The 70,341-nt window shown below is 46.0% G+C and overlaps 5 protein-coding genes across 9 annotated transcripts; 2 read left to right on the forward strand and 3 right to left on the reverse strand.

Annotated features, from left to right (window-relative positions):
- Positions 1-13,169: 13,169 nt before the first annotated feature.
- LOC123164772 (dihydrolipoyllysine-residue acetyltransferase component 2 of pyruvate dehydrogenase complex, mitochondrial) lies at positions 13,170-18,402 on the reverse strand. 3 transcript variants are annotated; one of them, XM_044582338.1, is made up of 19 exons: positions 18,145-18,402; positions 17,529-17,610; positions 16,774-16,874; positions 16,590-16,672; positions 16,445-16,485; positions 16,266-16,321; positions 16,070-16,144; positions 15,895-15,987; positions 15,547-15,789; positions 15,447-15,468; positions 15,030-15,115; positions 14,853-14,938; positions 14,605-14,680; positions 14,362-14,429; positions 14,209-14,275; positions 14,033-14,128; positions 13,854-13,956; positions 13,658-13,753; positions 13,170-13,548 (listed from the first exon to the last, which is right to left on the reverse strand). In XM_044582338.1, the coding sequence occupies exons 1-19, from the start codon at positions 18,172-18,174 to the stop codon at positions 13,478-13,480; spliced, it is 1,575 nt and encodes a 524-aa protein (XP_044438273.1). In that variant the 5' UTR covers positions 18,175-18,402; the 3' UTR covers positions 13,170-13,477. The 3 variants fall into 3 exon arrangements, with proteins under 3 accessions (XP_044438273.1, XP_044438272.1, XP_044438271.1); XM_044582337.1 differs by having other exon boundaries at positions 15,030-15,106; positions 15,396-15,468; XM_044582336.1 differs by having other exon boundaries at positions 15,396-15,468.
- A 2,185-nt stretch (positions 18,403-20,587) lies between these two features.
- On the forward strand, positions 20,588-26,585 carry LOC123166842 (protein arginine N-methyltransferase 7). Its single transcript, XM_044584648.1, has 13 exons — positions 20,588-21,035; positions 21,635-21,760; positions 21,864-22,028; positions 22,100-22,218; positions 22,299-22,399; positions 23,165-23,424; positions 23,930-24,166; positions 24,268-24,341; positions 25,108-25,201; positions 25,285-25,434; positions 25,528-25,602; positions 26,030-26,126; positions 26,261-26,585. Exons 1-13 carry the CDS (start codon positions 20,703-20,705, stop codon positions 26,398-26,400), a joined length of 1,971 nt encoding a protein of 656 aa, XP_044440583.1. The 5' UTR covers positions 20,588-20,702; the 3' UTR covers positions 26,401-26,585.
- LOC123166080 (dual specificity protein kinase zak2) lies at positions 26,575-33,955 on the reverse strand. 3 transcript variants are annotated; one of them, XR_006483361.1, is made up of 14 exons: positions 33,672-33,955; positions 33,476-33,554; positions 33,096-33,376; positions 30,139-30,397; positions 29,811-30,039; positions 29,576-29,726; positions 29,182-29,472; positions 28,834-29,092; positions 28,276-28,507; positions 28,045-28,195; positions 27,750-27,935; positions 27,399-27,516; positions 27,007-27,306; positions 26,575-26,914 (listed from the first exon to the last, which is right to left on the reverse strand). XR_006483361.1 is itself a non-coding variant. In XM_044583844.1 (14 exons), the coding sequence occupies exons 1-14, from the start codon at positions 33,675-33,677 to the stop codon at positions 27,272-27,274; spliced, it is 2,208 nt and encodes a 735-aa protein (XP_044439779.1). In that variant the 5' UTR covers positions 33,678-33,955; the 3' UTR covers positions 26,894-27,271. The 3 variants fall into 3 exon arrangements, 2 of the variants coding, with proteins under 2 accessions (XP_044439779.1, XP_044439778.1); XM_044583844.1 differs by having other exon boundaries at positions 26,894-27,306; positions 30,139-30,203; positions 30,273-30,397; XM_044583843.1 differs by having other exon boundaries at positions 26,894-27,306.
- Positions 33,956-35,467: 1,512 nt separating this feature from the next.
- LOC123166847 (uncharacterized) lies at positions 35,468-36,298 on the forward strand. The gene has a single exon (XM_044584653.1). The coding sequence runs from the start codon at positions 35,468-35,470 to the stop codon at positions 36,296-36,298; it is 831 nt and encodes a 276-aa protein (XP_044440588.1).
- A 9,732-nt stretch (positions 36,299-46,030) lies between these two features.
- On the reverse strand, positions 46,031-54,884 carry LOC123166081 (protein transport protein SEC16B homolog). Its single transcript, XM_044583845.1, has 13 exons — positions 52,192-54,884; positions 51,791-52,114; positions 50,254-50,367; positions 50,053-50,175; positions 49,795-49,962; positions 49,293-49,418; positions 49,078-49,212; positions 48,447-48,574; positions 48,256-48,367; positions 47,843-48,172; positions 47,486-47,590; positions 47,102-47,406; positions 46,031-47,011 (listed from the first exon to the last, which is right to left on the reverse strand). The coding sequence occupies exons 1-13, from the start codon at positions 54,634-54,636 to the stop codon at positions 46,471-46,473; spliced, it is 4,956 nt and encodes a 1,651-aa protein (XP_044439780.1). The 5' UTR covers positions 54,637-54,884; the 3' UTR covers positions 46,031-46,470.
- Positions 54,885-70,341: the final 15,457 nt, after the last annotated feature.

Consider the following 70,341-nt stretch of genomic DNA (forward strand, 5'->3'; position numbering starts at 1 on the left):
TAGAACTCGGAGGTGCCGTACGTTCGGTACTTGATCGGTCGGATCATGAAGACGTACGACTACATCAACCGCGTTGTGATAACACTTCCGCTGTCGGTCTACGAGGGTACGTGGACAACACTCTCCCCTCTCGTTGCTATGCATCACCATGATCTTGCGTGTGCGTAGGAATTTTTTTGAAATTACTACGTTCCCCAACACTAACAGCCCGAGCATTAGCTGCCACATATAGCAACAATGGTTCTTTGTCCACTGGTGCAACGAGAATCGGCGGGTTAGCCAGCTGCCGCTTTAAATCCTCAAATGCTTCATTAGCAGCGTCACTCCAGACGAAGTTATCCATTTTTTCAGCATCTGATATAAAGGGATGGCCTTCTCGCCAAGGCGACTGACAAACCGGCTCAATGCGGCAATCCGGCCTGCCAGGCGTTGAACATCATTGATACACTTCGGTTTAGCCAAGGAGGTGATAGCTTTGATTTTTTCCGGATTAGCTTCAATGCCCCTGTTAGACACCAAAAACCCCAAGAGCTTGCCTGCAGGTACACCAAAGACACACTTGGCCGGATTAAGCATCATTTTATAAACCCGCAGGTTATCAAAGGTTTCCTTCAAGTCATCAATCAATGTCTCCTTCTTCCTTGATTTTACCACAATATCATCCACATAGGCGTGAACATTGCGGCCGATCTGTTTGTGCAGACAATTCTGTACACACCTTTGATAAGTTGCCTGGGCACTCTTGAGCCCAAAGGGCATGGACACATAGCAGAAGGCTCCAAAGGGAGTTATCAAGGCTGTCTTCTCCTGATCCTTAACTGCCATTTTGATCTGATGATAACCAGAATATGCATCCAAAAAACTTAAACGCTCACAACCCGCCGTAGCATCAATAATTTGATCAATACGGGGAAGGGCAAAAGGACCTGCTGGACAAGCTTTGTTGAGATCTGTGTAGTCCACACACATACGCCAAGTGTCATTCTTCTTGAGGACCAGCACCGGATTAGCCAACCACTCAGGATGGAATACTTCAACAATAAATCCAGCCGCCAAGAGCCTGGCTACTTCTTCTCCAATAGCTTTGCGTCTTTCTTCATTGAACCGGTGGAGAAACTGCTTGACCGGTTTATACTTGGGATCAACATTGAGAGTGTGCTCAGCGAGTTCTCTCGGTACACCTGGCATGTCAGAAGGCTTCCATGCAAAGATGTCCCGATTCTCACGGATGAACTCGATGAGCGCACTTTCCTATTTCGGATCCAAGTTAGCGTTGATGCTGAACTGCTTGGACGAATCGCCAGGCACGAAGTCAACAAGCTTAGTTTCATCAGCCGATTTAAACTTCAGGGCCGGATCATGCTCTGTAGTTGGTTTCTTCAACGAAGTCATATCTGCCGGATCAACATTGTCGTTGTAAAACTTCAACTCTTCTGTTGCACAAACCGACTCAGCATAAGCCGCATCACCTTCTTCACACTCCAAAGCAATCTTTTGGCTCCCGTGCATGGTTATAGTTCCCTTGTGACCCGGCATCTTGAGCTGCAGATAGACATAACAAGGCCGTGCCATAAACTTAGCATAAGCTGGCCGTCCAAATAGGGCATGATACGGGCTTCTGATTTTCACTACTTCAAAGGTCAAGGTCTCTGATCTTGAATCATGCTCATCTCCAAAAGCCACCTCCAGAGCTATCTTACCAACAGGATATGCCGACTTACCAGGCACCACACCATGGAACACCGTATTGGACGGTTTAAGATTTTTATCTGTTAACCCCATGCGACGGAAAGTTTCATAATAAAGGATATTGATACTACTCCCTCCATCCATGAGTACCTTAGTGAACTTATAACCTCCCACCTGAGGTGCCACCACCAGAGCCAGATGACCCGGATTGTCAACCCGGGGCGGATGATCTTCTCTACTCTACACAATTGGTTGCTCGGACCAGCGCAAATAACGGGGCACCGCCGGTTCAACGGTATTCACCGCCCTTTTATGAAGCTTCTGATCACGCTTGTCCAAGCTAGTGGTGAAGACATGATACTGTCCGCTATTCAACTGCTTCGGGTTGCTCTGGTAACCCGACTGCTGCTGCTGCTGTTGATTGCCCTGATGATTATAGCCGCCTTGGTTACCCCGATTACCTTGATTGTTATGTCCACCCTGATTATCGTGGAAGCCTGAACCGGAATTTCCTCCACCATAACCCGGCCCATGAGACCCGGGGCCCGAACCGCCTCCTGGTCCATGATCATACCGGAAAGAATCAGAATTTTTGAACTCTTGCATGATGTAACAATCTTTCCAGAGGTGCGTGGAGGGTTCCTCCTTCGTCCCATGCTTTGGACAGGGCTGATTCAACAGATAAGACAAATGGTCCGGATTAGGACTTGGCCTTCCACCGCGCTGGGGCGGTTTACCCTTACGCCGCTGGCCCTTGTCCTGTGTATTAGTGTTAGCCACAAAGTCTAGACCGTGGTCCGCTTTACGCTTGCCGCCGTTTCTATGGCCCGCCGGGTTGTGGTGCTGCCCCTTGGCGTTGCCGCTCTTCTTTCCCTTCCCTGTCTTATCATCGTCAGACTCGGGATCCTTGGTACTATCAGAGTCGGCATACTTCACCAGTGCAGCCATGAGGGTTCCCATGTCATTACAATGACGTTTGAGCCGTCCCAACTTCAACTTCAGGGGTTCAAACCGGCAATTGCCTTCCAATGTTAAAACTGCGGTGTCGGCGTTGATGCGGTCTGATGAATGCAAAATCTCCGAAACCCGGTGCACCCAATGGGTTGTTGACTCTCCTTCCCCCTGGACACAGGCAGCTAAGTCCACAATCGACATGGGCTGCTTGCATGTATCCTTGAAGTTCTGAATAAACCGGGCTCTCAATTCGGCCCATGACCTGATAGAATTAGCCAGTAAGCTCTTTAGCCAAGTGCGGGCCGTCCCTTCTAGCATCATGGTGAAGTACTTCGCACATGCCGCATCATCCACGTCCAGCATCTCCATGGCCATCTCATAGCTTTCGACCCATGTTTCCAGGGATAAATCGGCGGTGTAATTCGGCACCTTACGCGGGCCCTTGAAATCCTTGGGCAGGCGCACATTGCGTAACGCTGGGACATGACATGGCACTCCCAAAGAACTAGAGGTAACTCCTGGCTCCACCGATGTGGTTGGACGAACCGGAGTAAGCTGACGGGCTTCATGCTACGCCGCTAACTCGGCCTCTCTGCATGCCCGAGCTCGGTCCACCACCTCCTGAGCATCACCAGCACCACCCGCTGGGTTATTTCCACGAGGCGGATCACGGTTCCGCGCATTGCTTGACACTGCCGGTTCATCCATACGCCTGCTATAACTCCGGCTTGGACGGGGAGTGGAATGAATCCGATCGCGACTATATGAATAAGCCTCATGTTGAATCAAGGCTGTCTGAAGAAGCTCCTTAACCCGACGCGTCTCGATCGCTGCTGGAGAATCGCCTTCGGTCGGGATGGCCGCCAGCCGTGAAGCGGCAGCGACAATGTTGTCCATCGGGTTAGAATAGTGACCCGGTGGCGTGGGGACATGTGGTGCCACAATGTTGTTCTGACGAGGCGGATCCACCAAACGTGGCTGAACCGGTGCCCCTGCTCCAGGTGCCTCCGCCCGGTTTACCACCGGCGGATTACTGGTCCCTGCTCCTGGGGTGTTAAAGAGATTTCTAGCGTCATAACCCGGCGGCAGGCGAGATCGATGCCTCCTCTTCAGGACTTCATTCGACGCACTCTCATCCAGCATAATCCGGTAAGCTTGTGCATCCAAAGCGGCCCGCTCCGCGGCTATCCTGGTATCCTCAGCTGCTAAGTCGGCTTTGGCCTGGGTGATCTGATCTTTCACTTTTGTGATTTCCGCATTGTGTGCATCCTGATCCGCCGGGTTAACCTCCGCCATCAGCGTTGCCAACGCGTCAAACAAATCAAATAGAACCTGAGCTGGCGGTCGCACAGGGACTCCTGCCCCGGCCGCTGCCGCCGCTGCTGATCCGGAAATCATCGCCGCTGCGGTCGAAGAGTGGAGCGTCGGTTGCGTGCCGGCCATGAAGATCGCAACCCGGTTTGGTAGATCAAAGGGGTCCGGAATACTGTCGCCATCGGAACAGCCCCCAATCTGGCCATCTTGTAACTGATATAACGACTCGGTCACTCCGGTCGATGACTCGTCGCCGGAATAAACGACGGTCTCACCACCAGATTCCGATCTATCCTCAGATTCCCCTCCATGGATAACTCCCACGAAGGCACGCTTCATGACAGGCTTGACCCGGGCAGATCTCGCACGCTGAGCCGTTTCGACGAGGTCGGTGCAGATGTCCGGCTCAGGGCCCGGTTCGCCGATCTTGCCAATGAAAAACGTGTATGCCACCAAAGGGGACCCGGTACCCGTACTCGATTGAGCCGGCCTCGGGGCCCCAGCCTGCATCGTCGATGTAGAGCTTGCCGCGACGACTATTGGTCATCCGGCCCACAGCGTAACCCTTGAGTCCTTCGAAGTTGCCCTCCAAGAACTTGAAACCATCGTGCGATCGCCCCACGGTGGGCGCCAACTGTCGTGGTTTTGTCACGGCAGATGTCATAGAGAAAGGACTTAGTCGTGGAGCCATCGCTACGGGTTAGCTTAAGGGGGTTAAAGCGGACAAGGGACGCAAGAGAGTTTTATACTAGTTCGGCCCCTTACGATGAAGGTAAAAGCCTACGTCTAGTTGTGATGGAATTGATGGGGTTTCGATGACCAGGGAGCGAATACGCTTTGCCTGAGTCTCGAGTTGTTGTCTGTTGTCCCTAAACCGCCGCCGGGTCGTCCCCTTATATACATGGGTTGACGCCCGCCGGTTTATAGAATCCCGAGGCCGGCTCATAATCGTGTCCGGCTCGGTCTCTGCTACCTCTATCTTACAACACATGTTTACATATCAATGCCGGTTTGTGTCTACAGGCCTTAAACTGGCTTTGGGCCCTAGGCCTTCATGAGGCGTCACCGTCTGTCTTCTTGGGCTTCAGATACAGATGAACTACTTATGGGGTTAACCCGGCCTCTCCTGGCCGGTTTACACCCAATGGTAATATCCCAACAAAATGTGTCCTCTCTGAACAGTAACCAGGCCGGCCACAATATTTAGCCACGTGAAGGAGGAGCCTTTTATTAGGGCCTGCCTTTAGTAAATTGCACTGAGGATAATACTTAGCTTTTAGAACTTGAGCACACAACGTATTAGTATTTGCGATGAGTCTCCAAGATTGTTTTGCCAACATGGCTGGGTTAAAATAGTATAGGTCCCGGAAGCTCATACCTCTGTCCTTCTTGGGAATACACATCCTCCACCGGGCCATCCAATGCATCCGTTTAACTTCCTCCGTATCTTCCCACCAAAATTCCGCTATTGCATCTGTCATCTCCTTACATAGCTTCTTGGGAATATTAAAAACGGACATAGCAAAAACAGGGATAGATTGTATCACTGCCTTCAACAGAATTTCCTTCCCTCCTATAGACATAAACTTTTCTTTCCAACTCTTCAATATGTTTATGATTCTCTTTAGTAGATGAAAAAAGCTATCGCTTTTGTCTACTCCTACCATAGCATGAAGTCCCAAATATTTATGTGATAAAGCTTCAGACATGATATTGAGTTCCAGACAAATATTAGCATTTATGTCCACATCAATGTTTGGGCTTAAAAATATGCTACACTTTTCTTCACTCACCAATTGACCCGAGCTTTGATAATATTGGTCCAGGAGCTGTCTCAACGAGGTTTCATTAGTCATGTCAGCTTTCATAAGGATAAGAGAATCATCAGCGAAAAGTAAATGTGATACCGATGGTGCATTTCTGCAAACCCTGGCCCCTTCAATGCCACGAACCTCCCCTCTATGAGCTAGAAGACTAGACAAACCTTTTGCACAGATTACAAATAAATATGATGATAGAGGATCACCCTGCCGACGACCCTTTCTCGAAGTAAACGAATTTGTTTCTTGGTTGTTGAATCCGACCTTATACTTGACCGATTGAATGCAAGCCATCAGCAACTCTACAAACTCATTCTGAAAGCCCATTGTGCTCATCGTCTTTCTTAAGAATTTCCATTCCACCCTATTGTAAGCTTTGTGCATATCCAGTTTCACTGCACAGTAGCCCCATTTGACTTTTTTCTAATTCTTTATAGTATGTAGACTCTCATAAGCCAACAGAATATTACCAGTAATCAGCCTACAAGGAACAAAAGCACTCGGAACTGGGGAAATAATCTCATCGAGAATATATTTCAGGCGGCAAGCGATCATCTTAGAGATTACCTTATAGAGAATATGTTATTTCAAAAATATGGAATTGAAATAGATGTGCTTTTTGTGAAATCAGCCAGTGAAAGTGAAATGTGGGTTCTGAAAATGAAAATAATATGAAACTAAACTGATTATTTGGAAATGTGTAACAGTTTATTTCAAAATAGTGAAATATGTTATTTCAAGCTAACATAGCTTGAAAAACGTTCTTATATTATGGGACGGAGGGAGTAGTAAGAAAGAACATACCAGACGACCCACTCTTGAGCCATCTTCGACACCAGACATGATCCTTTTCACCATTGAAAAAGCAATCTGACATCAGACAATCCTTTTCACCATGGAAGACACACCATCGCTACACGCTTTTACCAGTGATGCTTCAAGTTAGCTGGGTCTGGCCCATTTCTGCGTGTCCTTCACGCATTGCTTTGCTACGGTTCGCTACAGGCGACACATAGTCACGCTCTTATTTCATCCTCACATTGCCTAGTTTGGAGAAAAGGTACAACATAAACGACACAAAACTAGAAAAAAATATCCAGGAACTGGCACCTTGCAACAATACGATACACAATCTTCTTTGGATCGGATTCGGTAGAACACGGCGCAAAAGTAGGCAACAAATTTCCACCGGTCAAGTAACACAGGGGAAAAAAGATGTATCAGCCATTTGCCGATAAATGGGTAAGGTGTATCAGCCATTTGCCGATAAATAGGTTAAACAAAATTGGACCAATGGGGGAGGAGCCCTGCGACAATATTATTAAGACGGAGCGTGTGAGACGCCAAGTTCTAAATCCATGAAATAAATTCCGCCCCACAGGATTCGAACTTGGATCTGCCAAGGCACACAACCGTGCTCTTGCCAATGGGCTAGGTACCCATCCACGATAAATAGGTTAAACATCCTGTGCGGAGTATGATCTGTTTGTTTGCTATGTGTTTCCAGCCCTCATTGCCAAAAAAATGAGGCGTGGTTATTGTAGTCTTTATTTATGAGAGCCTACACAGAAAAACTGCTCTCATCATCTTCATTTAAAGCAGAGAAAAAGGACTACTACAGCAGCATCGTCGTCAGGTTCTCAAGGTAGCCCTTAAATGCCTTGAGCAATTTCGCACCCATGGATCCTATCCTAGTGGATGTAGCGGGAAAGTAGTTGTTGCACCCAAGTTTGATGCACCAACGCAATGAACAGTAAAATCAAAATAAATTGAAAACAATTCAACAAATCTGAACACTGGGTGCGTCTTTCGTCAGGACCATGATCGACCTCCCCAGTAATTCGAAGCGCCAGTCACCTCGTTCAAGGAGCACCCGAACATCACCTGCTACTATGTCGGCTGAACGCGGGTACTTCTCGCAGCAATATGCATGCATGGGCTCAACGCCCGAGGTACGTCGGGGGAGGGGGGCCTTGGCCCCCCGGTCAAAACAAATTTCCTATCTTTGCTCGTTTATAGTATACTAGCAGCACGCGAGGTCGGCGGCATGCGCCTTCAACCGGTTGATGGCCCCTTCCCAGTTTAGCAATGCCATATTTAAATGAAATAACAATATGAGGACCGAACCTAATGTCTCAGGAGCTTGCATTGACGGATTTTCTGAAACTGGTTGATTTTCTGATGAGTTATAGTGAACACAATCCTTCCCCATTATATCTAATCAATAAACTAAAAGATGCACATGAAACCGAATCTCCGGCAGCGGACGATGGGAGCTCGTTCTTGGGAGTGGGAAGGCACCCCGGCGCACGCCGGTGCTGGCTGCCAGGAGGAGGAGGGTTGGCTTAGCTGCCAATGCCATGGCGTAGGGTGGCGCCAAAGGTTCTCTGTTACGACCAATGTGCAGATCAAAAATGACTGGGTATGGATGATCGAGAATGCACGTATTTATATGCGTCAGATGGGACAGGTCGGGGGGGGGGGGGGGGGGGGGGGGGGGGGGCATGGCCCCCTCAGACTTCCATGTAGTCCCCGTTGCTTGTTTGCAATTCCTCAGTCTCTTTATTACATCTGGTTCCTTATTTGGAATAAAAGAAACAATTAACATCATTGCATTAAAAGAAAGACTAATTTGTGTGACTCAGCTTTATAAGCAAGCATCATAAACTTCCCCTTAGTACTTACCTATTTCAAGTATCTTAAACACACATTTACACAGAGTTGATAGAAAATTTGGGTTCAAAAGATCAAGTTACAATGAATATGTAGATGATGAGGAATGCCAGATTCTGGACTTGCAGGCCGATGCGTAGCTGCAACAGCGGCAGGTTGGAGCTCGGGATCGACGGTGTTAGGCGTGGCTGGAAGGGAACCCGGCGTCGGCAGCCAGGACTAGGAGGAGGATGACTAAGCAAGATTAGAGTTACAGTAGAAAAGGTAGCATGAGGCGGACGCGCGTAAATCTAGACTAAGCAAGATCATGTGACAGCACTTTTTGGCTATTTCTATTGGGAGCTCATCCACTAGTGTGTCGCCTGCCTCTGGCTTTGAAGTAAATGTTTTTCTGAAATTTTGAACATAATTATTCTTTTTCATAAAAGTAATTGCTTTTTGACGAACAAAATTTGTAAAGACTCAAACATTTTTTGAAAAAAGGAACAAAACTGAAAACAAGTACATTTTTCGAAACTACAACAAAAAATTTGAACATTCTCTGAAAAACAGGAAAAAAAATGGAAAACATGAACATTTTCCAAAAATATGAAAAAGTTTTTCAAAACGCAAACATTTTATGAAATTCCCCAAACATTTTTAAATTTTGTGAAAAAAGACCATGGTATTTTTGGAATTTGGGAACAAATTTTGGAAACATGAACATATTTTTTGAAAAACATGAACATTATATGAAATTGCCAAAAAATGAATTTGCGAAGAAAATTTGAAAACATTAACAATTTTGAATTTGCGAACAAAATTTAAAAACAGGAACATTTTTTGGAAAACACGAATATTTTATGAAATTCTCCAAAGTTTTATTGAATCAGCGAACAAATTATGGAAATACGGGCATATTTGTACTCGTGAACTAATTTTGAAAACAGGAACCTTTTCTGTAATTGACGAACATTTTTTGAATTTGCGAAAAAACTTCAAATTTTGGAATATTTTAAATTTCTTTGAATTTCCGAACATTTTTTGAAAATAAGTGAACAAATTCGGGAGTACTATACCTTTTCGAAATTTCAGTACAAAATTTGAAAACAAAAACATTTTTTCTGGAAAAGTGAACATTTTTTAAAGATCGCAAACATTTTTGGAAATTTATGAAAAATTCTTTGAAGAAGGGAAAAATAAATTCGAAAATAACAATGAGAAATGAAAGAAAATAAAAAAAGGAAAGAAAAGAAACAGAAAAAGGAAGAAAAGCGAAAAAGGAGAGAAAAGAAAGGGACAGAAACAGGAAAAAAGAAAAAGAAAAAGAAGAAAACGAAAAAGCAAGAGGAAAAACAAGGGGGGGGGGCGGTTTGGGAACCTCCTAGAAGGTTCCAAAACCGTAAATCGCTAAAACATTCAACGGGCCCGCCCATCCCCGAGCGATCTTCAAACTAAACGTGCGTCATCCCGACAACTCGCCGCCAGGGAAAATATCTAGTGATACCATTCATGGGATGATACGCTGCTCCAGGGATGCATGGTACGTCAGATCTGAAATAAAGGGACAGGATCAAGTCACTGATGCATTTACACATGGGCCCTTGGAACATTTGCACTTTGCCCCTAGAAACTAGCATGTCTTTGCAGAAATTGCCTTAGACAGTACGTCGATCTCCATCTGAGCTTGCACTTATAAATCCAGAAAAAAAGAATCAAGTCAACAAACTGAAACTTCCATAGATAATTAGATCATTTACATGTTAAGCACTAGCACTAGTACTAGGGCGACAACATGCTAAATCCAGCTGAATTACATGGCCACCAAGGCTAGTTACAGATTCAGCCTGAGCACAATTACAGAATTAGATCCAAAACTAACCATGACAATTCCCAATACTAGAACGAACCACTAAAGTTTGTCGTGGCTTATCAGTAGACTAACAACTAACTCAACTTGAGAGCTGCGAGCCGTTGAGTTTGCGCCATGTACACATCCATTGGTGGGCGCAAATGCACACCTACATGATAAAATCAAGAATTAGAACCTAAAACAGCCTTTCGAAAACAACCCAATCTTCTTCACCCTAGACCATTTAAAATAAATGAACCAATTCATTTGTGTACTTGTATCGAGAGGTCTCCTGGGGTCCACATGATGGGCGCACACACATGAGTAACCTGGTTTTAAGAACTCACCACACCAACCCTGTTTTAAGGATTCGGTACTAACCGTGTTCCTGTTACCTAGAAAATGCAGAATTAACCGTAAGTTCTTATCAACAAACAACCAAACTTCCACAGGTTTTCTGTAAATGAGAGGCATATAAGAAGAGTAACAAACCTTAGGTGATTCAGTTAGCCCAAAGTAAGCTTTCCATTTCTGTGACACAATCGGTACAATAGAAAATTCAGATGCCACTAGACCAGCAACCCACAAGCCATATAAAGAACATGTACTCCACCATCCCTGTGTATGAAGAAGAAAGATTACTGACAGAATCTACATCATACCACATGTTTCACATGAAATTTAAATAGTCATATGGTGTCAGCTACATTCTATCAACTTGAAACTGCAAACTAAGTTTGAACTAGATCCCAGTACTTGGAATAACTCTAGCCTCAACTTGTGTGTGGAACATCTCCAGAGACACATGATCTCAAGAAGCACACAATGTTAGTTCTATTACCACTGTACAACATTAAATATGAGAAATCTGCAAACACTTTTGTCATGCCAAATAACCTGCATATATGTCGCATCATCTAATTCTCCTGGTCGATTTTGCTGTTTCTTGACTTATAAGAACATGTAAAAGGAAATCATTTGTTGAACTAGAAAACCATGACATGTTCACTTACGCTAGGCTGTACGTGTGGTTTTCAACTACTGTATGTAAGAAACATTCTAGAAAACTTTATAAGAAAGATTGTGTGTATCTACAATTCAGATAGACATGTTATTGTTAGGAGAGGAAGTGGCAGTCAACATTATAACACTGATAGACATTCTTCTAGTTCTTCAGAGATTAAAATACTTATACATATCTCTGCTCCAAACTAACTTTACCATCTATTGAGACTGAATTGTGAGATAATTTTTTATAACTCAGTGCTACATTGTGGACAGCAATTGACAAGCCAATCTTTTATTCTAAAAACAAGATGTCTCGACGGACACTGAGATTAAAGGATGAACTAACCATATCCCATATGTGTTGCATTCCGTGGGCAATCATGGCGTACAACTCTGATTGGTCCAGAACTGCTAATGCACGCAACATCGCAGTTGGAGGAGGCAGATCCTGCTGCAGCCTGCAGACAAATTGACCTGTACTGCTACAGCTGCCATGTCCAATCGCCGTCGGTGCCAGCGAGACATGCGCCATGGTATACCACTGGACTGGCTCGGATAGGAACCCCTCGAACCACACCGACTCCCGCAGCGCCGATATCCAGTCCTAAAACCAAAATAGTCCAGGGTGTCTCGTGCATAATTTCCAACGCGAACTGAGCTACTCAATCATGCGCCTCCAGTCCAGATCCAACGGCCCACATGATCCGGTATCAGCGTATCATACCACACACGGTATCACCAGATATGCACTCCTCGCCGCCACGAGCGGCAAATAGGGATTTACATGCCCCATCGCTACACGATTTTACCAGGGACGCTTCGAGTTAACTGGGCCTTCCAATTTCTGTGCGTCCTTCACGCAAGGCTATGCTAGGGTATCTCTCAAAAAAAAAGGCTATGCTAGGGTAGCTACAGTTGTACAGGTGACGGCAGTACTGGGCGATGCTCGGGTCGCCCTGTACCGTAGCCCGGAACTCCGCCCCGATGTGGACGGCGCGGCCGGCGGCGTTGTCGCGGAAGAAGACCTCCAGCTCGCGCCAGAGGTGGTACGCGGTGTTGTTCGGCGACTGGACCACGTCGTAGAGTTCATCGAAGATCGTGGCGTAGATCCAGAGTACGATGGTAATGTCATCGTTCCTCCAGACGGCATCAGCATGCAGGGGGTCAACGGCTTCCTCGACGTGATCCTCGACTTGGTACTTGGTCAGTACAAAGGCGAAGAGCTAGCGCCATTTCGAGTAATTGTTGGCGTCCAGGCTGAGCTTGAAGGGGATGAATTAGGACGAGATATTAATGTGATGCATGGATGGAGGAGGAGCGACGGGGACCTGGGCGGCCGGCGCTGCCAGGGCGAGCGCATGGCCGGGAGCAGCAGGGGCGCTGGAGCGCGCACGCGGAGGATCGGGGCGCGGATGGGCGCCGGAGCAACAGGAGCCGGTGCGGGGGTAGGCGCAGGCTCGGGGGCGACGCAAGGCAGGTCGAAGACGGTGTCGGCGTCCCCAAAGGAGCGGGTGCGCCGGAGAGGGCGGCGGACGCTTATGGTGAAGGCGGAAGCGAGAGGATCGAGAGCGTCTGATACCAAGTTGGACAGGAGAATTCTCACTATGTTCAGTCAGGTACAACAAGCGTTTATATACACGCTGTACAGGTTGTTACAACAGAATCGGATAAGTGCTAATCATGCCGAACGTGGAGATGATGGCGTTCGTGCGCTGGAGAGTCGCGGGTGACTCGGTCCTGGAGGTTTGCCTCCCGTGCGTGGTGGCCTGTCAGGTGGACCGTCAGCAGGTTTCCAACAGCTACAGGCACATAGTCGCGCCCTTATTTCATCCCCACATTGCCCAGTTAGGAAAAAAAAAAGGTACAACATAAACGACACATAACTATAAAAAATCCAGGCACTGGCACCTTGCAACAATACGATACACAGTCTTCTTTGAATACGATACAAAAGTAGCTAGGCAACAATTTTCCACCAGCCAAGTAACGCAGGGGAAAAAAAGGTTTATCGGCCATTTGCCGATAAAATAGGTTAACCATCTCATGCCGACTATGATCTGTTTGTTTGCTCTTGGTTTCCAGCCCTCATTGCCGAAAAATGAGGCGTGGTTATTGTGGTCTTTATTTGTGAGAGCTACACAGAAAAACTGCTCCCATCATCATCATTTACAGCAGAGAAAAAGAACTCCTACAGCAGCATGGTCGTCGGGTCCTCGAGGTAGCCCTTGAATGCCTTTAGCCATTCCGCACCCATGGCACCTGCAAAACGGGAGAGTCGTCGGTAATCAACGACAAACTTTCGTCATAGATGCATAGGAATGAGAACCATCGTCCACTGGTTCAGAGTTGGCAAGAAAGAAAAAAGTACCGTCGATGACCCGGTGGTCGCAGCTTAGCGTGGCTGACATGAAGGACCCGATTTCGTACTGGCCCTCAGCCGCCCCGGGGACTACCCTCTTCTCAGCTGCTCCGGAAAAAAAATCCAACCGCGTGGTAAGTAACAGAGTAAGTAGTATAACCGAGGGGTTTCGGTATGGATCCCCAACTATTAGGCAGCATATTACCAGAGCCGATGGCCAAGATTGCCGATTGAGGAGGGTTTACGATGGCGCAGAATTGCTTGATTCCGAAAGGGCCTCCCAGATTAGAGACGGTGAAAGTGCCACCCTGCAAAGCGTAGCATCAGAATTATCAAGGTACAGATAGTATCAAATGCATTCTAGATATATATTCCGGTCTATACCTCATAATCTTCTGGTTTTAGACTGTTATCCTTTGCTCTTAGAGCCAACTGCTTCACCTCATCAGCAATAGTGGCCAAGCCTTTCTTGTCTGCGTCCTGTATAAACAATACAGGTCAAAGGAGCAAATGATATGATGAATAGCACGGTGAACTTAGTACCGAGTCGAGCAACCCACCCTAACTACTGGAACAAACAAACCGTGCTCAGTCTGTACAGCAACATTAATGTTCACGTTGTGATACCTGCATGGGAAACAGATGAAATACATCACGTTCTGACTAATGAAAATGAAGCTCCAATCTTAATTGACCTGCTGTCCATATCTTACTGGCGAATAAAATCATTCATCCAGGAACTGTTACAGGCAGGAACCTTACGAAGAGCCAATGCTGCAGCCTGCATATTAAACAGCAATCACTTCAATACTGTAGTGTAGAGGTACACAAAGCAACTGAGAATTGTGTGAAGAACCCAAGATAAACTTATTCAGATAACATTTCCGATCGCTCAAGTAAACACATTGCCTAAAGATAAAAAGGAGCATCAGAAACCACCATACGTCAAAACTTACCTTAATAACAAGATCATTAATAGATATCTTCTTCCCACCAGATGCATCCTGCATCGGGTTCAACTCACTCCGCAATCTAGAATAAAACAAAATAATGGATGGATCTTCCATGTCAGAAGCAAAATAATGGTGCAGGCAAAAGATAGGGCTGATTACCCCAAACAATGATTGAGCAAATTATCCATCTAGTTCACGGAAAATGGGTAATGTGTAAGATAAATTATTAAATGTACGAACGATGTCCATACTTGATAAGTTTGTCAACACGGCTATCAACTGTCAGATAGTAGTGAGGGATAGTCTGCTTAGATTGCAGCAGGCGGTTTGCAGTAACCTGAGGAAAGCAAAATTAGATGCCGTCAATTGCAGTAGAGCATAACATAAGCGACATGTACATTTGAAGAACTCCATAGCATTGATTTTACCTTCCGTATTTGTGTATTTGGAAGATCCACATAACCTAGTCCTGGAGCTGCTGCAGCTTCCTTCTTCGAACCCTTGGCTGCAGAAGCTTCATCAAGCATAAGCATAACATTATCAGTTGACTGAACCCTTCTACTTGCATAACTGAATGGATACATTTTTATGCAGATTAAACACTTTAAATACACCTTTTCTACCATCCACTAATTATCCTACAAATGAGAGTGGCGGTGAGTAAAAAAATGGTGGCGGAGAAAAGGTGAGAAATTCCATGACTAACACAGTTCATGACTAATCATGCTCAGTATTTGGACTCGATGACTTTTGTTCGCACTGGCAAGGACAAAAATAGACAGAAGAGAGCATACACAAGTAATCCTCAATGTCTGCCTTCAAAATACGCCCATCTGGACCAGTACCTTTTAAGCTTGAAAGCGGTACCTGTTTGGGGAACAATTCTGAAGGTCAGAAACTGCATTTCTTATGGACAGTCAGGATATCTGAAATGTAAGGGCTTACATTGTTGTCTTCCGCCAACTTTCTGGCAACAGGACTGGAGAATAAGCGATCCCCTGACTGAGAAGATTCTTCAGTCTTTGTAGCTGTTGGCTCGGGGGCCTTGGAAACCTCTTTCTTCTCTTCTTTTGGTTCCACAGGCTCAGATTGGGGTTTTGATTCAGCTGGAGCTGCAGCTGAAGACGAAGCCTTGTAATCCTTAAATTTCTCAATATCACCCTCCTCTTCCACAGTTATGGCAATAATCTAGTTCACAAAAAAAAAATTTGTGGTCATTAGTCCAACAACTATGTTAAGAGACAGTGGCAAAAAGAAGCGTCTCCTATGCATCAGGATATAGCATATATGTACCTCGCCAACTTTAATCTCTTTTGCGCCATCTCCACAAACAATCTTAGCAAGATAGCCTTCCTCCATGCATTCCATCTCCACGGTAGCTTTATCCTAGTCAACACACATGTCCTTGACAATTAGCAAGCGGGCACAGGTTGTGCCCTGGGTGTACATGACAAGAAACAAAACTTACGGTTTCCACTTCGCAAAGAACTTCACCAGGTGAAACTTTGTCTCCTTCCTTCTTCACCCACCTTGCAATATTTCCCTACAGGCCATTAAAAAGTTCTTTACAGCACATAGACAATCGAAGAAACACATGCACGTTGGTCATGCTTTATGTTTTATCTGTTAGTACTTTACATTTATTTCCAATTTTAGTAAATTACCTCGGTCATGGTAGGAGAAAGAGAAGGCATCCCGATTGCCTCATGCGGTGGCAAATCTGAAATGGTATATAACTTTGTTAAAAATGTTATATGAAGATATCAACTTGTATGTATCATCTTATAATTCAAATCTGGAAACAATTTTAATACACAGATAGCTTGACAAGAGAGAGTGGTACCTGCCCCACTTGAAAAATGTCTGGCCGAAACTACCTGTCCACTGAAAATAGCAACAGACATTCAAAACATGGTTACAGCTATGATGAACTAGCATAGAATATATGGATGTGGAAATTCAGGAAAAAGACAAACGAGAGTGCATACCATGAGAACAAGCTATTGACCCCAGTAGCAGCAATTGGCATCCGTTTGGAGCTGTAGCTTCCCCCTGCTTCTCGTGATGATACCTGCGAAAATAATAGATGGGAGTATGGGACGGCCCACCGAAGTCAGAATACACAACTAGGCTCCAATTAAATAAGTAGGATTGTAATCACAACTGCATAACCTTGAAGGTATGGAGATCTTTATCAGACTGCCTGTCTAGGAAAATGCTCGACCTTCCAACCTTTTTCCCGTACTCCCCATGAACACTAGAACTTGAGACAGCTGCAGCAGGGCAAGACCGATTATTTTTAATGACAAGCAAGCCAGTTAGTGTGGAAATTGTCCTTCCACACACTGAAACCAAAACAGTATGTGTTGCAAAGGTTCGTATTAGGAGATAACTGATATACACTAGAGTTTCCTTTTAGAAGAACTAGTGGCCATTCAAAAAACAACACAATTAATTGCATTTTTCATTGCTGACATCTCAGTTGTTTAAACATAAGAGGACGAAATGAGCATTCACTTCATATTGAATTTAAAAGGCTAGAAGGTTTGTTAAGCAGTAACTCTGCTTTAGAGGTGTAGGCGCTGCCTCTTTCAAATCTTAGGAAGATATCATCAGATTGCACCCCACTACTGTCAGAGGAAGAGCTTGCCATGGCTGATATACCATACAAGGATAATTAAACCCCGAACCCTACTCCAGCACCAAATATGGTAGTAGGCTGGTAGGGTCCTGAACCACAAGCATAAGTCAGCTGCATACTTGTGCAGCACCGAGGTGAAGTGTAGGAAACACTTCCATGCCATGGGTACTTGGCTGACAAAACATTGAAACATACATTGGGATTCGGGCAGCACACTAGTTTCAGTTTCCTCAAAAACAGCTAGCTTATCAAGATGCCGCGGGAATACAAACAGAGGAGCACATACCGTCTTCTTTTGCAGCGGCGACAGAGAAGTGTCGGGCGATGCTCCCGCGCTCGCAGTCCAGGACGACGTGCACTCTTCGCAGCTGCACAATTGAAACGCGTGCAACCGTTAGCACATGATGAAAACGAGCTAGGGATTAAGGGCTCCAAGAAAAATCACACGATTGCATCGTTCGCATCAACCAAAACCTATGTATGGTCTACATCTGAGGCTTCTCTCCCCAGCGCTAAAAAAAATTCAGAACACCGCCGTGTCCAGATTAATCTGTTCCAGTCGACCCTGTTGATCCACAGCCACACATCTCTACTCAGAATAACCTATCCACATTAATTCTCCACAATCCAGGTCGCTGAGGGGGGAATGCATGAGCGGGGTGTGTGTGATCATCAATCTGCCATAGGCGGCCGCAGGGGGCAGCCAGCGAGCGAACCCACGGCCCCCGCCAACGTCGCCGTCCGATTCTATCCATCGTCCCCGAGGCAGGACCGGATCCGATCGGATCAGGTGGGAGCCATGGGGGCTTGGGGTCAGGGACAGACCACCGGGCCACGAATTCGTCCGACAAACTGGGGGGGCGCTGCGGCGACGGCACGGGGATGGAGGGGAGAGGGGGTACCTTGCGGGAGTGGCGGAGGAGGAGCGCCATGGCGGCGGCGGCGGCGCCGGCGACTGCGCGGCGGGGATCGGTGGGGAGAGGGGGAGAGATTCGCAGATGGAATCGAGAGTGGAGGCGAGGGAGGAGGCGGTTGGTGCGCGGTCAGGAGGGCGCCCCTGCTCCTTTTCTCTGGCTTGTCTATTTTATTTATTACTTATTTATAAAGGGTGCATTTTGTTATTTTGCCACCTGAATAAAATGATGCTGGCTGCTATTCATGGCATTGCCACCTCATCGAATTGAAAATAGCAAGATGGGAACACTGTTTTATTTCGCTTGATGTATGTTTATCGTCGAAGTGCCAGCTTTTTTTATGCAAAGAAAGCATTGTGTGTCTGCTATGTGCCTTCTTGGTGTCCAAACGGCGTTGAAATGAAAAGGCGTGGGTGCTTATTCTTTTCGGAATGTTTGACTGGTCTCATAGGATTATTTGATTTTACAAGTCCACCAACCAACGGGTTCGCTTGAGGTTGTTTTCTGGTAATGGTTCCAAAGGCTGGTACGTGTTTTTCTTTGATGATTGATGTTGACGTGACCCAAGAGAAGTTGAAGTAGACTTCTCTTATCTTGATAACCATATCATTCATGCCTGGTGTTCAAATGGCTAAATAAAACACCTTAAAATGCTATAGAAGAAGGAAGCAAAGCGTTGACCCATACAACACGTGGACGCTAGCTAGAAGGAAATGGAAAGTTTAATTATGCCCTATGATGCATCCGTGTACACAAGAAGACAAAAGTATTTTTCTTTATTATCTTCCAATCAGTTTGCGCTTTGGATAGCTTAAATACAATACATGTTCTGGGAGCATATAAGCAACATCACAATCACATCATGTGCAATGTTTTTTTTATCAAATCAGTAGCCCAACCCATTTCAATATATGTGAATGTTTTTTGCTACCTGCGTCGATCTGTGATGAGTTAACTTGACTCATGCGACAATACTGTTGAGGTGTGGAGAATGGTAAAAGGAAAATGACGTGGTTAAATTGGGACAAGATGAGGTTGGCTAAGTGCAAATGCGGGATGAGATTTTGTAACTTGAGAATTTTTAACCAAGCATTGCTAGCTAACCAGGCTTGGCGCTTACTAGATACCATTGAACGCTTGTGTGCTCGTTTACATCTGGTAAAGAAATATTCTAATGATAATCTCTTGAGTATTGTCTTTCCGGGAAATTTTTTGCTTGTGTGGAAGGAAATAGTTCATGGTCTAGATCTTGTTAACAAAATGAATCATTCGGCGAGTGGGAGATGGTTGTTTAGTCCGAGTTTGAAGGTATCTGGATTCCATGGAGGCCCTCGTTCAGACCGATTACACCAAAAATGTAATTGTTGTTTTAATTGGGTGGCGGACTTCTTGGATGAGCATGGTGCTTGAAACGTTTAACGGCTAAATGAATCTTTCTGGCTAATGGATGTTTGTGAAATGTTGAAAATTAGCACGTCACCAAGACAACGACAGGATTCTTTGTTTGGCAACCGGAAAAGAGTGGAATTTCTTTTGTCAAGAGCGCCTATCAGTTTGCTACTTTTCATCATAATGTATCTTTCTTTGGAGGAGCATCTAGTTCTGTCCCTCAAGGTGATAGGTCTATATATGAATCTCATTTGCAGAGTATGAGTTCCACAAAAAATGAAGATAATGGCATGAAAGGCTGCCATGAGCGCACTAACTATTGTCGCGTGTAAACTTCATGGCCACCTAGCTATCGAGGACAGTTGTGTTCTTTGAAGTATGGAGAATGAATTCAGTTTTTCATGCACGGATAATGGTGTGCCCATGCACAATTTATCTGGGATCATATGCAAACCATATGGCCGCTCCTCATGAATGAGCAACTTGTGGACAGTGGAAAACAATGGCTCTCTCATTTTACTAGTTTGTTCGGAGCCTATTTGATACTCCCTTCATCCCATAATGTAAGACGCTTTTTGACACTACACTAGTGTTAAAGTAGTGTCAAAAAGCGTCTTACATTATGGGACGGAGGGAGTAGATAGTAATTATGCTCGTATGTCGCATTTAGTAGTTGCAAAAACAACTTGGTCCATGATAAGGAAATCCCACCTATCGACGCAATAATGATATTTTGAACAACTATTATAATTTATAAATCAATCAATACGCTCAAAAGTATACCATTGAAATGGCATAAGATGCCAACTTATGAGTTTTGAAGGTCATCGACGCCCGAAACCTTCTACACATACGCCGACCGTTCGATGACTTGCATCGCCGGTGGGTATGGTGGCCTTGTCGGTGGACGGGTCATTCTTGGGGGGGGGGGGGGGGTGCGGCATCGGATTCTGGGGAAGCACGACGGTTCAATCATGCGAAGTACCCCTGAAACAAAACCTTGTATTCAAAACAGGCCCTCAACCCTCAAGGCAGAAATACGTGGGTCCTCAGGCAGCATTCCGTGAAAGCGCCACTCCCAGTCCCTCCCGGCGGCGGCCGAGCTCGCGGCCGCCCGCCCGCAAAACCCTAGCCGCCGCCGGCGGAGCCCCCCGTTCATGCCGGGCTGCCTCGCCGGCCTGGCCCCTCCGCCGCCCGCCGCGCTCCACCTCCTGCTCCGCGGCCGCAGCCGCCGCATGGCCTTCTCCGCGGCCGCGCCGTCCCGCGCCTTCCAGCTCCGCCTCAACCCGCTCACCGGCGACTCCGAGTGGCTCGTCGTCGACGAGGCGGAGGGGGAGGATGTGGGGGCGGCGCCTCCCCAGACGCAGAGGCAGCTCCTCGCCGCCACCTCCTACCTCGACATGCTCAACGACGCCGCCCGCAACCGCGCCTACCGCCGCGCCATCGACGCCGCCGTCTCCGACCCCTCCGCCCGCGTCCTCGACATCGGGTGAGCGCCCATCGATGCATTTACACTCATTGGACCATGTACTCTGGGTCACATTGCGACATTCAGACAAGTTTATCAAGGCCATTAACATTTAATTGGCCCTCTTGTTAATTAAGGCCATTTGAACAATAGCCATTAGCATTTAATTGGTTAAATAATCACGGAGGGAGTATTAAGGACATGCTAGTCTAGAAAACAAATCAGCTGTGTTGGCTACATGATCTATGATATCACAAAGAAAACAGAGTGGATGCTAATGCTTGGGGAGAATATCAGGTGCTCCCGGAGCACCTGAGCTTAGGTGCTCCGATGCAACCTCGGCCGCTGGATTGTGATCCAATGGGCAGCATCATGGGATGTGGATCAAAGCATTATTTCAGGAATGTTCAGGGCGTTTTCTGCAAAACATTGATGCTGGATTTGTCTTTTTTGTTTCTTAATGTGTGTTTCGAATTTTGATTCGAAATTTTTAGGGATTGTACACTCATGTGATGTGAACATCCACAATTTTTTTCGGAATTTTTCGAAACATATAGTAGGCTTGTGCTACTATTGCAGATAAAGTTCATTATAGTTGACAAAACATACTATGTTTCTCAGGTGAGTGAAATTCTTGACTCTGAGCTGTTGGGTGAGGGTCTGATACCTACTCTACAGCAAGCTCATGATTCGTTATTGGTGAAAAATCCAAAGACAGTCCCATATCGAGCAACTACATACGGGCAGGTCCGTTCACACCACTTGTTCAATATGACTTCATCTGGATAGCATTTTCTATGGAAGCAGTGTTTGATTGGTTTATACTGGATTTTTTTCTTGGGCATCCTAGTTAGTCGAAAGTCCGTTCTTGTGGAAGATGCATGATTTGCACAGCAATGAAGCAAATGCTGCAGATGGTGTCTGGCTTACTCCTGATGGGATGGAAAATATTGTTTCTGTGAAGCTGCAGCAACATGCAATGCAATGTGACCCGTTAGAAGATGAGATACGATTGGTATGCTATGCACCATTATTTTGCATATTCAGGAAATTTGTTGTCCCAGGTCCTAACTTATTTTGCTTTAGCTGTCAGAACCCTTCAAAGTTTTTGAATTTGACTTTTCGGAACGACCAGAGAGCCAGCGTGAAAATAAGATCACGATTAAAACAACTGGTGATGGCTGTGTTCATGCTATTATTTCATGGCAAGTACAGCATCTGGCAGTCTCTTTCGTCACCTTATAGTTAAAAGTGCGCTGAATGAATATTTTTTCTTCAAATGTAGGTGGGTGCTTCAGTTAGATTCTGCTGGGTCAATCTTCTACTCCACAGCTCCCAAATGGGTGAGGCAATCAAGTATCAAGGATCTACCACAATGCGCCGATGGTTGGTTAAATAATCAAGACTTTTACCATCTTAAGTAATTCTTTTGCATTATTCAGTGTCATTTTCCATTTCCCTAGATTGATAGGCTTATATTGTTGGCATGTTTTGGCCAACATTTATCTGCATTTCCCTGATGTGTTGGTAATGTTGGACTTGGGTCATATGGGTATCTAGAATGTTATGGGGAACTGGCTGTCATATTTTGAAGAAAGAGCTTGCATTAACACTGCACCTATATAGTACTTACACAGCAATCAGTACAAAACCTGGAAATTTCTATATCACCATATGTTTGGCCTACAATTAACTTGAAAAAAATATTCTAAATGTCAACATACCATTAAATTTTAAAGGGGATTGTGCATTTGATCCATGGAACTAAGTATCATATATAAGTTCACAATTGCATTGCAAAGGTTTAAATGGAATCAGTGCATTGTTTTTCTGGAATAGTGTATCGCGGATGTTCAGGATAGTCTCCCAATGCACATTCACGGTTACTTACCTATGCCTTAATGTGTCTGCATGGTGTTATGCTAGTGATGTTAATAGCATTGCTGCAAGTATTGTTATTTGTTAGTGATGTGATGCCTTATTGTTGAAGAAGTAAGCGATTTGGGCATATGATTGTTTTTAGAACATACATTCTTCTTAAGCTCACTAGCATTTGCTTGAACTAGCATATTCGATATGTAGACCTTATAGGAGTCACCCTGTTTCGCATTCTGAAGCTACTTAAACGATATCTCCCTTCTATCTTTATAGACACGAAGGATTGGTGTGATCACTGGAAGCACTGTGTTTGGTTTACACAAGGAAGGGGTGCTCCTGTTATGAAAGATCAAACTCTTTCTCTAAGGGCTAGTCATAACCTAACTAGCATCTCTTATCAGCTGCTAAACCCCAATGATGAAGCATGCAATGGAAACTTGAAAGCTGACCATCTAACATTGTTGCCAGAAAGGATAGCACTTTATGGTGATATATATTGGAGATCAGCTTTGATAACAGCAATTAAAAATGCTGTAAGTACTCCAGTTCATTTGATTATAATACTATGTTGTTGCATTGCACACTTGATTTCAACAAACTTCTGTTTTCCACTGTTAGAAATAGAACAGGATGTTAATTTAAGACTTAAACGTTCTAAAAGAATTCCACAGATCTGCTGATGCAAAAATATTCTAATGATCTGCCAACATTTGAAAATGAATTCCGGGTTTCAATAGTTTCTACAGTTTGACAGTTTGGCCATTTGAAAATAGAAGAAAAAACTGTGCTTGCATAATCATATTCATATTCTTAATTCATAATATGAGCTGGTCCCTCCGGGCATGGACTGAAGGGATTTTTATCGCTTCGACAATCTGGAAGCTATATTGTTGCCTTGTTAGTTTCATGGAATCTAGTATCTTTCAGTTGGAGTACATGATCAGTTCCATGGTTTATGCTACCTACATTCTCTTTTTGATACAGATTACCTACACTATTCTAACATCGTCTATTCATATCCAATGTTTCTCTGCCCAGCTGAGTGACAGATCTCCGCAAACCTGTATCGTGGCTGATGACAGTATATTCTTAGCTCTCTTAGTTTCTTCTCTCTCACCATCTTCAAAAGTCATTGCCATGTTTCCTGGTCTACGGGACAAGGGTGCGACATATCTCCAAGCTGTTGCAAAGGCAAACAATTTCTCCATGGATCAAATTCAAGTGATTGGTAAAAGAGCGGCATCTCTTTCAACGGATGATTTGGAGCATAAAAAGGTTTGCTGCTAGTTTATAGTCTGGCTTCAAAAGTAGTTCCAGGATTCGTACTGTTGTTTTTTATGAATTTTTCATCATCTTCTATCGTTTTATCTCCACAGATTAACTTATTAGTGGGCGAACCATTTTATTGTGGCAGTGAAGGGATGCTTCCATGGCAAAACCTGCGTTTCTGGTTTGTTACTTCAAAATTCTAGTACTCATTATCTAACAAATTAAGCTTCACACCATTACTAACAAATCAGTCAGTTGATGTTGCACATTCAAGTTCAAATACCGCCCATGTTGTGCTCCTTGTTGTATTTCTGTTAGTATATTTTCTTTTGATTCTTTGTCTCCATGGTCCTCATCGATTCTCTGGCCTGGCAGAAATTGATGGTAGTTTTGATTGATAGTTAAATTTCACTTTTATACTATAATTTCGTTATTGTTAAGCCCATATTTAATTGAAAATATGGCACCCTATTAAATGTTTCCTTTTATCTAGTACTTTTATTTTTAAAGTTCCTTCTAGTACTAGTATAGTGCAATTGTGGCAACATAGTATTGTAAAAGAAAATAATGCACCCTCAATTTGAACAGGGAAGCAAATGTTTGCTCGTAGACCTTCATGCATCTGTTCACATATGCCTTAACTAACAAGCGAAGAAACGAACTTCTATGTCCTCTTCACTGGGGAAATAGGCTTTATTTTTTAACTGTTGCCACCATTTTAGGTTTGTTGATCCAAGTTTAGGCTGGAAGGGTCATATGGTTGTTTTGAGTACCTTGTAGGATAAACACACCTATTCATCTAATTTTCATTGAATTCACCAAGTATTAATCATATTTTTTAGAACATGGAATCCACATTTTAAATGAGAAGGCCTTTGATGTCTATTCTTCTGTGTTGTAATGCCGATTGAAGATGCCAATATCTGCTCCTGTTATTTTTGTTTTAGGAATGCAAGAACTCTGTTTGATTCAATGTTATCTGCGGATGCACTCATAATGCCTTGCAAAGGAGTATTAAAATTATGCGCCATGTCTCTTCCGGTTAGTCTTCCCACAAATTACTCTTTATTTTCTTTTGGGCAAAAGAACAGAGTTTTTTCCTTCTAATAACTGGGGTACTGCAGGACTTGTGGAAGAGCCGTCGCAGCCTTAAAGATGTCGAGGGGTTTGACCACTTGGTTGTTAACGAGACTCTAGGAGCCTGCGGTGATCTTCCTGGAGAGCAGCAAGGTCCTTGTCTTCCATATTATGTATGGCAATGTGGTTATACGAAGGTACAACAAATACTGTCTCGAGGTTGAATGTATTGAAAATGTACCATATCATTTCTATTAAAAGTGACTAACGATGCATTCAAAATTGAGCAGAAATTAAGCAAAGTGTACTCCCTCATGGACTTCAACTTTTCTGAGCCTATTCACTCCTGCTTCGGGAAAACAAAGGTATATGTTGTTATCTTTCTGGTGGCATGAACGTAATAAGAGTTATTCTTTGTGGAGTTACTTTAACTTCACAGAGATCCTTGAGTTTTATTAGGTCCACGCTGTCACTGGTTCTAAGTTCTAACTGAATTTTAAGAAGATGTGAATACATGAGATCTCGCTAACTTAGATGATACTAGCGTAAAGTTGTTTGCTAGGTGTTTGTTGGGAGCGATTTTGTTCTGCCTTGACCTTTCTTAGTTTATATAAATGCAATTCATAGGAAACCCGGGTATCATTCATTCCTCGGCCTCTCATGCACACTAAGATACACGATGTAAAAGAGCCCATCTGGTGGCTACAGTATGCGTGCAGTCTCCTGACTGAATTGTGTGCCTTGATATGCACATAGTTTTCTGGCTGATGTATTATATATGCGGGCTCGTAGATCGAGTTTGCCGATGCTGGCACTTGCCACGGCTTCGCGGTTTGGATCGACTGGGTGCTCGACGAGAAGAACTCCATCGTGATAAGCACGGGACCAGGTAAATAAAACATCTTACCTTCATCTCATACCTTGTTTGTAACTGTATCTGGGATATATTAGATGTAACTGTAACGAGACTGATGGTTTCCCACTGCGTTTCCCTGATGGTGCTGTTGGTATTGTTTCTCTCAGATAGCAGATACTGGAAGCAAGGTGTGCAGTTGCTGAGCAAGCCTGTGGAAGTGAGCCCAGCCGATGACTCGGCCGCGCTCGTGGAGGCGTCCTTCGATCCTGCCTCTGGCGACATCGTGTTTACTTCCTCCTTCTCTTGATGTAAGCTGTAACGTTGGACCTATTGCGCGCGTCGACGACAAGATATTGCCGCTCGCGACACCCTTTGTCGATAGTTCTTCCTATTTATCTTGCAGGGAGGCTCTGCCAGTAGTTTAGGGTCTGACTGTGTTACAAACAGTGCTGAGGCCCATTTATTTGTGCGCATGATCGAATATTTGCTCAATTTTTTGCAAGGAACGCTGCTCTCGCATTCCATAAAAACCGCCAGCACACCAGTTCAGTACAAGCTGAGGCAGATGGCCAACCCACACATGGTTGCCATCCAGATTTTTTTTTACATTGTCATACGCAACACGCACCATGCAAAGGTTTAATTTCTTTAAGCAGGGCTTCTAATGGCGAAAGATGATGGAGATGGCCACACCGATCCAGCATGTTCTTCAGCGGGATGAGGTTCAACCTGCTAACATTTGAGGAGCTCACCTTTCTTGCACTTGGTCCTTGCTCTCTAAGCTTAAATGCCCAAAGAAATTGTTTGCTAATCCACACATCCTAATGCATAAATGAAACCAATTTCAAATATACTTGCACATTATTGCCAAAAAAGGCGAAGAGAAAAGGAAACAAAATGCCTTCCTTCTGACCATTTCGTCAAACACCTCGCGCCAGTCCTTGGTTGGAGGGAGGGAGCTCGCCGCCTCGCCAAAGCTTGAGACCGCAGCTCGGCTCCAGAAGCTGCGGCTGGGACATCAGTGGACGCCCTAGCACTCTACTGACCGAAGATAGCCATTTGCTTGCTTGACAGCAGAAACTAATATGGAAATCACTAACATCCTTCGTATAGAAACTATTCTCCCTGCTACCGCCTTTCGGGGCGCGTAGATGAAGGCATCCAGTATGTGCTGCGGTTTACGTTCTCCTTGTAATGCCTTGCCACCATGAATCTGCCGAATTTGAATATTTTTGCACATTAATAGAATCCAACAGACTCGTGCCTTCAAGCAATTAATCATGTTCATCTACAATGCGCCAATACCTGGACAGAATTTAGCCCATGCGAAAAACATGGAAATCGCTGCGACAAAGAGGAACAGCCAATGTTTGAAGTGAGTGGATAATAACAAGGTCTTTAACGCAGTCAGCTTGTCCGCCCACTGCATCCAGAAAAGAACTGTTAAATAATGTAGGAATCAGACAAAATGAATTTATTTATTTTTACATTAATTGGTTATTGTTATTATTACTTAAAAATTCCTACCTGTGCAAGCGCACGTGTCGATAGTTACAGGTTATGGCAGGAAACATATGAATTAATGTAGGATGGCAAAAAGACATAAGGCCAGTCTTGGCGAAAAAGAGATGATCTGCGGGAGCAGAGAATATGTACCTGGCGAATGGGTGATCCTTTAGCAACACCAATGTTACTTAGTTCATTAACAATGTGGGCTATTGTAGGCCTTCGCGTTCGGTCATCCTCCACACATTTCAACGCTATTTCGATGCATGTCCTCACTTGTTCAGATGCATGGGGCGACACTGTTGCCTCCACCTTTGTTCGCCAGTTTTCACGTACCTAGAAATATAATTGAAACATAATAACACCAAAAGTGGGGAACAGGGGTAAGGCACAATAAAAAAATTGTGAAAAAATGTTTTCCATGATATGAAATCCTTTTTCTTACAGTTGTAATAAATTCTTTCGGAGGGGTGTATGGACAACTGAAGTAGCCCTCCTTTCCTGCCATTATTTGTATGATTATGACCCCGAGACTAAATACGTCAAACTTGGGACTGATTGCCTGTCGGTTGATGTATTCTGGTGGCATGTATCCACTGCATTTCATCTAATACAATTATTTTTCTGAAAGTTCGAGAAAAGATGCTAATTGATTATTTTCGAGTTATTAACTTACCGTGTTCCTTTAATATCTTGGGATTGTGTCATATAGGTTTGTGGTGAATCAAAAAGTCTTGACAAACCGAAATCACCAATTTTTGCTACCATATCCTTATCTAACAAAATATTTTCTGGCTTCAAGTCCAGATGGTAAATGGGAGTATCAGCATTATGAAGGTAATGTAAACCCTCACATATTCCTTTTATTATTTTGTAACATTTGTCCCAATCAAGTCTGCAAGATTCAGCTGTAGAAGTAAAAAAAAAAGTATGTTAAATCGCCATGTAAATAACAAGTATAATAGTATTATCAAGTGTGTTTAATCTAAAACGTAGTCCAGCATATCACCCGGTTTCCCCTCCTAGATGCTGCAAAAAATAGTTCCATCTTCTCAACCCTAACCCGTATCTCCTTTCTTGTTGGTTGCTACTCCCCACCTAACCCAACCATGAATCATGTGTATGGAACTACGGATACAAGGGTGAGTAAATAGATCATGCCCCCCTCCCCCGGCGCCCTCTTATGTTGTAGGAAATTCAAACATAATTTAGTGCAAGTAGAGCAGAATCATACCAGAAAGTTGATTGTCAAGGTTTCCACCCTGCACATATTCCAAACAAATTGCTCTTTCTACCACGCTAGCAGAAACATGTTTTCCCTCGTACTCAACAAATATATGTGATGCATGGTGGCAGTAGCCAACTAACCGTACGATATTTTTGTGTTGGACCCTCATTAGATTATTAAGCTCGTTTTTGAATTGTTCATCATCAATCCACAACATTTGATGAAGTTTCTTAACAGCAACCTCTTCTCCATCCTTCAGCACCCCCTGTTAAAAATCTCAGTTTTTATGGCACATCATTTTTGTAGTTAACGGCAGGGCTCATTTGGAAGTTAGAAGATGAAGTAATAACATACCTTGTAAATAATTCCATATCCACCACGGCCAACTATGTTTTGCTTAGAAAATTTATCAGTAATATTTTCTAAGAACTCAAATGAAAACTCTTTTGCTCTATATAGCTGATGTATAGATGAGCACTCAACAATATCAATCTTATTCAGTTTCTGTATGATCTCCTTTATAGTAGGCCTCTTTTCTCGACTGAACTCCACACATTTTAGAGCTATTTCGATGCATGTTCTAACTTCACGCGAAGTATGCTTTGATATTGTGCCCTGCATCCTGTTTACCCAGAATTCATATACCTGCAGAATTGAAACATAATTCCTTGGCTTGCATGCCTAGATGTGTGGTACAACCTAATATTAGTGAAAGTATTACATTCCATAATATAAAGTTTTTTCTTACACTCTCAATAAATACTTCGGGGGAAGTATCTATACACTTGGTGTAGCTCTCCTTTCCTGCCATGATTTGCAAGATTATAATGCCCAGACTGAATACATCAAACTTTGGTGTGATTAGCCGTTTACTGATGTATTCTGGCGGCATGTATACTCTGCAAAGTACAAAAATAATTTATCCTCACAAAAAATTCCATACAGGAATTTGATTACTTCTCATGGTTTTTTCATTGACGTACCTTGTTGCTGTAACTTCTGGCGTGTTGGAGGCTTCTATTGAATCAAAGAGCCTAGAGAAACCAAAACCTCCAATTTTGGGCATCATGTCCTTATCCAGCAAAACTTTTGTAGGTTTCAGTTCCAGATGGTAAATAGGATATTCGAATCCTTTGTGAAGGTAATGTAAGCCCTCACACAGTCCCTTAATTATTTCGTAACATGTGTGCCAGACAAGAGCACATGGTTCATCTATAGAAGTAAACAATAAAATGTGTATTACCGTGATGTAAGGTTTAGAGATTATTGCCTACATGCAAAAATGGTAGTGTAAGTAGAGCATAATCATACTAGAAAGATGCTTGTCAAGGCTTCCTCCCTCCAAGTATTCGGAACATAGAGATCTTTCTTTCACTCTAGCAGAAACATATTTTCCATTGTGGTCAGCAAGCACTTGCGTTGTATGATGGCTGTAACCAACTAACCGTATGGTATTTTGATGTTGGACCCTCATAAGATTATTAAACTCATTTTTGAATTCCTCGTCGTCAAGCCCTGGCATGAGATTAAGCTTCTTCACAGCAATATATTCCCCATTGTCCTGTACCCCCTGTCAAAACATATCTATTAAGTCACTATATGCTAACATACAGTATTGTTGATTAAGCATTTTTTTTGCAGGGATGTTGATTAATTAAGCATTTAATACAATGGTTGATAGAAATTAATGGATCGAGACGATTCTTTGCCTCTTCCACCTCGTTGTGGTTGGGAAGTATATATGGATCAAGATGGTTCTTTGCCTGTAGTAGTACTAGGGTATGCTTGGGTAGTAAAGAAGTGTGCTTTTCAGTTTGGGCATGAATTTGAAGTCTATTAATGATCTAACTAGATGGCTTTTTACTTGGCCTTTGGAACCTACTCCCTCTGTCTTTGAAAAAATGTACTTCCAACTTGCCGTGTTGTGCCCCGGATGGTTCTGGTGTTGGCTCGGTCGGCCGGGGTGATCTGGTGGGGGAAGACGCGGCTTGGAGGGCCGGTGTTGTGCCCCTCTTCGCCCATAGACCCGTCGTGATGTGCCTGCTCTGGCCCAGATCGGGGTCAGGCAGGGCACACCGACCAGGTGGGGTGTCGCAGTGAGGGGGTTGTGGCCGCCACCTACCTCATGAGGTGGACACGGCCTGGCACCGGTGGCCACCTTGGCCGGCCTTGTGCCGGGGGCTTGCTGCCCGAGGTCCTGCTACCAAGTTCTTCGCAGCATGGGGTCGGATGCTGGACGGGCAGCTATGACCAGGGGTCAGGACAGCCGGCGTTCGCTTGTCCGTTTGTGGATCCGTCACCGGTCTTGGGCCTAGGCCGGCTTCGGTCGAGTGGCTTGACAGGGACCTGTGGTGGTTTACTCGGCCGGTGGATTTGTTCTTCCTCGACATGATGGTCACTTTATGATGCTTAGGGAGGACAATTCAGCGAAAGCTGCGCAAGACCTTGGCCGTTGCCGGCGAAGACGACGTCTACGAATGTCGTTTTCCTTCTCGGAGGCGTTGCTTACAGTCCATCCTTCTTAGGCAACCCGACATCCTCTGTGTTGCAGCGTCCTCCTATCCACGACGTCTTCTTTCGTGGTGTGTCGTCTGATTTTTCGATACCAAGGTTCCTATATGGGCTTCTTGTCGCCGGCAATGTACCTCGATGTAACCTTGGCCTCTTTTAGACGGCAATATTCTTGGTGTGCGAGGTCATCCCAGGACCAAGGGGTTGCTGGGATCGGTGTCGTGTGGGTAGGCTGCCGGATGTATTCTTTAGTCAAGTTGCATTGGGTGTGGTTGTCGGTTGCCAGTGAGGCTCTCTCTGGCGGCAGCAAATGTCGTGCTTGACCTTGTTAGGCCACCACCGCCGCTCTCCTCCCTGAAGGCGTTGTTCATTGGCCCTTCCTTCATCAAACTGATGGTATCTTATTTCGCCTGGCCCGTCGATTGAAGTGTGCCTAGGAGTGGTGGCCTGGATGGTGAGGTGTGTAGAGGCGTGCCGAGAAGACTTGGGCTTATTGCCAGGAACTAGCTAGATTCCTTAGTTTGCTTAGCTTGGCTTAGCTTAGTCCCTGTTTTTGGTTCCCTGTTTTTAGCTTTATGTGCTTCTCTTGTATAGCAGGTATCCCCAGCAGGGTTGGTGTGCGTTTGTATGATCCATCTGTAACAGTTGTGGCTTTATTTATAAAGCGGGTTGGAAGCCTTCTTCGGTATATGTAGGCAAAAGTTGTGCAGACCTTGCTTGTGGTATCCGTTTCGTATCGATGAAATTGGGAGCGCGATGCCCATTAAGTTGAAAAAAAATAAGAGCAACTCCAACAGTTCCCCTAAAAAACTTCCACTAAAACCAGTTTTTTGGCTGCCCGTAAGTTTTAGGGGAAGTTTTCTGGAAGCAACTTTTGTCAGATCTCGTAAACTTCTTTCCCTAAATCTTTTCTTGATTTATTTTTCATTAAAAAAAGTTTTTGTTCTTCTTCTTGTGCCCATCGGTTAGTGGTGGCCACCAACGGTGGGCGGTGGCGCGGGTGCGGGTTGCCACCGGCGAGGCGCCGCGTGTGGCGGCATGGCCAGGGGGCACGAGAGGCGATGGCGACATGGCACAGTGGCGGGGGGTGCAATGTGGCAGCCTGGCGGCACGCTACATGGGGCGGCCCGTCGCGGTGACGCGGTGCTTTTCCGATATGGGCGACGGCGGCGCTCCGGCGAGTTTCCAGTGGGGCAGTGGTGTTCGGTAGGCCACGCGTGAAGGTTCCATGGCGGTTACCGCCCCGCCAAAAAACTATGGGAAGATCATCTCCCTGTAAATCGGCAGGGAGAAAGAGCCTCTAAAGATAAAGCTAGTTTATGGGAACTGTTGGATAGGTTTTTTTGCCCCAACTTTTCCTAAACGACGGTTATTTTACAGATAGGGAAACTGTTGGAGTTGCTCTAAGGGATCAAATCACTTTTGATACAACTGTCCCAGTAGGAATAATCTATTATAAATACTCTTTCATTCCGAATTAATTGTTGGAGAAATGGATAAATTTATTCATTTCTTCGACAAGTAATTCCAGACGAAGGGAGTATTAGGTAAGGGAAGGTAGCATTTCCAATGAAATCCACCATTTAGTGCCGCTCTCTGCGCCAAGAAAATACTTTCGTTGAGTTTAGCTGAAGACGATTAATCTTTGTTCTACTCCCTCCGTCCGGAAATACTTGTCTTAGAGGGAGTAATTCGCAAGTCACTTGAAAAACAAAATATGGAGACAAGTATAGTGGTAATCATATATAGGGGAGTACCTTGTAAACTACTCCACGCCGACCACGACCAATTATGCGCTCCCCTGAGAAACTATTTGTGATACGGTTCAAGAGCCCGAATGTAAACTCGCACGGAGGAGTCGCACCGCTTTCGTCCTCCTCCTGGCCGCTGTCGTCTTTCTTCTTGATGATCTCCTCGACGGAGACGAGAAAAGCATGCCCAAACAACCTTCGCAGCTTTCCCACGGCGTGGACGGGGTCAACGCCGTCCCCAATGACCATGATATTCCCATCAATTTCCAAAGAAATCGACTCGACGCCTGAGGCCCGTTGTTGTTCACGTCAGAAACGATTTCACCACCAAAACTGGAAAGAACACTACTAACATCTGAACAAGCAGTACTAGTAATTAATAGTACCAGGGAGAACGGCGACTGCTGTCAACGCTTTCGACTTCTGTTTGTTGTCCTTGAGCTCGACCTTCACCACAATCTTTTGCTGCAATCCTCAAAACAACAAAACGACGGGCCGAGGCCTGCAAATCAGTACTGTATCTTCTAGCTAGAGGGCAACGGCTACAGATGAGCACAAGTTTGTCAGCTGCTACAATCTCACCTTCATGGTGGCGACGAAACCAGAACCAGCCGGCGATTACAGCTATAATCACAGAGGCAACGCGCACATCAATCTCGTCTCCGTGAGGATCCGCGGAGGGCAAACAAGATCTCGACTGGTTCCGCCGAATGGACAGTGGTGACGTCCGTCAACGCTATACGCCTATACGTCAGTTAAAGGCCGCCATTGCTTTTGGTAAAGGGAAACGCTTCGAGCCGGCGAACCGGCTGAAATTTGCGCCGGTCGTTCCACACACGCGCACTACCTAGGGCCCCACGCACCACACGCGAGCACTGCCTTATCCATCCCTGCCTTATCCATCCTCTTTCTTTTCTCACCCCACATGCCATCTCTCTCGCTCCATTCATCTCAATCTTATCCTCGCGGCGCACTTCACCATCTCGGCAGCGGCCATCGCGGCTCTCTGACCATGGGAGAACCACCACCCACCACCTCTGCATCCATTTTTTGACAGGTGCTGCAATCAGCACCCGCCGGTGCTGTAGACGGTGGCGACGAAAGCCGGCGACGGCCTTTTTGCTGCAACTGGGCATCCCAGGGCTGGAACCCATGCCCCACGCTGCTTCAACCGTTGAAAGGTTTCACGCCGTGGAGACGGACGGCGGGCTGCGGATGACCTTTTTTTGCTTCAACCGGCCATCTATTTGCTGGAACCGGCATCAATTTTTGCTGTCGTCGGCCCTGCGATTTGCTGGAACAAAAGGCGCCCTCGCCGCCGACGAGTGTTTTTGCTGGAACCAATGTATGTTTTGGTCAAATCTGGTCAAACTGTGGTCAAACTATGGTCAAACTACTTATTCAAGAAATATTAGTGTTACTACATAATTATTCAAGAATATTAGTGTTACTAAATAATTATTTCATTTTTTTTTGAATTTTGGTCAAATCTGGTCAAACTATGGGCAAACTACTTATTTAAGAAATATTAGTGTTACTAAATAATTATTGTTTTTTAGAATAATAGTTTCAAACTCAAACAGTGGAACATGTGACTTCATGCTCAAGCTAAACTCCAGAGGGTTAATAGGATTGACATCTTACTATTGTCAGGAAAACAATAAGTGCAGACTTGGAAACGAGGGGGAATAGAACCCGGAAGTTAAGCGTGCTCAGACTGGAGTAGTAAGAGGATGGGTGACCGGCCGCGAAGTTAGATGATTTGGAATGATGAGGGTGATTAGAGATTAGAGGTTAAATAAAGCAGTGATGAGGGATGGTTAGAGATTAAATTGAAAAATAATTCAGAAATTTGAAAATTGAAAAAAATTCAAAAATAAATAATTTTTTTTCGTAAAACCAACCGGGACTAAAGGTGGAGCTCCAGACAGCAGCCACGTGGACGGCCTTTAGTCCCGGTTCCCCTCTAGAACCGGGACAAATGGCCCGACACGCGATATGGTGCGCCATGATGTTGCTGAGAGTTCAATTTAGCTCCTGCATGCAGGCAGCAGGCTGATTTCAGGGGCGGGTTGGCGGCGGCGGATTATTTCAGTACATCTGCCGGCGGACGCGAGCAGCGCCCCAAGTTGTTTACGTGAGGAGCTAAAGCTAAAAGTTGAGTACATGCATGTTTGTGCGCTGTCCGTCTAGACGTGTAGTAGTAGTTCGAGTCAGTTTAGGACTCATCAGAGGTTCAAGTCCTACGTGCGTCTATATAAGCGCACTGTCCTTGGGTACAAAAGTTTTTTGTGCGCGTGTTCGTTCTTTCTAATGTGATCCTTCATAAGGATAGAATTCCAACAAAATATTCAGTTCATTTTCCCAAGAGTTTTCCGATGTCCTTAATTGCCAGCAACAGCAGCAAACGTCGCCGGCGCCTTCCCACTGTACATCACGCATCCAGCGGCGTCTCCCCTGGCGCCGGCACGGCGGCGCCCTCCCCCTGGGCGTCCATGAACGAAGACTTGCTTCGCCTGATCGCCTGGCGGGTGCTGGCCGGCGACCTGCTGGGCTACGTCCGCTTCCGCGCGGTCTGCCGCCACTGGCGGTCCAGCACCGACAGCCCACGCGGCCGCGGCATCATTGACCCACGCTTCCACCCGCGCCGCTGGATGATGTTCCCGGAGGGCCACGGCCTGCACCCATCTCACACCAAGCTCCACGGATACATCCACTTCCTCAACCTCGACACGGGAAAGTTCGTCCGCGCCAACCTCCCGGCCTTCAAGGACCACTGCATCCTCGACTCGGTGGACGACCTGCTGGTCATGCACAGGGACGAGGACACGGCCGTCCGCCTCCTCCACCCTTTCACCGGCGACGTCGTGGACCTCCCGCGGCTCGTGACCCTTGTGCCGCACATTGACCTAGGCCTGCCTGGGGCCTTTCTCCCGGCGCAGAGGTGCTACTACCTCAGAGGAGTGTGCGCTTCCCTCAGCGTCAGCGCCGCCGGAGTTGTCACCGTCTTGCTTGCGCTGCATCGGATGGGCCGCGTCGCCTTCGCCACCTCCCGGGACCAGCAATGGCGCATGTCAACATGGGCACTTGGTTACAACACACCCTTGTCGTTTCAAGGCAAACTATATATGGCGCGAATGAGCTTCGATCCCAAAAAGAACTCGGATATATTCCAAGTTGATCACCACCACAACAGGGCCATCTGTTAGGGTAGGTAGTTCTATACCGTATGTGCCCATGTATAGTCGCCATACGGTATAGCCAGGTCGTGCAGCAGTTGATAGCGGAGTGGCGCACGACGTGTGGTAGTGGCACACGCATGATCTCGCTCGGCAGCAGCAGTAAACTGTATATATACCGCAGCCTTGAGCATAATCAAAGTGTGTTGAATCTCATTCTTCTCTTTCCTCCTAACATGGTATCAGATGCCCCGGACCTGCACAATCCCTTCGCGCAGGCTCCTGATCCTACTTCCGCTTCCGCCATGGACGAGAATCCCGTCCTCTCTCCCCGCTCCTCTGTCAACGGCGCTGTTGGCGTACTCGCCGCTGCCGCCGGCGCTCTTGACGCCGAACCTCTTCAGCAGGCCGCGCCAGTCGCCCCAGTCGCCCCAACCGTCCCTCCTCCCTCTCCTTTTCCCTCCGCCATTCTCCAAACTGTCGACATTCGTCGTCATGTTCCCGTCGTTCTGGACCTTCTCGCCGGCAACTACTCGCAGTGGAGGCGCCACTTCGACACGGTGCTCGGCATGTTTGGCCTCCGCGTGCACGTCGATGCCGCCGCGGTCCCTCGCCCCCGTGATCCGGAGTGGCAGATGGCCGACCACACCGTCGTACACTGGTTGTACACCACCATCTCGCCGGAGCTTCTCGAGGCGGTGATGCAGCCGGAGGACACGGCCCTGACCGTGTGGCGCGCCGTCGACGACATCTTCCGCAACAACCAGTTAGCGCGCGCCGTCTACATCGGCGCCGAGTACCACGCCGTCGTCCAGGGGGACATGACCGTGATGCAGTACTGCACCCGGCTCAAGAGCTTTGCCGACCAGCTCCGCGACCTGGGGCAGCCGATGACGGACACGCGTCAGGTTTTTCATCTCCTTCGCGGCCTGAACCGCCAATACCACTCTGCCATCCCTCACATCACCTCCCAGAACCCGCTGTCGTCGCTCCTCCAGGTGCGCTCGTTTCTCCTCTTGGAGGAACACCGCGCCGAACAGACTGCTCGTCTGCAGTCCACCCATGCTCTCTGGGCTGGCCGCGGCTCCTCTACACCGCCGGATCCGGCTCCACCAGCACCCCCTCCCGGCAACGACAACACCTCGCGTGGGCGCGGGCGCCAGCGCCGCCGTGGTCGCGGCAACGACGGCCCTCCTGCTTCGCCCACCCAACCGGCACCCCGCGCGCCCATCTGCCCTGCACCGGCCCGGCGCCAACTCATGGACGGGGTTGGTTCAGGCCTGGCCCATGCAATGGCGTGCCCCCGGCTCTGGTGTGCTTGGGCCGCGGCCGGGCACGCCGCACCAGCAGGCCATGTTTGCGGCGCCTACCCCCTACGGCTACAGCGCTCCTCCAGGCTACGGTGCTCCCGGCGGGCCTCCTCCTGGCTATGGGCCGCCTCCTGCCTACGGTTCTCCGGGCGCTAGTTCGTCTACTGCACCACCGCAGCCGTGGGACATGCAGTCCCTCCAGGCGGCCCTCCACAGCACCACGACTGGCCCCTCTTCGTCAGGCACCTCTCCCGAGTGGTACCTTGATTCTGGTGCTTCCGCTCACATGTCTTCGAACCCTGGTAACCTTCATTCCCTCCGTCCTTTCCATTCCTCCTCCAAGATCATCGTGGGCAGCGGTGCCCATCTTCCCATCACCCATGTTGGGGACGGGGCTCTCATCCAGGGCACCTCCCTTGTTCAACTACGAAACGTTCTTGTCTCACCCTCTCTCATTTATAAACTTACTTTCAGTTCGCCAAATTTGCCGTGATAACCCTGTTTCCGTCGAGTTTGACAAGTTTGGTTTCTCTGTCAAGGATCTTCAAACCAAGGTGGTGATCCTCCGCTGTGATTCTGATGGTGATCTCTACCCCATTCGGCGCCCCACGCTTCCTCCTCGCCATGCCTTCGCCGGTCTCGCCGACACCACCTTGTGGCACCAACGCCTCGGTCACGCCTCGCTCCGTCTGGTCGCCGATCACCTCTCTGTTGGGTTCAGCAAGTCTGCACCCCACTCTTGCCATGCATGTCGCTTAGGCAAGCACGCCCGTTTGCCTTTTAGTAGTTCTTCCAGCATTAGCATGTTTCCCTTTCATGTTTTGCATCTTGATGTATGGACGTCTCCGGTTGTAAGCATATCTGGTTATGAATTCTACTTAGTTGTGCTTGATGATTACACCCACTATGTTTGGACTTTCCCACTCAAACGCAAATCTGATGTGCTTCCGGTTTTGCTAGATTTCTATGCGTATGTCAAGACACAGTTTCAACTCCCTGTCTTCTCACTTCAGATCGACAATGGGCGTGAGTTCGACAGTGCCGCTGTCCGATCTCTCCTCGCTCGCCACGGCACGCATTTACGTCTTTCCTGCCCCTACACAAGTCAGCAAAACGGCAAGGCGGAACGTATTCTACGCACGCTTAATGACAGTGTGTGCGCCCTTCTTTTCCACGCATCCATGCCCGCCAGGTTCTGGGCAGAAGCCCTTAACACGGCGACTTATCTAATCAACCGGCGGCCATGCCATGCTACCACCCCGCACACTCCACATGAACTCCTCTTAGGCGTTGCTCCAGACTACTCCCTTCTTCGGGTCTTTGGGTGTTTGTGCTACCCAAATCTCACCTCCACTGCCAAGCACAAACTCGATCACCGGTCCCTTGCGTGTGTCTTTCTTGGCTATCCTTCCGACCACCGCGGGTACCGCTGCTTCGATCCCACATCTCGTCGCGTCATTACCTCTCGCCACGTCCACTTTCACGAGACAGTTTTTCCCTTGGCTACTCACCCACCTTCTAACACCGCCGCTCCACCGCCGCCTACTTTTGCACCGCCCGTTTTGCAGGTACCCATGCTTAAGCCGCGCCCCAGCGAGCGCGGTCCGCGTTCATGTGCGGCATCTGCATCGTCATCGGCTGGCTCGGCCATCTCTATGCAGCGCGCGCCCTCAACGTGTTCGAGCTCCACCGGCCAATCGTCATCCAGCGGCTCGACGCCCTCTTCACCCAGCGCGCCCCCCATGCAGAGACATCGGGCCGCTGCTCCGCTGATCGACGGCTCGGGTACACGCCTCTCCGTCGTGGGCTCCTCGTCTTCCCCTGACGAGAGTGCTGCGTCGAGCAGCTCTTCTGCGACGCCGCCTCCGACCGCTCCGCCTGCCGCACCACGGCGTATGGTGACACGCGCCCAGACCGGTGTCTTCCTCCCCAACCCGCGCTACCACGACAGCCTCGTCGCCACCACGATCTCTGGAGAGGTCTCGTCGGTGCGCGTCGCCGTCCGCGACCCGCACTGGTTCGCCGCCATGCGCGCCGAGTTCGACGCTCTTGTGCGCAACCGCACCTGGGAGCTGGTGCCTCGCCCGCCCGGCGCCAACCTCATCACCGGCAAATGGGTGTTCAAACACAAGTACAAGGCCGACGGGTCCCTCGAGCGCTACAAAGCCCGCTGGGTCGTGCGCGGGTTCCGGCAACGTGCCGGCGTGGATTACGGCGAGACCTTCTCACCGGTCGTCAAGCCCGCCACCGGTCGCACTGTGTTGACCCTCGCTGCATCACGCGACTGGCCGGTTCATCAGCTTGATGTATCCAACGCCTTCCTGCACGGTATGCTGGACGAGGAGGTCTACTGTCTTCAGCCAACCGGCTTCGTTGATGTCGACAGGCCTCACCACGTCTGTCGCCTCTCCAAGTCTATTTACGGCTTGAAGCAGGCGCCGCGCGCGTGGTTCCGTCGTTTCGCCGGTTTTCATCAGTCCATCGGCTTCTCTGCGACACGCTCGGACTCGTCGTTGTTCACTCGTCGCCACGGCCCCGACATCGCGTTCCTGCTCCTCTACATCGACGACATCGTGCTCACCGCGTCCTCGCCCGCAGCGCTCCGCCGCGTCGTCACTCAGCTCACTAGGGAGTTTGCCATGAAGGACCTCGGCCCTCTGCACTTCTTCCTCGGCATCCGCGTCACGCGCACGGCGGCGGGCTTCTTCCTCTGCCAGGAGCAGTATGCCGCGGACATTCTGGATCGCGCCGGCATGGACACCTGCCGCCCGTCTCCCACGCCGATCGACACCAAGGGCAAGCTGCCAACGGCCGATGGGCCCCGTGTTGCTGACCCCTCCGCCTATCGCAGCATCGCCGGCGCTCTACAGTATCTAACGATCACGCGCCCAGAGATCGCCTACGCCGTCCAGCAGATCTGCCTCCACATGCATGATCCCCGCGAGTGTCATCTCGGGTTGATCAAGCGTGTCCTTCGGTACATGTGCGGCACGCCCACCCTCGGTCTTCACCTCCGCGCCTCGCGCGTCCTGGACCTGCGAGCATTCATGGACGCCGACTGGGGTGGCTGCCCTGACACACGCCGCTCCACCTCTGGCTTCTGCGTCTACCTCGGCGACGCGCTCGTGTCTTGGTCGTCGAAGCGCCAGGCCATCGTCTCGCGTTCCAGCGCCGAAGCGGAATACCGCGGCGTTGCGAACGCCGTTGCTGAGTGCGTCTGGCTCCGACAACTACTCGGCGAGCTGCTTTCCCCCGTCGACAAGGCCACGCTGGTTTACTGTGACAACGTCTCCGCTGTCTACCTGTCCGCCAACCCTGTTCACCATCGCGGGACAAAGCACGTCGAGCTGGATATCCTCTTCGTCCGCGAGCAGGTGGTGCTCGGCGAGTTCCATGTTCTTCACATCCCCACTCGACAGCAGCTCGCCAACATCATGACGAAAGGGCTGCCATGGGAAGTTTTCTCCGAATTCCGGTCCAGTCTTTGCATCGCTTCAGCCGACGTCACGACTGCGGGGGGTGTTAGGGTAGGTAGTTCTATACCGTATGTGCCCATGTATAGTCGCCATACGGTATAGCCAAGTCGTGCAGCAGTTGATAGCGGAGTGGCGCAAGACGTGTGGTAGTGGCACACGCATGATCTCGCTCGGCAGCAGCAGTAAACTGTATATATACCGCAGCCTTGAGCTTAATCAAAGTGTGTTGAATCTCATTCTTCTCTTCCCTCCTAACACCATCATCATGTGGATGTGGTGGGCTCAGCTGGTTCCTCCTCATTGACATTGCCACCACCCAAGTTGATTGCCACAATTCCAGCCGAGAAGCTCACCCGTCCCATCCACCTAGTAGAATGCGACTCGCAGATCCTTGTGACCGGCTACACCGATCGCTCATGGTCGCATATGATCATCCATAGGCTTGCGGATCTAATTACATCGGAAAAGCCGATTCCGGTAACAAGCATTGGGGACAAGGCTTTGTTCCTTAACAATGTGAGGAGCCTTTCTGTTTCCTCCAATGGGGCATTGCCCACTGTTGTCAGCAACACCATTGTTCAGGCCAGCCTGGCAAATGGGTCACTTACCGAGTACAACCTTAGTACTGACGCTTGGTCACGGCCGATGGATGGTTGCATCTTACATGGCCCCGTATTTGGACCCTGTTGCCTTATCTACCATATCTGCACCTGTTGCATTCGTGAATACTGGTGAGTCGGATCTGTACCACCTCTTTTTTTTCATCGATCTCTGCATTGTTTTTCACTATTTTTGTTACAAGTTACTTAGGCGAGCCGATTGATTTTCTTTTCTTCTTTCAGGAACAAAGGACAACTGTGCAACCGGAATAAACCTTGCAGGTGGCGAGTGAAGGGAAAGTGGCGCATAGGGGTATAGTCCGCCTTTCTTAAATTTCAACACTTTTGCCGCTAATCTATTTATTATTCATGCTTAACTGGTACCACTTGTTCTTTATGTGTTGCTAGTACATTGATGCCGTAGGTCCTTGATCTCAAACATGCGGGGCTTTTATAGCTTCAGCTGTGTTTGGCAGCAAAGCATTTTAGAGTTTTTGTAGAATACCGTGATTTTGTAGAAACCATAGTTTGAATGATTATTTTTTATGTGTTTGGCATCAACAAATACCATGATTTTATAAACCGTAGTATCTCCAACACTATAGTATATATTTTCGTAGTATTTTAAAAAGAGACCTTGACCTGTTTTTATAAACCAGGCTGATAAAACCATGTCTTTTAGAAACCGGAGTATTCATTGCACGCGCACTGGAATACTTAGGTTTCACATTACCACAGTTTTTAAAATGTGATGCTGTCAATAGTTGGTTTATTGGAATATATAATGTCTCTTTCGTGAGCAGCGTTTGCAACTAGTGATCATTTCCCATTTGTTAGAGATAATGAAACAATTTTCTATTTACATGGAAATATTGCTGCCATATAGGTGTGTTATTCTGTATGCATAGACTGTTGTGTGTGCATTTAGTATTAATTGAGACGTTCCAGAACACATTGTTATGATGTACTTATGGACTGACTATATAGTGAAGTTTTCTTATGTGTCAGTATAGAATTAGTTATCAATGGGAACACTTTTTTTTTACTGTAAACACTAGGAACACACTGTTATGATTTTTCAATATTTGGACATCACGGTCATAATATATGTGCATATTTGCTCATCCGCAGAGTTACACATATTCCTTGACCAGTTGCTAAATTTGTCAACACCAGTCAGCTTAATGTGCTACTACCTCCATTCCTAAATATAAGACGTTGGAGCAGTTTATTTAAACTGCCCCAACGTCTTATAATGTTGGGGTAGTATATCCTTTCCCATTTCTGGATGAATAATGTTTTTCTTTTCTTATGTTGATGCTTTATCCATGATGTACTTTTTTTGTATTTTTTAATACACTGGTTTGATTTTATAATTACCCCTGACTTAATGGCATTGTACTTGTCTTTCACCAGGCGTAATTGATTTGCTATGGCGATCACCATGATTCGTTTGTTATTCAGATGGTACTTGGATTTTCTAAGCCTCCACAAATCTTTGCCACCACCAATTGGAGAGATTCTATTGCTGGATTCCCTAATGTCATGTACTCATGTTGAGTAGGCAGGGGTTTCGCTACAAATCGATCATTAGATTATTATTTTTAGTACGGCAAATCGAATGCCCGAGATGGCAAATTATGTCATCGCGAGGATGGCGAATTCCTTTAGCAAGCGCTAGACTCAAGGAAATAACCATTTTTATTACCTGATTACTGAGACTACATACATCATACGGCTTGCTACAATCACCCGGGATACTGTTTTCACCATCATTTATTAGTTGTGAGCACTGACTAAATGATGGAAGGTCAACCCATTTGTTTTTGCCAAAATCTTGGAAGTCCAGCTAAGCATCTGGCCATGTGACCTCCTTTTGCATTGCAAGATCTAGAAATAACAGATGATGTTAAATCTTCAAACAGTTGTGACTTTTTGAGTAGTACATCCTTTTTTTTTTTGACGCTGCTACGGCGGGCAAAAGCCGGCCTGAACAATTTTCATTTTCAAAACCAAGATCGAGATACAAACACAACGGCTATAACAAGTAGCACCCAACCCACAAGAAAGGGACAAGGAACAACAGAAGAAGAACCAGAAGCAAGCTACAACAAGCAGCCAACACTAAGAACTTAGCATCCATTATCAGTAGGTAGACCGAGAAGAGCAGAAACTAGCATTGTTGGATCAGACGAAAGGAGATCCGACACCGAGAAGACGTTGAGGAGAAGTCGTTTGCTGCCCTGCGATCACTCATCACTTTGAAGAACTAGGAGAGTCACAACCACCGTCGAAGGGTTTCCCATTGCCTAGCCACGCCGTGACAGAGAGGGCCGCTGACCGTGCTGAAGGGCAATGCACCTCCTCTGAGCCACACCACGGCCTCCATCACAGATAGAGAGAGTCAGAACACTATGCGAGACAACAAAACCTCAAGCGTCGTCGAAGGGCACCAAACTCCGAGTCGTCACCGCCGCCACGAGCCCCCAAGAGAGAGGTCGACCAACAGCCCCAAGATGACCAAGGCAAAGGCTGCAGCCACATATCACTTCCACCGCCGCCACCAAGCAGACCAACAGACCAACAACGCTCCAACCGAGACACCAAGCAACCCACGACGGATCCATGGCTCCAAGACTATGCCCCCAAGGGGGAAACGACATCAAAGATGGCGTCATCATCCAATCCAAGGAAGGATTTTAGGCTTTCACCCGGAGCACATCAAGAACAGGCTATGAAGCTTCACAATGATGCCTTCAAGAAGGGAAGTGGCGCCTGAGGGCGTCACCATCATCGCTGCCGACAAGGTCAGCAGTAGGCCTTCGCCCGAAGCTTCGCAGCCTGCACCTCACCGCCGCACATAGGACGCCGAGTCCGGCAAGCACATGAGCGCGAGATCTCACCTCCCCCTGTCAGACCACGGAAGCGTCCTCGCCGTGTCCAAAAAGGAGCCCCCCACAGACGCCCTTGCTCACCATGAGCACTGTCGCTGATGGAGGGGGGATCAATCCAGGCCGCAGCACTGGCACCACCACGGACAGAGTTAGATTCGTGCCCCCATCAGCTGCCAGCTGTAGCAGAGACCAACCCCTGCCTCCGACCACACCTGCTGCTCGCCATCCCACTGCCGGCCTACAGCCTCCGCCACCAACCTCTGCAGAAACGCCCCACGCCTAGGCGCCAGATCTGGACGTGGTCGACAGCAGCCGCTGGAGGTTCGACCACCCAAGAGAGGGCGCATCACCTCCGGGCAAGCCGCGCCCAGCCAGCCCGAGTCCGCCGCCCTCCACCCCCCTTGCCTGCGACCCGCGCCGCCGCACACCACCTCCCCGCCGCCACACGCGCGCACGTGCACGAGGCACCACATCCAGCCACCTCGCGCCAGCCGGAGAGTTGCCCCGCCGCCGCCATCCCCGGATCCAGGCGAGCTTTGCCGGCCGGAGCCTCTGGCGGCGGCGAGACGATGGAGGGGCTAGGGTGGAGAGGCGGCGGCGCTAGGTTTTTCGCCCCCGAGTCGCCAGGGAGGGCGACGCGCGCGGGGGGGCTCTCCATGTGAAACATGCTCGGCTCGTCCATTTCACATTGTAAAAGCAGATCTGCCAACATTAAACGGGTGTAGCTAAGCATTTTTGGCCTTACACCATCTTTTTATATTGCTTGGACCTGAAAAGAACTACTAAGGCTAAATCTTCAAGCAAAACTGCCGACTTTCTAATGGTGGAATGCTCATGGTGCTACACTCAAGCCGGATATCGCCCCTAGCCTTCCTCCAGAAACCAAAAAGAAAGAATGAATGAAGGCAAAGAAGGTAACATATAAGTGTATGAATGTTTATATCTGGATGCCTTATGTTAGAAATAACTATAAGCGAGCCACGCGACAATTGTTCCTCCACTGGTATGAAACAATCTAGATAGCTTTTCCTTTGTGCAAAGAGCAATTCAGAGTACCCACACCCTTACTATAAAATGGAAAGACTACTCATATAGCCAGACCAATGTGCCAGGAAGGTCTGGTACTTCCTCTGTTCATTTTTATAAGGCCTTGTAGACATTTCAGACAGCATGCAAAACATGTCAATTTCAGTTGTCTGAAACGACTTATAAAAATGAACGAAGGGAGTAATAGAAATGTTCACATAAATTTATTTATTTATTTTTAAAGAAAATAATTCTTTTACTACAGTATATACGCCAATTCCAAACGCAAAAAAGATGATCTCTCCATCAGGAAATACTTATCGCAGAAATGGAGCAAAATGGATGTATCTAGAACTAAAATACGTCTAAATACATCCATTTCCCAGACAAGTATTTCTGGACGGAGGGAGTATGCAGCACAAGTATTTCTGGACGGAGGGAGTATGCAGCATGCGAGTTGACAGAACAGCACTGACATTGAGCTTACCCAGCATCCGCGACCAATTATGAAATCCAAAGTCTCAAGTTACATAATGATGATGAGATGAATCAAAGGCTCTAAAATGTACCTAGTTTGTGCATGCTTCTTTCTTGCTATCTTAACAAGTTACTGCTACAAGTCTCCTCTCCTCCCTGGTTACTCATTTATTGCTTCTCTCTCCAACATCTGGCTTGAGATGATGGTTGAACAACTATCATGTACAATGGCGTCCGCACGCTTCCCATGCAAAAAAAGAAAAAAGGGACGCCGCTCCTCTCCTTTTTTTTTGTACCTTTCTAGCGACATATATATCATGGATATTAAATACAGAACGAACTATCAGCAAGAAGAAGAAAGAAAAATCTGGCGGCCTCGCTCGCTCCCTCGCGCTTTTCTCCATAACCTTGTTTCGAGTATCAGAGCTCCACCTCCTGGAGATCCTCCCCGAACCCACCACCGCTGTTGAACCGATTAAGGGACGAGTTGCTGTGGGAGCGGCTGTGGGAAGGTCTCACACCGGGCATCATTGGCGGGGACTGCATGGTCTGCCCGTCCGGCGATCTCGAGGCGGCGGTGCTGCTCATCTGCTCCGAGTATGTCCCGCTCCATGATGCTGCCCGTGACTTCGAGAAGGAGCCGTTGCCGCTGCCAGAGGGGGTCATGATGTTGTCCATGCTCGGGTGCCGCTGCATGCCCGTTTGCATTTGCATTGGGGGTGGCGGGGAGGCGTAGAACGAGGACTCAACTGCCGGCGAGGACGATGGCCCGTCCTGGCTTGCGGATTCGCTGTGCGCGTCGGCTGCTGTCTCGGTCGGCTGCATTGAAGCATCTGCGGCTGGAGTTGGGACGAAGAAACTGGCGGCGGGCAGCTTGTTCACCGATGGCATGGCTGGTCTGTTGTATGATGGCCCTCCGAAGGAGTTTCCGCCACCACCCTTGTTGAATGTGTCGACGTATCTACACAGATGAGGGTATGTTATAGCCCACTTGGCCACTTGGTGAAGAAGTAAAATGCAAGGCAGTGGCGGTGGAACTAAACAAAATTACCTTGATCTCACACCCGCCCTCCCACGTGCTGAGAACTGATTCTGGCTAGGTGGCATCGGCGGCATCCCTGAAACCGGCTCCGAAGGATTTGGAGGTTTCGCTTCTGAAAATCCATTAGGAGTATAACCTCCGCCGCTGGGGGGCCCAGTCGAGGTGTTGTGATCTGGAACGCCGTTCTGGAACGAGGCTTTTGTAGGAGGTGGGGCAAGAGGAGGCTCCACGGCAGCAGGGATCGCAGCACCTCGCTCCACCCACCGCTTCAGGTTCTCATCATAGTAGAAACTGTTCTCTTCCCCCAACTTGGCCTTCAGACAATGAGAACATTATTTTAGTTACTGTGCATAGCGAAAGGTAGGCAGAAGTATAAAAGTTATCAGCACACACCTGGTTGGAAGATTTCGAAACAAGTCCCACTGTTTTCTGCAGCAACCATCCGAATCGCGAACTGCCTGAACCTGATGTGCTTTGTGCATTATCTGATCCACCACCCTGTTAGACGGTAAATGTCAGACAGAGAAATGAAGAAACCTCCAGAAAATGTTCCAATGAACAAGTGCTCCTTCGTTTGGAGCACATAGAAGATATATTTGGAGTGGGCATATGTATTAGGGAAGTGATAAATTCAGGAGACAGGATATATAGTGGCCACACCATCTTGACCAAGGTAACACACCACTAAATTCAAATGCACACATTATAATATGCAACAAGATAGGAAAAATCGTATGCCTTATAACCTACCTGTTTTTTCTTTAAGTCTGGTGCAGAGACACTTCTGCTATGTGCGCCTTTCTTGTCAGGGTCGCTATTTTCTGCTATTTCACTCATAAACTGCTCCGAAGTAGAAGATGACATAGGCATCGGTGACTGACTATTTACAAAGTTTGTAACCGGAGGAGCAGGATTTGTAACTTGAGGAACAGGATAGAAATCTCTGTCACCAGAAGAGCCCTGTGACAATGGCGGCATTGGTGCGGGTTGTGTACCCATCATGCGGGACAAAGATTTATCAAATGTTGAGAAAATCTTTCCAACAAGCTTTGCAGGAGCAAGATTTGTGCCATAACCACCCTACATGTCAGCACGTCAATTGTCAGTTAATAGGAGAAAATGCTCAAGATCAATAAACAACATTAACTGCACAGAAGTCATACCTGCTGGTGGGTGCGTATCCGCTCCTCCAGAGATGAAAACAATTGCTTCCATGCTTCTAGTTCAGGCGCACGGCCGGAGGATTTCAGGAGCTTCAAAGATGCTTGACAGTACCTTAGGAAGGCCATTCAAGTTTTAAAATGAGTTTGCATAACTAAGATATAAGGGGATATGAAATAGCCCAGAAACTTACTTTAGTGAATCAGAGACCTTCCCAACCTCCGCAAGCATGTATGCATATATCAGCTTATATGGTTGAAATGGCAGGAGGATATACTGAGAATTTCCAAGGGCTTTCGCATATTCATACAACTCTGTTCTCTGTAAATTGCATCACAATGGTATTTGTTCAGGAACAGCAAATGCCAATGAAAAAAAGGTAGTATTTATTCAGGAACAGCAAATGGCAATGAAAAGAATGTAGTATTTGTTCAGGAACAGCAAATGACAGTGAAAATAAATGTACTTGCTATGAGAGGACGAGAGCAGTAACCAAGCAAAATAAGGATGTGACCAACATCCATGAAGGAAATGCAGACCCCCCGACCCCACTAGTTTAAGAACTATAGTTTCCAACCAGAAAGGAATGCTAAAGAGCAAGTAGCAAAATAATAAAATCCCAATTTGACAGATGTAGCAACATATCTAATCTGCAGCCGGACCATGGGTTGGTGGGAGAGGGACGGGGGAACAAACAAGATACACAACTATTCATATCTGAGCAATTATTATCATAGAAGATCAAATGCACCATCACATGTGTGTTCGCGCACATGTACGCAACCACAAACATACACAAAGTGAAGTGTGCAGATTTAGAAGACCTGTATAGCTTCAGGGCTGGTAAATGTGCGAGGACATCTCAGATGGTCTGCTCCGAGTAAACACATTCTTGCACTTTCAGAGTATGGATCGATATTTAGCTCAGCAACTAAATAGCATGAATGAGCAGCTGCAACCTGCATATACATATATAACAATATAAGTAAGGTATTCAGCTAAAACATTAAAGGAAACGAACACTCAAACAGATGCAAACCTCATTTCTCTCTTTCCAAAGGCAATCCCCGAGGTGAGTGATTACAAGCTCATCTGCTTTTGTCCTGTTTGCAGTTATAATTGCCAAATTTTGTTGCCAGTCATTCAGCATGCCCACAGGAGTACCCTGTCGGACAGAAAAGCCACACTACATTAACTTCAAAGTAACTAAAATGGAAAAAAGAACGAGCACTCCACGTAAAATGTCGAGAATCATGAAATGAGAAGTCGAGAGAAGTCAGGCAAAATCCATGTCAGGATTTAAAAAGCAATTGCAGTTTAAAAGATGACAAACAAAAACATTGTGCAGGCTAAAGAAGATCCAGAGTTCTGTGTGGCAGCACACTACGACACAAAAACTATGGACATCATGGTTCCAATTCCTTCCAGTGAAAGTCATTTAAACTCGAGAGTAATAAATGTGGAGGTTCCATTTAAATATGCATCCTGTTGCTCCTTCAAATCACAGGCAAGAATGCAATAAATAAGTTCTTGTGTATTACCTCTGCAGGCTGTTGCTGCGCATGTAAAGTGGCATAATTGGCATCGACAGGGTTCTCAGGCTTAAAAACATCTGCTGGTTGTCCAGCGATAAGAAGGCACAATGTCCTCAAAGGTGATCCAGATTTGAAATGACAGTAAGCCATTTTCTTCACAGTATCCGCATAAAACTGCATGACCAGTCAAAATTGTTCAGGAAAAAAAGAAAGGCAAAGCCACCAAGCAGTCTAGGGACAGCAGATTTACAGAGTGAAGCAGACCTGATCACCAAGTTGTAAAGCAAGGATCAGTGCAGGTCCCCAAAGCTGACCTTCCTGCGCATACTGAAGCGCATCTTTCCTTTTACCAGAAACTAAAAGATTTTGAACTTCTTGAGCAGTAGCCTGCAGTAGAATAATTGGTTCAACCAAGGCCATATTTGCTAGATGAGACAGCACAGACAGCCAAGAAAACAGAATTACCTGTATCTGGTTTTCTGAGGGGATATTTTTCATGCAATGGTCTCTCATACGGGCACTATTACTACTACATGATGAAAAAAGCGCTGTTACTGCAGTGTCTGGGCCATCCATACCCTGTTAACAGCAATTCAAAAATAAATTTGTTATTCCATATGGGCACATGAGGTCATCCATACCCTGTTACCAATAATTCAAAGACATTCATTATTCCACCTGGGGGTGGGGCTTGGGGCAACATGGGATAATTTTAATATCATATCATATTAAAAAGAGACATTCAAGCACGCGACGAGAAATGATAAAGCTGAATCGAGTTACTTGTAGATGTTCACAATGTAAATCCTTACAGTGCTGCTTTATAGGCATGAGCCAAAATACTTGGCATATGAAAAATGCCGCATGGGCCAAAAGGCCACAAACCACTTATAGGTAGCTAATAGGGATTGACTTGAAGCCATTTCAAGCAGAACACAATCTAACAAAGGATGGCTTTAATGTGGAATCCTCTTTTGTTTAATGAAAAGCATAATATCGTTTCATCAAGAGTAGTTCCTAGATCTGCAGTTCGTGGTACACCACTTATAAGGCTCAATGGGAGAATACCTCTTTCATTTAAACCGGACACTTTCAGTTCAAGGGCTCTAATATACAAATATTGATCTATACTTAAAATCAAAACACCAATCAAACCACAACTACAGAAGATCCCCACATGATAATAAAATGGAAAAGAAAAATAAATGAAAAGGACAAACTGAGACAGATGCACACAACAAACCCAGTGCGGCAATGCCCCTTGAATGCGAAGGAAACCCCAAGTCCTTGTCGCTCGCCTCTCCCTTTGTGCCAGCACTTCTCTCGATCGCTCACACGGCCAGTACCCTAACCCTCACCCCGCAAATCTCGTCCAGGATGCCAAGGGTGTGGCTCTCTTCAAGGATAGAGATTAACCTCGCCATATCCGGCTGTGAGGGCAGCAGAAAGAAGGCAGAGAGTGCCATGGATATCTCCTGGCCCTTGCCATCAGGTAGGCATCGACGAATTTGCCACCAGCGAGCAATCAGGATCAGGGTTAACCTGTGATTGCTGCGAATCTGGTATCTAACCTAGGGTGCATCTATCAGAGAAGTAGACAGCTACCACATAACTCTGACATGTCACTGTTTTCCAGCATCAAGATTCGTTTCTCTTTCAACATGATATATGCAGAAGAACAAATAAGCAGACAACGATGTAGGACTGCATCCACCAGTAGGGCCCAGAAGTGATTGAATACAGGCCCATAAAAGTGCAAGACCTAATTTTTAAGATCAAGAAGTTATTTATTCTGTCCAAATTTGTATCACAGGTCCGTACAAAGTATTAGAGAGAGTATATTTGGTATGTGCTTGCAGCGCAAGACTGGATTATCAGTGTCACAGTGTAGTACATTGATTGCTCCCGAGAAGATTTTACAGTAACCTAAAATCAATGATGCTGCTCAAGGAAAAGCATGGATACTTCCAAACAGAATATACCAAGACGAAACAGAAAATACCTCACGCGATGGATCGGGCCCAAAGGGTGAACGGAGTTTTCCATAGTGTTGATATGATATTTTCAGCAACGATATAAGCAGCTTCTGAACATCCCCTCCTTGGAAATCGCTGACAGAAGACTCGTAGCCTCCGATAATATCATCAAGCCATTTATTCAGGTCCTTTGCTGCAGCACTTCCTCCGGCAAGGGGGCCAGGAATAGGTCGACGACACAAAGCATAGAAGTAGCTAAGTGCACTGCCATTAGGGATGCCTTGTTGATCAATTTTATCAGCAACAACCTCCGATATATTAAGAATTGACAGTGTGCCTCGAGAATTGCTCTTCAATGAAACGGTAAAAGCTATTAGCTACAACTTAATTGCAAACAAGAACATTATAAAGACTGTGATGAAGATACCTGATTTCCACTGTCAAAGTTTGTAGTCATCGAGCTGGTCTCTTTCATAACTACAAGCTTCCCACCAAATCCAAACGCAACCAGCGAATGTGGTGGGCGTCCAGCTGACGACCTCTCCTCGTGGTGGGAGTAGCCGAGTTGTTGAGATGGAGCTAGCTGCTGAGGAAAGCTCATGGAGTTCTCATTGCTCACATAGTTATTTGGTAAATGCATGTGTGTGGCAGGATCAGTCTGTGTTTGCATCTGGTACATGCTTGTTACAGGAACACCTTTTTGTGGCTCAACAAAGCCATTCGGATAGTCATAACCATGGCCTGATGAAGATTGGTGTGCTACATGGTGAGCTTGATTATCTTTCGGAGGTTCAAATTCCTTGTGGGCAATCTGGTGACTTGTAGAAGGTACAAATCCTGTGCTTCTCTGGTTATTTGTGAAAGGTTTAAACCCCTGGTGACCTTGTGAAGGCTCAAATCCCCTGGACCCACTGTCATGGCTAGCAGAAGTACTTTGATTGATCTTATACGGTTCAAAACCCTTGTGAGCACTCTGATGGCTAGTAGGTTCGAAACCCTTGTTACTAACCTGGTGGGCCTCACCACCACCACTGTATTGGCTTGTAGAAGGCAAAAATGTGTTGATAGCATTTTGATTGTTTTTATGTGGTTCAAAACCCTTATGAGCAGCAGTCTGGTAACTGGTAGGTTGGAAACCCTTGTTACTAACCTGGTAGCCCTCACCACTACTATTGTATTGACTTGTGGAAGGCAAAAATGTGTTGATAGCACTTTGATTGTTTTTATACGGTTCAAAACCCTTGTGAGCAGCACTCTGATAACTGGTAGGTTGGAAAACCTTGTTACTAACCTGGTGGCCCTCGCCACTACCACTGTATTGACTTGTAGAAGGCACGAATGTGTTGATATTAGGCACGAATGTGTTGATAGCAGCTCCATAATTTGTAGAGGGCTTCAAAGGCTCAGTATACGCCGGCTGACTAATCTGATTCTCGGTATAAGGCTGCATGCTGTTGGCTACCGAACCATGCTGCCATTGGTTCTGCTGATTAAAACTACTTGCCTGAGTATTCCCAGTATGAGCTACACTGTGACCTGCCCCAGCAAATGCATCTACTGCTGATGGCGGAGTTGCAGCTTGCAAGACACTTTGCTGATATGACTCGAGCGTGAACCACTGCTGAGTGTTGGTGTCATAGTAATGTTCAGGGTACTCAGCATAGAAGAGCATGTTTGGTGGGTACTCCGCTGCGGCTGCGCTGCTCTGATCCTGGCCCCAGCTGGCGGCAGCGGCGCTGCCCTCCTCCGTGATGGTCTCCAACCCTGCCTGTGAAGAGTTCTGCAGGTACGAAACACCGAGGTGCTGCTGCTGCTGCTGCTGCTGAACATTTTCGCTCCCGAAGGCCGCTACAGCACCGCCATTATCAGCAAAGCCTTGAGCACCGATAGCATCCACTTGATACCACTGCCCTGTTGCCACGTCCCACTTCCAGCCAGGGTAGGGATCCGAGGGGTCCACAGCCCCGGCGGTCCAGTCAGACTGCGCACTGGTGTTCTGATGATCCGCAGACTTCACGACACCAGCACCCATATACGACTGTGAATTGGCATTGCTGTCCACTCCATTGAAGAAACTATGATCCGCCGCCCCAACGCTACCAGCAGTCCCTAGAGCTGAACCCTGCACTCCGAAAAAGGCGTCTTCACCAACACCGCCATCCGCCAGGAATTCCCCGGAACCAGTCCCCCAGCCCAGCTGGGAACTGGCATTGCTGCTGCCCGCTCCATTGTAGAAGCTGTGATCCACGGCTCCGACACTGCTGGCACCGAAACCTGAAACCTGCGCTCCGAGTAATGCGTCGCCGGCGCCGTCCGCCAGGAGGTCGCTGAACGGATCCGGCTCAGCGCTGCTGCTGATGTCGGCGCCGAAGAGGCTCCACTGCACCTGCTTGACCGTGGTACGGACGCCCTTGGAGGAGCCTGACCCGGACCCCGACCCTGGCGACCTGCCCTCGGGGTCAGCGGCGGCCACCGCCTTCACCTCGGGTAGCCCAGCCGGAACCTCGTCATCAGGGGCCGCGGGCAGAACCCCGGCATCAGGGGCCCCGGTCAGGACCTCAGCGCCACGGGGCGACGCCGGGACTTCAGCCTCTGTCTGAGGAGGGGGAGGTGGAGGATCCGCGGCGTCTGTCGGGGCTTCAGCCGCGTCCTGAGGGGCCATGGACTCCGGCGCCCCTCCCGTGCCGCCGGCACCGTCCTCGTCGTCGCCGTCGGACAGGGTGAGGGCCGCGAGGTCCGCGGCGGCGGCGGCCTCGTCGGCGGCAGCGGGGCCATGGGCGGAGGCAGCGGCGGCGGGGGGCGCTTTGGCGTCGTCGTCGTCGTCGTCGACGAGCTTGTCGAAGAAGTCGGCGTCGTCGGAGTCGGACCCCATCCGCCCGGCGCCGATCCCTCCCGGGAGAGGGGCGAGAGGGAGGTCTAGGGTTCGGATCCCGGCGCGGCGCGCTGGATCGAGGAGGAGGCGGCGGCGGATCGGATCGGTAGGGTGGGGGGCGGCGAGGGACTGGATTTTGGATCTCGGCTCTCTGTCTCTGGTGGAGTTGGATTTTGGATCGTGGAGAGGTGGGAGACGCGTGCGTGCGTGCCGACGTCGCGTCACTCGCCTCCTCCCCCCCTTCCCCGTCATCCCTGCTCTCCAACGCCAACTCATTTCCAAAACCTGCCTGCCTACGTGTCAATCCACCTCTCCTTTTCCCCCTTGGCTTTCCATGTGATTCTCCAACCATCTTTCCTACTCCTTTTATTCCACTTTATTTATAACAACGTACGCTCCTCTCTGGTCTCCAGACAAAATAAAGGTGCATCTAGCCGATTAAAGCACCGACTTGCGAGCGCGGAAGACGCCTTTTTTTTCCGAGATCGTGTGGCCCTCGATGTGACGGAACGAGATGGGATACTTCCTAAGGTGGTATTTTGATGACGTGGTGTGTACACTCGGCGGCTATTGATTGGATGCGAGGAGGAGATGTGCGCTGGTTGGTGATGACATGGCGGAGACCGCGGTGGCCAGGGGGTTGCCGAGGGCCGTGGATGCGTGGAGGGGCCGGGAGTTGGATGACGTGGCCGCTGCTAGGTGGGATCACAGGAGGTCGTTCGAGGGAAATGGAAGGTGCATCCGATAGCACATGCAACCTGAGCATCAAGGAAAACATTTTACCCTGATGAGACTAGTGTCAACAAAATGGCAATTGTTCACGTGCTTATAAAAACACACGAAAATATGGCTAGTTTTAACGTCTTGTGTAGAAACAGGCAAATTTTGAGCATTTGTTTCCTTTTTTAGAGCACTAGAATCGTTTGTTCTGCTTGTCACACGAAATTGTTCTTGTCAGCATAAAACTTCATAACCATGTTATATACTTGAATATGCGCAAGCATTATCGTGTCATAGACTTCATAATCATCTCATCTCACTGTTAATACTTTTATTTTGTCAATTTCCTTGGTTCCCACAACACTTTGCAATTTTTGTCTCATCATTGATACATATTTTTTTTCCACTCTTTCATGTGATTTTTTTTAGCAAACACAGTGGGGAAATCCCCACCGTAACTCTTTTTCATTACTAAAGGTGGGACATTTACATATGACTATACACAGTAGTGATCAAAGGCAATATATTTATAGTCTAGCCAAGATTGCATGCCCTCTTTCAAACTAGGTTTAGCCTTCTTCATGATAGTGTCAAAATGCTCTTCGAAGCTAGCAATGCAGTAGGCTAAACTTTTGGTTTTATTGTCAAAGATGATATTATTTCTATGTTTCCATAAGCTCCAGCATCCAGCAACTGGGCATTCCTTGTAATATTTTGTGTTGCTTCTCTTCTTTCCATCCATCAGCATCTCTATTAGATCAAAATATGTATTCCATTGAAACCCTAGATCAAGCCAAAAGTTTTGGCTGAAATCACAACTGAAGGACAGGTGCATCAAATGTTCTTTAGGTTCATCATCACATAACTCACATCTGTTGTTCTCAATGTGGAAGCTTTTCCTGATTAGAAGGTCCCTGGTGTTTAGCATGTCTTGTATGAGTCGCCAGAAGAATAATTTCTATGTAGGTAGGCTACAGGATTTCCAAATCCATTGATAGGGTTCTGGGGCATCAGGTGGGTTTCCCATGTATTCCAAGTAGATTCTTTTGTTGGAATATCTGCTAGTGCTCCAGTAGAACTGCTATGAGTCTTTGCCATTGGTGCTACTTATGCCATTAATTAGATCTAGTAACTGATGGCTTTGTTGAACAACAATTGATGACATAGGTGTATGAAACTTCTCATAAAAATTGTCAAGCTCTATGCTGCTCATCATGGCAATGGTGGTGTCTTTATCTCTAGCATATGAGAAAAGGTGGGGCATTTGGTCTTTCGTGGGATCTCCATTCCATTTATCATACCAGATCTTAATAGTATCTCCCATTTTAGGTGAGCAGACAGTCATTTTTTTTATCCTCAAGAATGGAGCAGCAGTCTCTCCACCAGAAAGGCGTTGATTCCTTTTTGCAACCAAACAGGTTGGCCAGTTTAGAAGATTTATCTTCAGAGATGTTAATATAACAAGGCTGGATTTACTGTACCTGTAGGTCAGTAAATTAGGATAAAATCTTAAGAATGTCAATAAATCATTTTATTTGTTCAACCTCACCAGGTAAGATAATAAGAGTGCCATCTGCATCCTGGATGATAGGATATTTGTCCTAATTTCTGCCTTCAATTGGGAGCTTCAATTGATGCCATGCCTCATTGACCAGAATTTGGAGTAGCTTGCTGCTACCTCTTGAGCACTGCGCTGGTTTTTCCTTGAAGATGAAAGGGTGATGCAGTAAAGTAGCGTAAGTATTTCCCTCAGTTTTTGAGAACCAAGGTATCAATCCAGTAGGAGACCACGCTCAAGTCCCACGCACCTACACAAACAAATAAGAACCTTGCAACCAACGCGATAAAGGGGTTGTCAATCCCTTCACAGCCACTTTGCAAAAGTGAGATCTGATAGAGATGATAAGATAATTTTTTTGGTATTTTTATGATAAAGACTAAAAGTAAAGAAAGCAAAACAAACGGTAATAGAAATAGCTTGTTGACGGAAGATTAATATGATGGAGAATAGACCCGGGGACCATAGGTTTCACTAGTGGCTTCTCTCAAGATAGCATAAGTATTACGGTGGGTAAACGAATTACTGTTGAGCAATTGATAGAATTGAGCATAGTTACGAGAATATCTAGGTATGATCATGTATATAGGCATCACGTCTGTGACAAGTAGACCGACTCCTGCCTGCATCTACTACTATTACTCCACACATCGACCGCTATCCAGCATGCATCTAGAGTATTAAGTTCATAAGAACAGAGTAATGCTTTAAGCAAGATGACATGATGTAGAGGGATAAACTCATGCAATATGATATAAACCCCATCTTTTTATCCTCGATGGCAACAATACAATACGTGTCGTTTCCCCTACTGTCACTGGGATCGAGCACCGCAAGATTGAACCCAAAGCTAAGCACTTCTCCCATTGCAAGAAAGATCAATCTAGTAGGCCAAACCAAACTGATAATTCGAAGAGACTTGCAAAGATAACCAATCATACATAAAAGAATTCAGAGGAGATTCAAATATTGTTCATAGATAATCTGGATCATAAACCCACAATTCATCGGATCTCGACAAACACACCGCAAAAAGAAGAGTTGCATCAAATAGATCTCCAAGAGAATCGAGGAAAACTTTGTATTGAGATCCAAAGAGAGAGAAGAAGCCATCTAGCTAATAACTATGGACCCGAAGGTCTGAGGTAAACTACTCACACATCATCAGAGAGGCTATGGTGTTGATGTAGAAGCCCTCCGTGATCAATGCCCCCTCCGGCGGAGCGCCAGAAAAGGCACCAAGATGGGATCTCATGGGTACAGAAGGTTGCGGCGGTGGAAATAGGGTTTTGGCTCCGTATATGATGTTTCCAGGGTATATGAGTATATATAGGCGAAAGAGGTCGGTCAGGAGAGCTACGAGGGGCCCACGAGGGCGGAGGGCGCGCCCCCTGCCTCGTGGGCTCCTTGTTGATTGCTTGACGTCCACTCCAAGTCCTCTAGATCACGTTTGTTCCGAAAATCACGTTCCCGAAGGTTTCATTTCGTTTGGGCTCCGTTTGATATCCTTTTCCTTCGAAACACTGAAATAGGCAAAAAAAATAGCAATTCGGGCTGGGCCTCCGGTTAATAGGTTAGTCCCAAAAATAATATAGAAGTGTATAATAAAGCCCATTAAATATCCAAAATAGAATATATAATAGCATGGAACAATCAAAAATTATAGATACGTTGGAGACGTATCAAGCATCCCCAAGCTTAATTCCTGCTCGTCCTCGAGTAGGTAAATGATAAAAACAGAATTTTTCATGTGGAATGCTACTTGGCATAATTTTCAATGTAATTCTCTTATTTGTGGCATGAATATTCAGATCCGAAAGATTCAAGATAAAAGTTTAATATTGACATAAAAGAATAATACTTCAAGCATACTAACTAAGCAGTTATGTCTTCTCAAAATAACATGGCCAAAGAAAGTTCATCCCTACAAAATCATATAGTTTGGTCATGCTCCATTTTTGTCACACAAGAATGCTCTCATCATGCACAACCCCGATGACAAGCCAAGCAATTGTTTCATACTTTAGTAATCTCAAACTTTTTCAACTTTCACGCAATATATGAGCGTGAACCATGGATATAGCACTATGGGTGGAATAGAATATGATGATGGGGGTTATGTGGAGAAGACAAAAAGGGAGAAAGTCTCACATTGGCGCGGCTAATCAACGAGCTAGGGAGATGCCCATCGATTGATGGCAATGCAAGGAGTAGGGATTGCCATGCGACGGATGCACTAGAGCTATAAATGCATGAAAGCTCAACAAAAGAAACTAAGTGGGTGTGCATCCAACTTGCTTGCTCACGAAGACCTAGGGCATTTGAGGAAGCTCATTGTTGGAATATACAAGCCAAGTTCTATAATGAAAAATTCCCACTAGTATATGAAAGTGACAAAACAAGAGACTCTCTATCATAAAGATCATGGTGCTACTTTGAAGCACAAGTGTGGAAAAAAGGATAGTAGCATTGCCCCTTTTTTATTATTTTTTGGGCCTTTATTTTTTTATTTGGCCTTTCGTTTTTTTATGGGACAATGCTCTATGAATGATGATCATCACACTTCTATTTATTTACAACTCAACGATTACAACTCGATACTAGAACAAAGTATGACTCTATATGAATGCCTCTGGCGGTGTACCGGGATGGGCAATGAATCAAGAGTGACATGTATGAAATATGGTGGCTTTGCCACAAATACGATGTCAACTACATGATCATGCACGGCAATATGACAATGATGAAGCGTGTCATAATAAAAGGAACGGTGGAAAGTTGCATGGCAATATATCTCGGAATGGCTATGGAAATGCCATAATAGGTAGGTATGGTGGCTGTTTTTGAGGAAGATATAAGGAGGTTTATGTGTGATAGAGCGTATCGTATCACGGGGTTTGGATGCACCGGCGAAGTTTGCACCAACTCTCAAGGTGAGAAAGGGCAATGCACGGTACCGAAGAGGGTAGCAATGATGGAAGGGTGAGAGTGCGTATAATCCATGGACTCAACATTAGTCATAAAGAACTCACATACTTATTGCAAAAATCTACAAGTCATCAAAAACCAAGCACTACGCGCATGCTCCTAGGGGGATAGATTGGTAGGAAAAGACCATCGCTCGTCCCCGACCGCCACTCATACGGAGGAAAATCAAAGAACACCTCATGTTTCAAATTTGTTACACAACGTTTACCATACGTGCATGCTAAGCGACTTGCAAACTTCAACACAAGTATTTCTCAAATTCACAATTACTCAACTAGCACAATTTTAATATTACTACCTCCATATCTCAAAACAGTCATCAAGCATCAAACTTTTCTTAGTATTCAACGCACCTATAAGAAAGTTTTTACTAATCTTGGACGCCTATCATATTAGGACTAATTTCACAATTTAAGCAAATTACCATGCTGTTTTGTAGGACTCTCAAAATGATATAAGTGAAGCATGAGAGACAATAATTTCTATAAAACAAACCGACCACCATGCTATAAAAGATATAAGTGAAGCACTAGAGCAAAAACTATATAGCTCAAAAGATATAAGTGGATCACATAGAGTATTCTAATAAATTCCGAATCATGTGTGTCTCTCTCAAAAGTGTATTCAGCGAGGATAATTGTGGTAAACTAAAAGCAAAGACTCAAATCATACAAGACGCTGCAAGCAAAACACATATCATGTGGTGAATAAAAATATAGCTCCAAGTAAAGTTACCGATGGACGAAGACGAAAGAGGGGATGCCTTCCGGGGCATCCCCAAGTTTTGGCTTTTTGGTGTCCTTGGATTTACCACTCCTTGTTCCATAATCCATCAAATCTTTACCCAAAACTTGAAAACTTCACAACACAAAACTCAACAGAAAATCTCATGAGCTCCGTCAGCGAAAGAAAACAAAACACCACTTCAAGGTACTGAATTGAACTCATTATTTATTTATATTGGTGTTAAAACTAATGTATTCCAACTTATCTATGGTTTATAAACTCTTTTACTAACCATAGACTCATCAAAAAAAGCAAACAACACACGAAAAACAGAATCTGTCAAAAACAGAACAGTCTGTAGTAATTTGTATCTAACGCAACCTTCTGGAACTTAGAAACATCTACCAAATAAGGACGACCTAGATAATTTGTTTATTGATCTACTGCAATTGGAATCAGTATTTTATCACGTTCTGGTGATTTTTAACAATTGTTTTCGTGAACATAAAGTTTCTGGAATTTTCAGCAAGATCAAATAACTATTAATCAAGAAGATCCTATAGGTTTAACTTGGCACAAACACTAATTAAAACATAAAAACACATCTAACCAGAAGCTAGATGGATTATTTATTGAATAATAGCAAGTAAAATATTGGGTTGTCTCCCAACAAGCGCTTTTCTTTAAAGCCTTTTAGCTAGGCATAGATAATTTTAATGATGCTCACATGAAAGACAAGAATTGAAGCGCAAAGAGAGCATCATAAAACACATGACAAACACATCTAAGTCTAACATAATTCCTATGCATAGGCATTTTATAGGCAAATAAATTATCATAGCAAGCAAAAACTAGCACATGCAAGGAAGAGGAAAGAAACAATAGCAATCTCAACATAACGAGAGGTAATTTAGCAACAGGAAAATTTCTACAACCATATTTTCCTCTCTCATAATAATTACATGTGGGATCATAAGAAAATTCAACAAAATAGCTATCACATAAAATATTTTCAACACGATCCACATGCATGTGAAGTTGACACTCTTCCAAAATAGTGGGATTAACATTAACTAAAGTCATGACCTCTCCAAACCCACTTTTATCAAAAATTTCATAAGATTGAATATTCTCAAAAAATATGTGGGATCTAAAGTTGACACTCTTCCAAACCCACTTTCAATAATATTGCAAACACTATTATCAATCTCATATTCATCATGGGGCTTAAATAAATTTTCAAGATCATAAAAAGAATCACCCCAATCATGATCATTGCAACAAGTAGTAGACGTAGCAAAACTAGCACCCCCAAGCTTAGGGTTTTGCATATTATTAACACAATTGACATCAATAGAATTTATAATAACATCATTGCAATCATGCTTTTCATCAAAGGAACTATCAAGTATGGGCGCAATAGCAACGATCTCATGTTTAACATAAGGAACTATAGCAAATTCATCTTCATAAATATTGGCATCATGGCCACAAGAATAGAAAGCATCATGTTTATCAAGGGATATTTCAATCAAATCATCGGAATCATCATTATCTATAGATGCATGCATATCATTATTTTCTTCCAAAGCAACGGTCATTCTCTCAATAAATTCTTTGACATAGACATTATGAGCATAGTTTTCATAGCAATATTTAAGTATGTCAAATTTTTCAGATTCGTAGAGAGTAATATCATACTTTTCAATCAAATAAGCAACTTCATAAGCACCCTTAAAAGCAACAAATTCTTCAATTTGTTCAATATCATAGTAACTATAAACACCCTTTGCATAAGAAGATAAGATTTCATTTTCATTAAACTCACATAGGTAGGGAAGGTGTTTTTTAGGGTTCTTAGAGCAACAAGTAAAATCACAAATTTCACAAAGATTCCAAGCATAGCATAGAAAACTATTTATTTGACACCATAAAAGCTTCCCCTTTTCAGACAAACGATGACGCACAAAATGAGCATGCTCATCTAAAGATTTTCCCTCAACTAAACTAGTTGGGGTTTCAGCACGAGCGCATAAGGACCGAAGATGATCCAAGTAGAACACTTTAAGTGGATCCATATCAATAGATTTTTAGCAAGCAAAGATGCAAGCAAATAGAAGGCACATGGTAACACAAGCAAACAATAAATCTGGCAAGAAAAAGGCAAATGAAAAAGAAGGCGAACGGAAAAAGAGGGTGAATAAAATGGCAAGGGTGAAGTGGGGGAGAGGAAAACGAGAGGCAAATGCCAAATAATGTAATGTGAGGGATAAGAGTTTGTGATGGGTACTTAGGTATGTCTTGACTTGTGCGTAGACTCCCCGGCAACGGCGCCAGAAATCCTTCTTGCTACATCTTGAGCACTGCGTTGGTTTTCCCTTGAAGAGGAAAGGGTGATGCAGTAAAGTAGCGTAAGTATTTCCCTCAGTTTTTGAGAACCAAGGTATCAATCCAGTAGGAGACCACGCTCAAGTCCCACGCACCTACACAAACAAATAAGAACCTTGCAACCAACGTGATAAAGGGGTTGTCAGTCCCTTCACGGCCACTTGCAAAAGTGAGATCTGATAGAGATGATAAGATAATTTTTTTGGTATTTTTATGATAAAGCCTAAAAGTAAAGAAAGCAAAACAAACGGTAATAGAAATAGCTTGTTGACGGAAGATTAATATGATGGAGAATAGACCCGGGGGCCATAGGTTTCACTAGTGGCTTCTCTCAAGATAGCATAAGTATTAAGGTGGGTAAACGAATTACTGTCGAGCAATTGATAGAATTAAGCATAGTTATGAGAATATCTAGGTATGATCATGTATATAGGCATCACGTCCGTGACAAGTAGACCGACTCCTGCCTGCATCTACTACTATTACTCCACACATCGACCGCTATCCAGGATGCATCTAGAGTATTAAGTTCATAAGAACAGAGTAATGCTTTAAGCAAGATGGCATGATGTAGAGGGATAAACTCATGCAATATGATATAAAACCCATCTTTTTATCCTCAATGGCAACAATACAATATGTGTCGTTTCCCCTACTGTCACTGGGATCGAGCACCGCAAGATTGAACCCAAAGCAAAGAACTTCTCCCATTGCAAGAAAGATCAATCTAGTAGGCCAAACCAAACTGATAATTCGAAGAGACTTGCAAAGATAACCAATCATACATAAAAGAATTCAGAGGAGATTCAAATATTGTTCATAGATAATCTGGGTCATAAACCCACAATTCATTGGATCTCGACAAACACACTGCAAAAAGAAGAGTTACATCAAATAGATCTCCAAGAGAATCGAGGAGAACTATGTATTGAGATCCAAAGAGAGAGAAGAAGCCATCTAGCTAATTACTATGGACCCGAAGGTCTGAGGTAAACTACTCACACATCATCGAAGAGGCTATGGTGTTGATGTAGAAGCCCTCCGTGATCAATGCCCCCTCCGGCGGAGCGCAGGAAAAGGCCCCAAGATGGGATCTCACGGGTACAGAAGGTTGCGGCGGTGGAAATAGGGTTTTGGCTCCGTATATGATGTTTCCAGGGTATATGAGTATATATAGGCGAAAGAGGTCGGTTAGGAGAGCTACGAGGGGTCCACGAGGGTGGAGGGCGCGCCCCCTGCCTCGTGGCCTCCTTGTTGATTGCTTGACGTCCACTCCAAGTCGTTTGGATCACGTTTGTTCCGAAAATCATGTTCCCAAAGGTTTCATTCCGTTTGGACTCCGTTTGATATCCTTTTCCTTCGAAACACTGAAATAGGCAAAAAAACAGCAATTCAGGTTGGGCCTCCAGTTAATAGGTTAGTCCCAAAAATAATATAAAAGTTTATAATAAAGCCCATTAAACATCCAAAACAGAATATATAATAGCATGGAACAATAAAAAATTATAGATACGTTGGAGACGTATCACTTGCCTACTATAACATATAGTAGTGGGGAATATGGGTCTCCTTGCATGGCACCCCTCTGACAGATGGTTTTCTTACCAAGTACTCCATTCAATATGACAGATGCAGATGCAATAGATAGTATCATATGTGTCCATCTAATCCATTTTTCTCCAAAGCCAAGGTGTTTAAGCATGAATTTTACGGCCTTGTAATCCACTTTGTCAAAGCTTTTTCAAAGTCAATTTTGAAAATGATAAACTCTGTTTTAGATTTATGGTACATGTGAATATATTTAAAACTCCATGCAAAGTAGTCTTGAATGTTTTGGCTTTTTATAAAACTATATGGATTTCTACGGACAAGTGGGATGATAATTTGCTGAGTTCTGTTAGCTAGGAGTTTTGTCATGATTTTGATGGGCATACTGATGACCCACAAGTATAGGGGATCAATTGTAGTCCTTTCGATAAGTAAGAGTGTCGAACCCAATGAGGAGCAGAAGGAAATGACAAGTGATTTTCAGCAAGTTAATTTCTGCAAGCACTGAAATTGTCGGTAACGAGTAGTTTGATAGCAAGATAATTTGTAAAGAGCAAGTAATGGTGACGGTAGCCCAATCCTTTTGTGGCAAAGGACAGGCCAAAATGGTCTCTTATAATAAGCAAAGTGTTCTTGAGGGCACACGGGAATTTGGTATAGCCACTTTCATCATGTTGGTTTGATTTGCGTTCGCTACTTTGATAGTTGGATATGTGGGTGGACCGGTGCTTGGGTGCTGTTCTTACTTGAACAAACCTCCCATTTATGACTAACCCCCTTGCAAGCATCCGCAACTACGAGAAAAGTATTAAGATAAAATCTAACCATAGCATTAAACATATGGATCCAAATCAGTCTCTTACGAAGTAGCGCATAAACTAGGGTTTAAGCTTCTATCACTCTAGCAACCCATCATCTAATAACTGCTCCACAATGCATTCCCTTAGGCCCAAGGATGGTGAAGTGCCATGTAGTCGATGTTCACATGACACCACTAAGGGAATCACAACATACATATCATCAAAGTATCGAACACATATCAAATTCACATGATTACTTGCAACATGACTTCTCCCATGACCTCAAGAATTAAAGTAACTACTCACAAATGATATTCATGCTCAAGATCAGAGGGGTGTTAAATAGCATAATGGATCTGAACATGTAATCTTCCACCAAATAAACCATATAGTAATCAACTACAAGATGTAATCAACACTACTAGTCACCCACAGGTACCGATCTTAGGTTCCGGTACAAAGATTGAACACAAGAGATGAACTAGGGTTTGAGAGGAGATGGTTTTGTTGAAGATGTTGATGAAGATTGGCCTCCCAAAGATGAGAGGGTTGTTGGTGATGACGATGGCTTCGATTTCCCCCTCCGAGAGGGAAGTTCCCTTGGCGGAATCGCTCCGCTGGAGGGCAAAAGTGCTCCTGCCCAAGTTTCGCCTCGAGACGGCGGCGCTCCATCCCAAAAGTCCTCTCCTAATTTTTTCTAGGTCAAAAGACCTTATGTACCAAAAGATGGGCACCGGAGGTGGGTTGGGCTGGCCACAACCCACCAGGGCGCGCCTGGGGGACCTGGTGTCTTGTGGTCACCAGGTGCCCCCCCCCTCGGGTAGTTATTTGCTCTAGTATTTTTATTCCAAAATAATTCTTCGTAAATTTTCAGCTCATTTGAAGATGTGTAGAATAGGTATCTCTGACGTAGCTTTTTCAGGTGCAGAATTCCAGCTCCCGGTATTCTCCCTCTTTATGTAAACCTTGCATATTATGAGAGAAAAGGCATTAGAATTACTCCATAAAGCATTATTAAGCATAAAAACATTATAAATAACAGTAGGAAAACATGATGCAAAATGGACGTATCACATACTTACCAAGGAGATTGGTCTGAAATCATTGGGTGTCTCAGGATTATCTTTTTTAGGGATCAGAGTAATATAAGGACTATTGTTGTACCCAAATTGATCTGTTCAACATGGAAATCATTGAAAAATTTGTAAAAAAGACACTCCTTGATGATGGTCCGGCATTTCTGCATAAATTGTCCATTAAATCCATAAGGCCTGGTGATTTTTCCTTGGGCATCTCTCTGATTACCTCATCAATTTCTTCATGAGAAAAAGGCCTCTCCATGTCATGCAGATGAGTTTCTTTGGCAAGATGTGATATGTCAAAATGTTGTTCAGTGTGCTCAGCCATTCCTATCCTGTCTTTGAATGAATTCCATAGAATGACAGCCTTTTGATCATGATCATAAACAATGTGGTCATCAGAGGCTTTTAAGAAAGTGATGTAGTTGTGTCTATAAACTTGAGTAGCAATAGCGTGGAAAAACTTAGTATTTTCATCTCCTAAGTTAGCACATCTAGTGTTTGCTCTAATCCTCCAATAAATTCTTTTAGCTTCCAGCAATCTGTTGGTGTGGATGATGAGGATTTTCCTGAAGTTTTCTTCAACAACTATGAGCATTCTTTGATCTTAAATGCCATCTAAAAGTTTTACATAAAAACAATAGTTCTCAATAGTTTTGCTAAGCTGAGAGAACTGATTGCTCCATCTCTTTAGTCCTCTTCTCACTGCCTTAAATTTAGCAGCTAGGTTTTTAGCAGAGTCTGCAAAGAATTCAGAGTTGTTCCAATGGGTTTCAACTGTCTCAATAAAACTAGCGAAGTCAGTCCAAATTTCTCAAATCTGAAAATATTGCATGTGATTTTCATCTCCCTTTTCGGTGTGATTTTGTTTTGTTCTTTCTATTTATTTTCATTTTCTATGCATGTGCACACCACTATGGACGAAAAGAAAAGAGGTCCATGTAGCCGCTTAGAGTATTGATCAGGAGACACAGAAAGGTCTGTTTGGAGATCATGTGACCCTTGATGCAACAGAACAAGATAGGATGCTTCCTAAATCAGTATAGTGGCGTGTATATGTGGTGGTGCATGTCGGTGTCAAAACCGGCAGATCTCGGGTAGGGGGTCCCGAACTGTGCGTCTAAGGATCGAAGGTAATAGGTGATAGGGACACGATGTTTACCCAGGTTCGGGCCCTCTTGATGGAGGTAATACCCACTTCCTGCTCGATTATCTTGGATGAATATGGGGTTTACAAGAGTTGATCTACCTCGAGATCGTAATGGCTAAACCCTAGATGTCTAGCCTGCATAATTATGATTGCCTCTACGGACTAACCCCTCTGGTTTATATAGACACCGGAGGGGCCTAGGATGTACAGAGTCGGATTACAGAGAAAGGAATCTTCACATCCGAACGCCAAGCTTGCCATCCACGCAAAGGAGAGTCCCATCCGGACACGGGGAGGAAGTCTTCTGTCTTGTATCTTCACGGCCCATTAGTCCGGCCCACATCACATAGCCCGGACGCCCGAGGACCCCTTAATCCAGGACTCCCTCAGTAGCCCCTGAACCAGGCTTCAATGACGATGTGTCCGGCGTGCAGATTGTCTTCGGCATTGCAAGGCGGGTTCCTCCTCCGAATACTTCAAAGTAGTCCTCGAATGCAGAGAATGTGTCCGGCTCTGCAAAACAGGCACCACACACAGCCGCAAAGAGTATAATATTTAACAAGTCCCATCTAGTGACAACTTTTGTAGCGAGACGTTACGTCCCTTGCCTGGTTATTATTTCGAACCGTCTTTCAGCCTCTCGCTCCACGTTACGAGACGCGGTCTTTATTGGCACATCTTGTCAAAGTAGAGATCGTGCCCGCTTATCACGGGATTCTTATCAATATGGGCGTGGGTAATCCAACCGTGTCGTTTGCACGATCCCTTGGGAATAGGCGAGCTTTAAGGCCCGTGAGGAGGCGTTCGATATTCATCGCCTTTATAAAGGGGTACAGACCTGTCTTTCCCCCCACACCTACCTCTTCCTCAGCCTTTCCAGCCTCAAGCTCCAGCGCCCAGGTCTCGATTTCTTTCATTGCTACCAAGCCTTCTAGTTATGTCCGGATCCAGCTCCCAAGGCAGGTGGGTGGCCTCCTCGGTCACCGAGGAAGATATCGCAAAGATCCGGGGGGGCGAGGTACCTGACTGCGGAAATCCCCCACAGGCTCCCTGCCAAGGGGCAGGTTATCCCTACACCAAAATCCGGCGAGAGGGTTGTATTCATCTCTCACTTCCTCCGCGGGCTAGGGTTCGCTCTCCACCCCTTCGTTCGTGGCCATATGTTCTATTATGGGCTAGATTTTCACAGTCTAGCTCCGGACTCCTTTCTTCACATCTCGGCGTTTATCATCATGTGTGAGGCTTTTCTCCGCATCCCCCCACACTTCGGCCTATGGCTCAAGACCTTCAATGTGAAGCCGAAGATAGTCGACGGGGAGCAGGCGGAGTGCGGCGGTGCTAGGTGATGGGGAACGTAGTAATTTCAAAAAAAATTCCTACGCACACGCAAGATCATGGTGATGCATAGCAACGAGAGGGGAGAGTGTTATCCACGTACCCTCGTAGACCGAAAGCGGAAGCGTTAACACAATGTGGTTGATGTAGTCGTACGTCTTCACGATCCGACCAATCAAGTACCGAACGTACGGCACCTCCGAGTTCAGCACACGTTCAGCTCGATGACGTCCCTCGAACTTTGATCCAGCCGAGTGTTGAGGGAGAGTTTCGTCAGCACGACGGCGTGGTGACGATGATGATGTTCTACCGACGCAGGGCTTCGCCTAAGCACCGCTACGATATTATCGAGGTGTAATATGGTGGAGGGGGCACCGCACACGGCTAAGAGATCAATGATCAATTGTTGTGTCTATGGGGTGCCCCCTGCCCCCGTATATAAGGATCAAAGGGGGGAGGTGCGGCCAGCCTTGGGGCGCGCCAGGAGGAGTCCTACTCCCACCAGGAGTAGGACTCCCCCCATTTCCTAGTTGGATTAGGACTTGGGAGAGGGGAAAGAGGAGAGGGAGAAGAAGGAAGGGGGGCGCCGCCCCCTTCTCCTTGTCATATTCGGACTAGGGGGGAGGGGCGCGCGGCCCAGCCCTAGCCGCCTCTCCTCTCTTCCACCTAGGCCCACTAAGGCCCATTATGTTGCCGGGGGGTTCCGGTAACCTCCCGGTACTCCGGTAAAATCCCGATTTCACCCGGAACACTTCCGATATCCAAACATAGGCTTCCAATATATCAATCTTTATGTCTCGACCATTTCGAGACTCCTCGTCATGTCCATGATCACATCCGGGACTCCGAACAACCTTAGGTACATCAAAACATATAAACTCATAATATAACTGTCATCGAAACGTTAAGCGTGCGGACCCTACGGGTTCGAGAACTATGTAGACATGACCGAGACACGTCTCCGGTCAATAACCAATAGCGGAACCTGGATGCTCATATTGGCTCCCACATATTCTACGAAGATCTTTATCGGTCAAACCGCATAACAACATACGTTGCTCCCTTTGTCATCGGTATGTTACTTGCCCGAGATTTGATCGTCAGTATCTCAATACCTAGTTCAATCTCGTTACCGGCAAGTCTCTTTACTCGTTCCGTAATACATCATCTCGCAACAAACTCATTAGTTGAAATGCTTGCAAGGCTTAAGTGATGTGCATTACCGAGAGGGCCCAGAGATACCTCTCCGACAATCGGAGTGACAAATCCTAATCTCGAAATACGCCAACCCAACAAGTACCTTCGGAGACACCTGTAGAGCACCTTTATAATCACCCAGTTACGTTGTGACGTTTGGTAGCACACAAAGTGTTCCTCCGGTAAATGGGAGTTGCATAATCTCATAGTCATAGG

This window comes from Triticum aestivum, chromosome 7D, assembly GCF_018294505.1.
Source record: "Triticum aestivum cultivar Chinese Spring chromosome 7D, IWGSC CS RefSeq v2.1, whole genome shotgun sequence".
NCBI lineage: Eukaryota > Viridiplantae > Streptophyta > Magnoliopsida > Poales > Poaceae > Triticum > Triticum aestivum.

Excerpts from the sequence above, each read along its gene's own strand:
- LOC123166842 (XM_044584648.1), top strand. The coding sequence starts at position 20,703 with ATGCCGGGCTGCCTCGCCGGCCTGGCCCCTCCGCCGCCCGCCGCGCTC. Across the intron at positions 22,029-22,099 it reads TAGAAGATGAGATACGATTG|CTGTCAGAACCCTTCAAAGT; the intron begins GTATGCTATGCA and ends ATTTTGCTTTAG. Across the intron at positions 23,425-23,929 it reads TAACAGCAATTAAAAATGCT|CTGAGTGACAGATCTCCGCA; the intron begins GTAAGTACTCCA and ends TTCTCTGCCCAG.
- LOC123166080 (XM_044583843.1), bottom strand. Across the intron at positions 30,040-30,138 it reads CCTTGACAAGCATCTTTCTA|ATGAACCATGTGCTCTTGTC; the intron begins GTATGATTATGC and ends TTACTTCTATAG. Across the intron at positions 29,727-29,810 it reads CCAGAAGTTACAGCAACAAG|AGTATACATGCCGCCAGAAT; the intron begins GTACGTCAATGA and ends TGTACTTTGCAG.
- LOC123166081 (XM_044583845.1), bottom strand. The coding sequence starts at position 54,636 with ATGGGGTCCGACTCCGACGACGCCGACTTCTTCGACAAGCTCGTCGAC. Across the intron at positions 50,176-50,253 it reads CCTCAGAAAACCAGATACAG|GCTACTGCTCAAGAAGTTCA; the intron begins GTAATTCTGTTT and ends ATTCTACTGCAG. Across the intron at positions 48,173-48,255 it reads GGATACGCACCCACCAGCAG|GGTGGTTATGGCACAAATCT; the intron begins GTATGACTTCTG and ends GCTGACATGTAG.
- LOC123164772 (XM_044582336.1), bottom strand. The coding sequence starts at position 18,174 with ATGGCGCTCCTCCTCCGCCACTCCCGCAAG. Across the intron at positions 17,611-18,144 it reads TCCTCCGCCACTCCCGCAAG|CTGCGAAGAGTGCACGTCGT; the intron begins GTACCCCCTCTC and ends TCAATTGTGCAG. Across the intron at positions 13,549-13,657 it reads CGACCACCGGGTCATCGACG|GTGCCATGGGTGCGGAATGG; the intron begins GTACTTTTTTCT and ends CCCGTTTTGCAG.
- LOC123166847 (XM_044584653.1), top strand. The coding sequence starts at position 35,468 with ATGTCCTTAATTGCCAGCAACAGCAGCAAACGTCGCCGGCGCCTTCCC.